The 61,245-nt window shown below is 42.8% G+C and overlaps 4 protein-coding genes across 9 annotated transcripts; 3 read left to right on the plus strand and 1 right to left on the minus strand.

Moving 5' to 3' along the window:
• Positions 1-4,823: 4,823 nt before the first annotated feature.
• Positions 4,824-10,954, plus strand: si:ch211-262h13.5 (alpha-2-HS-glycoprotein). Its single transcript, XM_010745390.3, has 7 exons — positions 4,824-5,123; positions 6,103-6,213; positions 7,146-7,233; positions 7,819-7,985; positions 8,477-8,584; positions 9,379-9,465; positions 10,237-10,954. Exons 1-7 carry the CDS (start codon positions 4,899-4,901, stop codon positions 10,732-10,734), a joined length of 1,284 nt encoding a protein of 427 aa, XP_010743692.3. The 5' UTR covers positions 4,824-4,898; the 3' UTR covers positions 10,735-10,954.
• A 2,456-nt stretch (positions 10,955-13,410) lies between these two features.
• Positions 13,411-30,601, plus strand: LOC104930564 (G-protein-signaling modulator 2). 3 transcript variants are annotated; one of them, XM_027290381.1, is made up of 16 exons: positions 13,411-13,633; positions 20,861-21,082; positions 21,347-21,482; positions 21,804-21,943; positions 22,777-22,900; positions 23,098-23,213; positions 24,655-24,810; positions 25,387-25,495; positions 25,724-25,889; positions 26,378-26,478; positions 26,684-26,878; positions 27,709-27,868; positions 28,243-28,428; positions 28,514-28,629; positions 29,620-29,758; positions 29,854-30,601. In XM_027290381.1, exons 2-16 carry the CDS (start codon positions 20,862-20,864, stop codon positions 29,874-29,876), a joined length of 2,088 nt encoding a protein of 695 aa, XP_027146182.1. In that variant the 5' UTR covers positions 13,411-13,633; position 20,861; the 3' UTR covers positions 29,877-30,601. The 3 variants fall into 3 exon arrangements, with proteins under 3 accessions (XP_027146182.1, XP_019128448.1, XP_027146181.1); XM_019272903.2 differs by having other exon boundaries at positions 13,412-13,633; positions 29,620-30,601; XM_027290380.1 differs by having other exon boundaries at positions 13,438-13,541; positions 29,620-30,601.
• Positions 29,960-35,813, minus strand: mcoln3b (mucolipin TRP cation channel 3b). Of its 3 annotated transcripts, none has more exons than XM_019272905.2 (14): positions 35,612-35,813; positions 34,558-34,784; positions 34,307-34,474; positions 33,867-34,020; positions 33,705-33,780; positions 33,535-33,631; positions 33,126-33,225; positions 32,867-32,979; positions 32,546-32,695; positions 32,364-32,465; positions 31,877-31,999; positions 31,561-31,767; positions 31,091-31,221; positions 29,960-30,878 (listed from the first exon to the last, which is right to left on the minus strand). In XM_019272905.2, the coding sequence occupies exons 2-14, from the start codon at positions 34,780-34,782 to the stop codon at positions 30,839-30,841; spliced, it is 1,686 nt and encodes a 561-aa protein (XP_019128450.1). In that variant the 5' UTR covers positions 34,783-34,784; positions 35,612-35,813; the 3' UTR covers positions 29,960-30,838. The 3 variants fall into 3 exon arrangements, with proteins under 3 accessions (XP_019128450.1, XP_027146183.1, XP_019128449.1); XM_027290382.1 differs by lacking the exon at positions 35,612-35,813 and adding an exon at positions 35,423-35,577 and having other exon boundaries at positions 31,091-31,218; XM_019272904.2 differs by lacking the exon at positions 35,612-35,813 and adding an exon at positions 35,423-35,577.
• A 1,097-nt stretch (positions 35,814-36,910) lies between these two features.
• Positions 36,911-54,156, plus strand: dnai3 (dynein axonemal intermediate chain 3). Of its 2 annotated transcripts, none has more exons than XM_027289880.1 (23): positions 36,911-36,967; positions 38,613-38,671; positions 38,772-38,804; positions 41,421-41,605; positions 42,187-42,291; positions 42,719-42,847; positions 42,935-43,134; positions 43,219-43,335; positions 43,756-43,952; positions 44,437-44,540; positions 45,121-45,210; positions 45,391-45,480; positions 46,733-46,849; positions 47,817-47,890; positions 48,965-49,094; positions 49,205-49,292; positions 50,979-51,103; positions 51,321-51,381; positions 51,881-52,011; positions 52,117-52,324; positions 52,412-52,503; positions 52,605-52,721; positions 53,726-54,156. In XM_027289880.1, exons 2-23 carry the CDS (start codon positions 38,620-38,622, stop codon positions 53,855-53,857), a joined length of 2,577 nt encoding a protein of 858 aa, XP_027145681.1. In that variant the 5' UTR covers positions 36,911-36,967; positions 38,613-38,619; the 3' UTR covers positions 53,858-54,156. The 2 variants fall into 2 exon arrangements, with proteins under 2 accessions (XP_027145681.1, XP_027145682.1); XM_027289881.1 differs by having other exon boundaries at positions 50,982-51,103.
• Positions 54,157-61,245: the final 7,089 nt, after the last annotated feature.

A 61,245-nucleotide genomic window follows, 5' to 3' on the forward strand; every position in this document is an offset into this window, starting at 1 on the left:
ACTTCTGGAACCAGCCTCAAGTGGACGTTTGAGGAAATGCAGTTTCCGGCTTCATTTCACAGCTACAGAGGTTGGGTCTCTTCCACAGTAGCCCAGAATGGACAAACTAAACTCTGTTTTTATGTTGAAGTGGCTGCCACAATAGATTTTTCTAAATACTTAGAAAGGGATAGCTGACAGGAGGAATATTCTGCAGGTTGCAACCTGCAGGCTCACCTTGAGATAACACCGAATCATGCACACCGTGTCCTTTAAGACTTTCTTCCAAATCGCCTCAATATTACTGCCACATAATTATGTTTCTTTGGAGGAGCGGGTAGCAGGTGACTGGTCATGATGCATCTTAGAGTTGGCCAAGGAGGCAAAATGAGGAGCGGGCAATGCATCACAAGGGCCAGAGTTTGGAGTACCACACATGGCACTTCAATCACATTCAGTGATTGAGCTAGTCTCTCATACTGTGCGTCATCATCCCAGCCCTGGGTTTCTGTAATTCACCCTGACACGACTGCGTTCGTCTCTGTATTCTCCGTGTGACTTAAACTGACAGCGTCGTTTACTGCGCGACTCATCTGTGTCTTTGAATCTGTTCTCACTCACTCCAATTTGTGTGATGACGGACAGCTCTGTGAACGACAAGCCAGAAGTCGTGTACGAACATCTGCTGCATCAGTGTTTTTCTATTTTAAAGTCTGAGGAAATGTTCTGAGTTTGTCAGACCAAAAAAGAAAGTGTTATTAACCACCCAGCCAAATTTGAATGATTAAAAATATCGACAAGTTTATGAAATCAGGTGTCAAAATCAGGTAACAATGAGTCTCTCTGTCTCTCTGCTCAGGGTGGCCTCAGCGTGTCATCGAGCCACCCTTTAAGGACCGCCCACAAAATCCTGAGACTGAAAACTGGTGAAAAACAGTTTGAACACCAAACACATTTTACTAATGTATCGTTCAAAGTCTTTTCACTTGTTTTAAGCAACTATTTTACAACAAATTTAATGCATTTTCATAGAGGATTTGCCTTTACACAGACTTAAATACAATAAAACATGCAAGACAAGGCCTGAGCAGGCTGGGAGGCTTGACCCATGAAAAGGTTTGGGAAAAACAACATTTCTTTGCAGTGTTATGTTGCAAAAAGATAAATAATTGAGCTGACTTTTGCTATTTGACAACAAACATTGTCAGGAAGCAGCCTTGGTGAGGTCGTAGTGCGATATAAAATATCAAGGTTTAGAATTCAAGAGCGTATTCTTCTTTTTCACCGACTAACTGCGAGCATAAAAACATGAAACTTCTCATATTGCAACTCATGTTTCAGTGCGGTCGTCCTCTTCTCGTTTACTTTGCGTGGCTGCAGTTGGAGAAGTTGAATACACGACGGGGAAATTAAGAGTCTAAAGCCGACGACTTTATCCATGTAAAATGACAGGGATTTGTGGCCACTGCTGCAGAGAATGCCAATCAACTGCGCAAGCTTTGTTAATGTGAGCTCAAAGCTTGACTAATTACGGTCAAAGTTAATAGTTTTAGCATCAATGTTTTTGGCCACATCGGCGTAGGAAGGTCTTCCAGGGGAGAAAAAGTTTGAAACCAATTAAATAAGGGAATTATCCACAATATCCTTCTTCCTGCTCTCTCTCCATCCTAATGTCTTCCCTTCTCTGTGAGGACTGTGACCAATAAGATAAGAAGAAATCCCAGCAGCTTCCCGTGAAGGAATAAAAAACCCCAGAAAGAAAATGCAAACGGTGAGAATGAGCGAAAAAGACAAAAGTGTTTGTGCGAATGAAAGCATGCGAGATGGAGATGAAGAGGATGATTTGCAAAAGATAAAAGCTGGCTGTCATCCTGTAATTTTCTTCTATTCATCCACACGTATCTGAGAGAGAGACTGATGATAAAAGACAAAATGTAAATACTCACAAATCCCAGGTAGGATGTGGTTATAAAGGCAAAGAGGAGAAACGGCACTGGCTTTATTTGTCTTAAATGTGCCGTGCAGTGAACAAACCAATTCTTCTTCTTTTCCTACTGGCAAGCGATGTGACACAGGAGGAGATTCCTGCCAGAATTTCCCCCAGATATGTGTTCTCGCCAAGGTGGAACAGTCTGTGAAACAGCATTTAGACCATGCTATACTGAAATTCTCTGCTGAAAACAATACAACAGCATTTAAACCATGTCAGACTAAAACTTTCCATTACAAGTAACTCCAGTGAAAACAGTATTTACACCACGTCTCTTCTCCTCCCTGCTTTGCTCTGCACAAAGTGAACAGCAGGAGCTCCAGTGGCAGCAGCCCCATCGTATCTGGGCCCGGGCATCAGTACAGCGTGGCATCTCTCCGCAGCGAGCACAAGGGGAGATTACTCTGTGCTCACATCAAAGGAGGTTTGTCTAACTTGGTTCTGGCGTTGTGCTGGTAGAGCGAGTCCTCGGAGCAGCCTCGCCGCTCTTATCTCTCCCCCACAGACTCTTTCTGCTTTCTGCTGCAACACAACTAGCTGCTGGTAACACTGACGCATGCAATCACGGCTCTCTGCACGGTCAAATGTGCACACGGGCACGGACGCGAGCGCGCTTTCTCTTGTATGGAATCACACGCACGGACACGCACACGTACACAAGGATACACACAACATTGAGACAGCTCTTCTTCTGATATTAGCAGAATTTGTTCAGCCGAGTGAGTCTCTCTCCCTCCTCCAGCCTCTGTCGAGAGCTCAACCTGGTTCAGTGAATATTTGAAATAGGTTAAATGATTTTCCACAGACAGACGCCGCCACGCTTGAATTTGATGTTAAATATCCAGCCTTCAAAGTAAACAAACCACCTACATGAATCACATGAACAAATTGCTCCATCACAGATAATCGCTGCCTTTATTCTACCTGATTGCTGAAATTAAACCTGAATTTGGAACTGTATAAAGCAACACTGTGTAAAAATTGGTATTTTTGTAGCTTAGTTTCAGAGTGATGCCCAGCTCGGCGTCTGTCTTTCAGGCTTTTATTTCACCAACAACTGCTTTTTCTTCCATCAACAACCCCCTCCTAACACCTCCTCTTCTTCTTCTCGGTAGTCCAGAGGGTCTGTGGTACAAACGCTAAAGCTCAGCTAACAAACTGAGCTTACATTAACTAACGGCAGCTACAGTTTACTGTTCATCAGTGCCGTGAAGTGTGTCTTAGTCTCGTCCATCTTAGTTTAACATGTCTTACTGACTAGTCCAGCAGCAGTCAGCCCAGCTCGGCGTCTGTCTTTCAGCCTTTTATTTCACCAAGCTCTCACCAACCACTAAAAGTCAGTCCCACATTTACTCTTGTGTCCCCTCGCTTGGTTACTCTCTCCTTGGTCCAACCTGCTGCGAGTGCTAAAGGAAAAGTCCCTCGGATATATCGTTGAGTTTAACCATGATTCTTGTGTGTAGGAAATGTGGCGCCAGTCCACAGGAGGAAGCTGAGATACTTCACTGAATAAGTGAAAACCTGATCCTCTGGTGGCACGAGATAAAAAAAAAAAAAGTAAGGGGATCAGCAGAGTCATTAAAAAGGATTCTGCAGGGACCCAAAAAAAAATAAAAAATGCAGCAAATTTCATCACAATGCAGAGATTTATGTCTGGATCAAAGTGAAGAGGCGACCGACCAGCCGACCGTCAGACACCCCCAGAGCCTCGCTGCTAACACGCCTGATAAAAATTACATTTTCTCTTCAGACAAAATCTTTCATGTATTTTTGTGTCACACTTAAGAAAATCTGTGTAAAACGTGTTACGCAGACAGAGAGAGAGCGTGTGTGTGCTTGTCTGTGTCCTGCTTTGTTCTTCACCGCAGACATTAATCAATCTCGTTGCGAACAATGGAACCAATGTGAATACCAGATAAGTGTGAACCCCGCCCATAACACACAGTGCAACTGTTTAAAGTCAGTGTAAAGTCAGAATAAATGGAGTTCATCAGACTAAAGAGGAACGTGTTATTAATGACCAAGACGAATTTAAATGATCAAATATATCGATGAGTTTATGAAATCAGGTGTCAAAATCAGGTGAAAATTAATTCTCAGCTCCAGGACTGCCACACCCACTTTGCAGATTATGCAAATCTTATGTTAATGATCACCACATCAAACTGTTTGAACCTCTAACTCCACATTTCAGTAATACATCGTTTAAAGTCTTTTCACGTATTTTTTCCCCAACATATTTAATGTGTCTGGAAAGAAAACATGGAACTGCTTTTACACAGACTTTAATAAATAATAATAATACATGCAGCACGTCCTTTCTTTAGTTTTTCCAGTCATGGAAACACAGAAATCAGAGTTAGGAGCTTCTAACACAACAGCAAGTCTAATTAACTGGATATGTGAGAATCATTAACCCAGTTCTGCCTGATGGACCAACAGTTTCACCAGATGTCTCACCAGTACAGCACACCAGACTCACAGTGACCTCTCATGGCGGGATGCTTATATTACAGCCACGAAAACATGACCCACAATGCACTTCTTTGGTACAAATTATAATGTAATTGAGGGTTATTGCATTAAATTAGTTCTCTTACATGCATCATTTGGTCAAAATGAAAACACCCCCCCCTTTGCACTGAGAATTAACTAGCTTTGAATCTTATACCAGTGTGCATTTAAATGTGTGTATATCATAATAAAATGTCGATTTGTCTTCCAGGAAAGATTGTTTTCCAGGTTGAACTAATCACTGGAACCTCCATTCACAAAAATCAGCCCTCTGTCATCAAACTTTGTCCTTGGCATCATTTCAACACATCCTGTTTTGATTCCAAAAGTCCGAGACTGAGCGCAAACACGAGAGAACAAACTTCACTTCCAAACCCGCTGTGTGCCTTCAGCTCCTGTCTGAACCTCTGCCACCATGGACAAACACATCTGCACGTTATTACTGCTTTTGTCCTTGCTGTCCGTGTGTGTGTACAGCGAGGGATTTGCACTGGCGCCCATTGAACTCGCTCCCATCCCCTGTAACGACAAAGCTGTGGAGAAGCTGTCTCGTCTGGCTGTCACTTACATCAATGAGGATCGCACTTTGGGTTATAAGTTTGCCCTCAACCGCGTTGCAAATGTCCACCTGCACGCTCAGGTCAGTACAGAGACGAATGCCCAGCGGGGGGAGATGTGCCTGGGGTTATTGTAATATTCTGTCAGTGGGTGATTTGTTCATGTTTAACAAGGGGAAGCGGGGTGGAAAGGTTATTTTCCCTTCTGCTGTTGCTGAAATATCAAAACACCCCGTGTGATAAAAGAACGTCACACGTTAATAGATTTAACCAGTGGTGTTTTGTTGTTGGAAATGACAGTTTACAGTCAGACTTCTAATCACAAATCATCCTCTGCCATTGTTACAATGTGCCCAATATCACATCTAATACAAATCTGCTTCTCAATGAGCTACATTACATCAAAGACATGAAAAATAGCAGCAATTACATTAGTGGGCGACTAAAAACAACAATAAATATGACTCTCCGGCACGCTGTTGTGAATGATCGCCATCAGTGCATGTCGCCTATAATAAATACAACATTAAAATGGAAGTACAGACTTTGATGTATACGAAATGAATAAGCCATCCTCTTTCACGCCTCATGAAAAAAGGCCTTTAGGACTGAAGTGACTGTTAATAAAGTCCAGGTCATTTCAGTCCAGGATTCCACTGGGACAAACCTTGCACAACAGGCCGTATGAACTTCACTCTGCTGCATGTCAGCTGCTGAGGGCTACTGTAGCCTGTAGCCTGTGTGGGATAGATCAAGTCTTAATTGAGGTTCAGTTTCGACTCCATGACCTGAAAAAAAGGATGTCGTTACACCTGCTCAAATTGTTGACATTTGTTTTTTAGTGCTGCGGCTCCAAATCAATATCGTCCAAAGTGTTAGAGGGAATTACACGGAGCACCTGCTAAAGAGCTCCTGAGAGCTATAACTGAACAAATGAAGGTGCTTGTTCAGTGGATATGTATCTTTACATAACCTAAAGCACTGCTGCTGTTGAGCTCATGGCATTGTTTGTATTTCCTCTCTCTCTCATTACTTGTGTGTTTGTCTGACTGTGCATGTCAGGGCCCAGCGGGCAATGTGTATTACCTGGACCTGGATGTCCTGGAGACCAAGTGTTACATAGGCAGCCCAAAACCATGGAAACGCTGTGACATCAGACCGTTCATGGAAACCGTAGGACACACACACACACACACACACCTCAACAAAAAACATGTGTTTGTGCTTGTACTGTAATTGTGAGCATTCATTGCACTGTAAATGTGTTTTTTTTTATCACAGAATCTGCCTAACAATGACAAGAAGTCATTTTTTAGATGTTTTGGGGCATTTCATAGTTTGTCATTTATTGATAAACTATAAAACAAAAGTGGGTTCTAACTAATTTTACATCCAGTGACACTGCCAGAGTGGACTCCTTCCTGTTTGATACAGTCCAGATACAGATTTTATACAGAATATATTTGCTGCTTTTCCCTCTTTCCCTAGCTTTAACCTCAGACTTGCTTAAGTATCTACCTGCTAATTAACCGCTGCTAACTGAATCTGCTGTTACGGCCAAAGAACAGCCTCTGAGACCAACAGGGAGTAATGTTACACTGCCGAGGTGATTTACAGATGTTCCTGATGGAACAATTGCTATGTAGCGATCCGCTGACAGCCAAACTCGGCAGGAAAAAACCACCTCAGCCAAACTGGCCACCGCTGGTTTTGGAGGTTTTATTCAGCCCAGCGCCTAACCATGTTCACTAAATGCAAATATGAAAATGAGGCATGTTCTCACAGATATATAAATTATATTGTATGTAATTTAAAATATGCAAATGAGGCATTATCTAATGTTATCTTCGATGAATTAAGGAGAATCTACAGACACAAATAGACAAAGTGCAGTGCAACAAACACCTAAATGAAGTTTTATTACCAAATGTCCTCACTTCACAGAATGTCCTCGGTGTTATGTTATAAAACTTCAGTCCTCAAAGTGATAGCAGTACAAGAACACACACATTTAAGGTCTGTGTGTCTTGGACGGTCGCTTCATGCTAAATCTTTACAGTGAAGCAGCTTTCATTGTTATTTTTTCTCTATTTGATTCTTTTCAGCAAATCTCTGGAAACTGTAACACCACCGTCCTGCACACACCGGAGGGATACTCCTACCTGTACAGCTACGACTGCACTCTTACTCCAGGTAACGTTAACACGTCATTAGATTAGCACTTTGACATCGCTTCTGTAATTTGTTTTCCTCTCACACAAAGGCAGTTGAACACAAAGTGTAAGCACTGATTGGTTTCATAATTATACACACAGGAGCCTGAGGGAATGGAATTTTATTTATTCCCCCCGTGTCGTGATTTATTATTGTACATGAAGAGACTGACAATAACCCCCCCTAAACCTCGGACCTTAAACAAATCAAGTAAAATTATGAATTTGAAGTGGTTAGAAAAGAAAATCTATCTTGGAATAACTCTTTCTCCCTGTAGACATTTTCATTTATCACAAACAGGTGTAACTAATAACTTTAATCACGGCACACTTGCACAGCTAAATGGGACTGAGCCTTAATAAATGCAATTAGTTACACCTGTGCATTCCCCATTAGGACAAATCAAAATGTTGGCCATGACAAATGTCTGTTAGTTTCACCCTAAACAGCTGTGTGAGTGTAGTGCATGGAGACATTTTGAATTCTAATGAATACTTTTATTGCTCGTAATATTTTGTTAGACAATTCAGTGCAGATATTTGTCATCTGTGTTGGTGTCTGTAGATCCTCCAGAGAAGCTCTACCAGACCTGTCCAACCTGCCCCCTCCTGCTGCCTCTGGACAGCCAACAGGCCGTGGACGCTGCTCGCGTCACCCTGGCGTCCTATAAGCGTCAGTCCACGCTCGGTGCAGACCTCGGAGTGAAGGAGATCATGAGAGCTTCAGCGCAGGTATACGACCAGAGTGTTGACTTTGATTGGACAAACGAAGCTCTGGGGGGGCTGATTTCATTGCATAACAATGTGTTGAATGTTATATTTATTGGGAAATTACACCTTCTCTCTGGGTGTACATGAACATCCGGCACAGTGCACTTTTGTTGCTTCAGTGTGCCAGATGAGTGCTGCTGTTGCTCCACAATAACCATAATGATACAAGAGTCTGGCAGGGTTGCAGAGGATTACCAGAGGCACTTTAGACCTCACTGTCTGGACATGATTTTGTTTGGGCAGCAAATGAGAAATTGAATAGTTCACTTGGGTATGAAACCTCAGTATATTTTATCTTTGCATACAGTAACTCACCTCAGGCAACAGTTTTGTGCTATGAAACCAAGACAGTAGCCATTATTACAATGCAGCAACAACACCGCCGCTCTGCGTCTGCCTGTATATCTCTGTTTATTTGCGCTTTCCTTACATGTTATTTTTTCATATTCGAGGCTGTGCCTGTGAAAGCCAGCTTTGTGGAGTACACAGTCCAAGAGTGTCCGGAGGGAGTGACAGAAAGAGGCACCTGCGAGCGGCGAATGCGTGACTCTGACACAGAGGTACACAACATGCAACAACATACAGAAAAATGTTTCTTCTAAGACAAACAGAGCAGGGACCTCCACATGAGATTTATATTTCAAATTTTTTTTGGCCTATAATAACTTTTATATTAACTTTATTCAGCTTTTATTTTACATTATTAACCTCACGATGGGTTATAAGCCTGTATGTGTTTATGATTGATAAAAGAGTTATAAGTAATAAATATTATTGGTTGTGTTTTTGGACATGTCCACTGATTAGGCTGCAAATGCCTCTGCTGTTTGTAGTTTCTCAATGATCTGCACCCTCATATTCAACATTGTTTTGGTGAAAATTGTCAATTATTATGACAATAATTGGCGGACCCCCTGCAGTGCCTCTGCAGACCCCCTAAGGGTCATGGACCCCTGGTTGAAGACCCCTGTTTTAAGGACAAAACATAATCAAATAACATCTATCTATCTATCTGAAGGTGCTCCATTTATTTAAAAAAATAAATGACGGTCTGACACTGTCATGATGCTAATTCATTTAAAAAATTTAAATAAACATGAGTCAGAGTCTTGTTTATTATCACTGGAGCAGTTCCTGGAAGTGTAATCTGTCGATGACATGACAGATTAATTTCTAGATTTGAAACTGACACACTAAAAGGCTGCGCTAATTGATTCTTTTGTTGAAGAATGACAGCACACCCCCTTTTTTTTCCATTATTATTTATTTATATGTTTTTACCCTTCCTGCTCTCTCCTCGTAGTGACCCTGTCATCCCAAAAGAAATGAATAAAATGTCTCATTCTCTCCTCAGACTGCAGGTTTCTGCACAGGATCCGTGCACGGAGACTTGAATGTGCATCCTGATGTTCAGGTGTCATGTGAGATGTTCAAGATACAGGTACAGGAAGCGGTTAAGGAATATTTATTTACTATCACACCTTCACGTTAAGAGTTTCCCCTGGTGTCGTGGTACAGAACAGTCAAAAAAGATGTTGTGCACCATCTTATGCTATATTTCTAGAGCTTTCACATTGTTTATTGACAAACGCCGGAAATAAATTAGATTTATGGGGACACTTTGACCTTCATATGAAATGTGACTTAAACACAATCAAATAGAATGATTTAGATTCTCCCCTGTGGTAATCTGTCACTGTGACAGAGCATTAAATACAGCAGAGAGGTTTAACACCCACAGCAGGAAAAAAAGAAAAACAGAACAAAGCAGAACATTCGAGTGCGTTAAAATATGTCTGTCAGTAAAGTGCAAAAAACTTCAGCAGAATGTAATATGAAGTGCCAATCCCTCCGCACCGTGGGACTGCAGTCAGCCGATGTAATAACACACTGCCTGCTCGTGATGTGATGAATGTTTTATGCTCTGTTTTGTTTCACGTTTTTTACTAAAGCAACCTTTAAAATGCTAATTTAACTTTCTGAATGAATGCCACTGGCCATATAATTATACTGTCATCGTGTGTGTAGTGTCTCTGGATGTATGCTGTGCTTGTGCGTGTATAAACGTATGTGTGAGATTTGAAATTGTATGCTTCCGTGCTATAATTATGTTGTCTCCTCACTCCTTTTTCGAGCTGCGGCGTGTAATGTAATATTGCATGACTGAGACACTTTTTCTGTTTTGGTGTGATCTTGTCTGTTCCGTCTGCAGAGCGTGGACGTCCTCAGACCGGTGCAGCCTCAGGGTCACGACCTCCCCCCGGACCCCGTGATCCCAACCTTCCCGTCTCTGTTTGACGACGCAGGAAATGATCCGCAGCCTGTTCCCTCTGACCCCACGCTGCCACCTGCTGTTGAACCGGCGCCGTTTGACCCCACGCCCGTTCACCCTGAGCCCTTTGACCCCGCTGTTGTGGTTAACCCCACCAACCCTCTCAGCTCATCTTCCAGTGAGTCTGCTGAAGATCGAGTAAACCAGCAACAGCAACCACCGGCCGCGCAACCTTTCAGTTCATCCTCTGAAGAGATAGGAGGCCCCGTGGCGATGCGACCACCCTTCAACTTCCGCTACCAGAGGCCTGAGCGCAAGAAACGGCAGGCCTTGATGGAGCCGCTGCCCTCTCACAACCCAGTCTTCCTGGATGATTTCCCGAGTGGGCCCTCTCCTTTCCGCTCCTGTCCCGGTCCTTCTCGATACACCACAGTTTAACCAGTGCTGCTCATGTTTGATTAATCCAGTGAGGGGTTGGACCAATAAACTGCTCCGCTCCGAGTCACAAGAGGCTTGTAATAATTTGTGCTAAAGAGATGAAAGCTCTGAAATAACCCCACTGCTTCTACTGCTGCCAAAGATTAAGCCAAATATTTGAAGCCGTTTCCAAATATATATGTGAACAATTTGAATAAATTTTGTTTTGAACCTCCTGTCAGTCATTTGAAAAACTTTATATACTTAAGTTAACAGTCTGACGATGCTTATTGTGGTGGTTTAAAGTGATCTGGAGCTGAATATTTAAAAGCAGAAACGATTCTTGAATATCTTCCTTGAAAATCTTCCTTGAGAAATGTTTTTTTCAATCTTTGTAAATTGAATATCTTTGTGAGAAAACCTTGAACCAGAATATTTCCACTCATTTTGTGTCTAAACAACGATTCAGTTAATAAGAAAAATCACTGCAGCCCTAAAATATTTAGCTGCAGTGCTTTCTAAGAGTTTATGTACTGAATTCGTAGTAGATAAATATATTTCTGTTTTCTTTGAACTTGCCTTAAAAGGTTTTAAGGGAACACAAACTGAGAGCAAATTACTGTTAAAAGGTTTTAAGGGAACACAAACTGAGAGCAAATTACTGTGAGAAAGGCTAAAAGTACTGTGAGGGGGGATCCAAAGTACACCAAAGTTAAGTGGTCAGTGAACATGACCACTTGACCAGAGACGGCTTCAGAAAGACGTGCAGTGAAACAGAGGAAGAGTCAGCGTTTATTAGACACACTGTGGAAAAAAGCACTGAAGCGAAGACTTGTGCAAACATCTCAGGAAAGCTTTAAAAGCGTGCAGCCACCCAAAGTGGGTCAACACACACACACACACACACATTAGAGCTATTAGAAAGAGCAGACCAACACAGAAAAGATGTCATCCTGCCTGTGACTGGAGTGTCACCCAGTCTGATCTTCAGTAAACACAGCATCAGACTATACGGAAACACTCACAGAATATAAGCAGAGCGATGTGAAACGCAGACCTATACATCAAGAGATGAAACACAGCCAAGACAGAGCAAAGCCCACGGGTCAAGACAACAGCAGTCTGTCTTCATTTAAAGGACAGCGGAGACTCCTGTGGGGACAGCAAAGTACACATTTTTTATAGGCAGGACAGGTGATTTAAAAGATGAGTGGGAAAAAAAAAGGTTAAAACAACCATCCTGAACCGAAGTGGGATGTTATGTTGCGTCAAACTCTTCAGATGACATGCAAGAGACCAAAAGACGTTCTAATGTTTGTTATATGTTTAAAAGGTTTGTCTGCATATTTCTGAACCCCTGCTGGGACCATGATCAGTACTTAACACTGAGGGTTAACCTGCTTTAATTCAAAGGGACTGAGAGGAACACAGTTTAGTGTTTTTCGTTCGTCTTTCGGCCCTGAAAGAAATCCACAACACTTTAGGTGAAGGCACGAGTGACCCTCTGATCCTTCTTATCTTCTCCCAGTTTATGATCCGACTCCCAGGCTGATTGTATAATGATTGTGTGATACAATGGCATTACCCATTGACCAGACTACATTTAACAGTATAATAATTATTATTTTATTTCTAAAATGCATTTGGGAAGCATATGTGTCTGGTACACAGAGTCTTGAAATTTGCTTCACTGGGGTGAATTTATAGCATAAAAATAATGAAAAACAAACACTGAAAATGAAACTGCATTCCTCACCTAGGACTTTGTTAACTAGGGAATATCTTCATTAGGACCACTCATTAGCCATTATTGAGCTTTTGATTGTGTCACATTATATATTCTCCAACACATGTAGCGGACCATAAATGAAGAATTTCAATTTTGACATTATTTAGCTTTCAACAGATCCTACCATGAAATATAATAATTTATTTATATAGCAGCTTTAAAAACATATATCTATATATAGTTCATATATATTTATATTTTGTTCGTAATTGATGATTACTTGTTTAACATAACCTGGAGTATTGTAACAACAACTTCAGGGCACTAAATGACAACATAGAGCCAGACACCAGAAACAAAAGCACAAACTAAGATTTAAAAAAATTAATAAACATTTATCAATCTATCAATATATATTGTTCTTGTACATACCTTTATATATATATATATATTTTTGTTCGTAACATAACCTGGAGTATTGTAACAAAAATAATTTCCCCCTGGGATTATTAAAGTATTTCTGATTCTGATTCTGAATCAATCAATCAATCAATATATATTTAACTTAATATTTTTAACTTCCCGCTGTTGGCTTTTATTTTGAAATCTCCTGCTGCTTTCAAACGTTTCACGGAAGTTCCCCACTCCGTGTTCAAAACTCTGTCAAAGGTATATTTATCAGCCGTGTTTTGTTTGGATTTTGTTATTTATTTAACTCCGGGGCTGTTTTTATGTATTTTAGAAACAAAGTGGCAAATATCGACTTTGTGCGGCAGGGGGCGGGAGAGTGCTTCAAATGTAAAAAAAACAAACGCCGCATGTCTCTGTGTACATGGCTTTTAATACATTAGCGTGCAGCGACTTTGACAATCCCCCCGCCCCTTGAACGTCACATTTAAAGACCGTTTCCAGTGATCTGATTGGCTCCTTCGGCCGTTTACGCATTGCGATGTCGACAATTCCGACGGCACTTGAAGGCAGCAGCGCTAATTGGAGGCAGATTTCAGCGCGAGGAGGAGGTGGCGACTCCCAACGGCTGCTCCTCCCCGAGAGGAGCGGAGTCAGAGCCGGAGCAGGAGCAGGAGCAGGAGAGCAGGAGGTGGTGTTTCTAACAGACAGCTCTTAAAGTTTTTAAAGCGTTTAAAACATTTCCTCGAAGCTGGTGTTCGTGTTCCCGCGCTTCAGTTTCAGGTAAGTGAAGCTGTTGTTGTTGTTTTTTTTCAAAGCTAGTTTTGGGTGTTCGCTCGTTTTGCTCACCGTGAAGACTTTTTAAAATTTATTTATTTATTTATTTGTAATATTATGACTAAAACACGGTCTCGCCTCTTTTTTAATTATGAGTTATTCAGTCAGACAGCGAACATGTGACGGCATGTTCATACCAAAGTGACTCACTTCTCTGTTTCCCCACTAAACACTTTGTCTCACCGTGTGTCACTTTGTCTCACCATGTGTCACTTTACTGGAAATCAGTCACCTGAACTGGAAGCATCGCTTCCCTTTTCCTTCAGAAAATGAGCTCAGACTTAGAAGGAGTTTGTCTTTACCAACATGATGGTGTTACAGCCCATTTAAATGAGCTTTCCTCCCTCCATGGTGGAGCCTCTAATGATGGTTTCTTCTTGAGCATCTCTTAATTGGAAAGGGCGTCTTCATGCTGAGACATTTTTGGTTTGGGGGGTGACACATTTTTTATTTATTTTTTTAAATCATGAAGCATATGTGACTGAATAACTGTTAGTCACTGAGTGTTTCATGCTGTGCAGCTTTTCCACACAACTCTTCTTTTTACTGCTTAACATTAAAAAGTCATGCAGCTGCTCATAATGTTGCATTTTCTGTTCACTGGGGTGAATTTATAGCATAAAAAATAATGAAAAACAAACACTGAGAATGAAAAAATGCATTCCTCACCTAGGACTTTGTTAACTAGGGAATATATCTTCATTAGGACCACTCATTAGCCATTAATGAGCTTTTGATTGTGTCACATTATATATTCTCCATGTAGCGGACCATAAATGAAGAATTTCAATTTTGACATAACTTAGCTTTATTTATTTAAATCGTAATTGATTTTCTGTTTAAAACTTGAACTTTATTTGGCAAAATAACAGCACTTGTGAATTATTTGGCAGTGATATCAGATCAGATCAGATTTTTATTTCTATAGCCCAAAGTCACAAAGTCCTTTTTCCTCTGAGGCTTTACAATCTGTACAGGGAGTGACACCCTCTGTCTTTAGACCCTCGGTTCGAGTGAGGAAAAACTTTTAACAGGGGAAAAAAGGTGGAAGAAACCTCAGAGGAGATGACTGATAAAATGATTCCAGTAGCAGTGGAACCTGTGATAGAGATAGAGAGACACAGATGCTCAGCGGCAGCAAATCATCAACTAACTATAAACTGTGATGGAGATACGGCAGCAATAATGACAGTAGTAATATGTGTAGTAAGTGGACGTCGTGCAGGATCACAGCAGCAGCCACGATCCACGAGAACCTGCTGGACGACAGAGACAGAAACTCCAGGGAAGAAGTTTAGTTAGTAACATGCATTAATGAGACATGTATGTTTACAGATGGAGGGGGGAGAAAGAGGGAGAGAGAGAGAGATATCGAACATAGACCAAACAGCACAAATTAAGACAAGATATATATAAAAAAATAAGTGAATAACTAAAGAAAAGTCAAAGTTAGAGAGGTAAATTAAATAAATTCAGCGTTATTTCTATAGAGCCAAGTTATCACATGACACTTTACATATAGAGCAGATTTATACTCTATAATATTATTAATAATAATAGATTTTATTTAAAAGCACCTTTCTGGATACTCACTGTGCATAAAACATAAAACCGTTCACTAAAAGCACTTCAGACCGAGCTGAACATTAGGAGCACTTTTCAGAAGGTTTGTTTTTGTGAGTGTTTTGAAGCCGGGCGAGTCGGCACAGTCACGGAGACAGTTCCAGAGATTCAACAGTTCCCATCTTGAGCAAACAAGGAAAAACTTGTTTAAGAGGCAGAAGCAGAGACAAAAGTAAGACTAACATTCCCGACAGCGATTGTAGTTTATGCATTTTAACGAGAGATGACTAATCGTAGTAATAAAGATGACAATAAAATAATAATAGCAGCACAACCACAATCCTCGAGTTATAAAAATAAATGTGACAGATAAATAAAGAGTAGAAATATATATTTCAGCACAGCTGTTTGCAGGTCAGTCAGGTCTGATGGAAGATATAAACCGACACAGTACAACAGATCCTCAGACAGCAGAAATATTTGCCGTGCACAAATATGACTTGGCGTGCACACTCCTGTTTGCTCTTTGTGGTTTTGTCTTTGCTGTGTTGATGCACGGCTTTTATTCAGGCCCATAAAAATGAGTAATGAGCGAACTGCCCTGACTTTATTTGCAAGGTGCCCACCCAGTCCACAGCAGCAGAGTTCTCGGTGCCGTCCGTCTCGGTTCCCGTTGAACTTGTCCGTCATTGTTTATCTATTGATAAGCTCTTACAGTGCTGTTTGTAGAGGAAGTAAAACCGAGCCATGCAAATCAATGAATCTACAAACATTTACTGATATGTTTGTGCCATATTTTTGGTTGATAACTAGACTTGATATGATGTGAAACACGCAGACCGGTCAGAAGGTGAAGCGTGCCGGTTGACAGATATCCCAGGGAGCTTCGTGACGTTTGAGTGCTGTGATTGTTGCCACACTTCGTGGTCTCTGCGTCACAGACTGCTGCTGCAGCGTTGGGACTTTTTGTCTGGAGTTTACAGAGGATGACGCAATCGACACAAACCATGAAGTCAGCTGGAGTTCTTTGGGTGAAAACACTTGAGCCAGTGAATGAGGTCATCGGATAATCAACTCATTTGAGCCTGAAGGGAGGCAAACAAGTCCGGAGTACCTCAGTGCAGCGGTATGTGCGAAGACAAAAGAGCCAACAGCCGGCTGGCGTGTTATCTTTTGAAACGGGAGGCGTGAAGATAAAATGCTGCTCAGTTTCTGTTGTGACACAGAGGATTGAAATAGGATGAATCTCGGTGAGGCAGGTGAACGTCTGAGCGCTGCAGCGTAGCCAAGAACTGATGCAAATGAGTCACAGCAAAATAAATAGTTTATTTTGTTAGGTTAATCTGATAAAGTGTACACAAAATATTTTCATATATTCTGCTTCTTTATTGCCGTATATGTTGTCAGAAACTCGCCATCAGCATCGGCTCTACTGTAAAACACCAGATTTTATATTTAAACCTTTATCGTTATCCGGGGTCAGGTCGCGTTGCAGTGGCAGCAAGTTTGGGCGTCTTCAATCCTCCAGAGCAACACGTTCCAGCTCCTCGTGGGAGATCTCGAGGCATTCACAGGCCAGATGGGTGATGTAGCAGGTTCTGGGTCCCCGGGGTCTCCTCGTTGTCAGGAAAGGAAAGGCTTCCTAATCAGATGTCTGAACCACCTCCGCTGCAGTGGCTCTACTCCGAGCTCCTCACACCATTTCTAAGGTTATCTCTAACCAGGGTTTAATTCTGGAGCCAGAACTGGAAGGGGAGCTCGAAGCCCGAAAACACGCCGTGGAGCCGCCACCGTGTGGGCCCACCACCCATGAGAGGCTGGGCAGCAGGCGAAGGTTAGGACCTGGGCATCCCTGCTCCTCAGGACGTGGACATTTAAAAGTGTTCGAAACTGAAACCTGTGAATTTCAGCACTGTTGGCGTCTTGATCATCGGTGAACATATTCAAACTGAAGAGCGTCGACGACTCGAGTGTTTTCCCACCTGCATCCTCTCAGAGACTTTCTAATGAAATAAGAAGTTGCTGGTACACACACATGGTGGTGAGTATCGTGAGTGTTTACTCTCGCTTCCCCCAGCTCCAGTTTCAAGATAAGAGGCGGGACGGGGGATAGTATGACTCAATTCCTGCCTTGTTCGGTGGAAACCATGCGTGGCAGTAGTAGTCACAGACTTTCCCGTTTTAGTGGTGAGTAGATTCAGTTAGTCTGCAGATTTTTCACCCCTCGGGCTCGGCGGTTGACAGAGATCCATCATGTGGCTCGTTTTCTGTCTGAGTTCATCCAGGATCTTGTTAGGACTGGTAGGCTGACTGTCATGTATGGCAGCGTGTCTCTGCACTATGGTCAGGACAGGGAATATTTACTTCATGCACGCCAAAGGTAGGCTGAGTGTGATGTGTCACGTTAACACTCAGGTCGCGTCTTTCTGAGTTTAAGATGATAAAACAAAATGATGTTACAGATTATCATGTTACATTGTGATAAACGCAGATGGCTTGAATACGGGCTGCAGGACATGTTAAAAAAACGATTCACCATTAATAGAATAATATTTTAATTTACGCTGAACGAGATTTAAAGGTCAGGACGTCTCTACAGCACTACAGAGCTTCATTATGCAGCTGTTTTGTCACATTTTTACCTTGTTTATCGAAGAAAAAAACAGATTCTGCAACATGGATGTCGCACTTCTTACAATTTTGATAATATTCTGGTGAATTGTGCAGCTCCTGAATGTTTTAACTCTAATTAAAGAGTTGCTTTATCATATTTGATTTGGATAAGAGCTGAAACATTTAATTAGTCCATCAACAAAAATCTAAAAATTCTGCAGTTACAGCTACTCAAATGTTCGAGTCTTCTGTATTTCTGGAGAAATGTTTTTGTTAAATCTGTTAAATTAAGTGTATTGAAGTGTCGTTTTAATAACACCTGCCTGTACTTTATTTATTCAGATGTGAGGACAGTTACAGTTTGTTCAAAGTTTGTGTGTGGCAGTAACTTGACGCCTTGTTGGCTCACCGGTGAAGGATGCTGAGCAGACAGCAGGAGGTCCGTCATTACCCGCATCGTAAATATTTCATGGCACAACAGAAACAATCGTAAGAATATGAAGCAGATTACACCACAGTGACAGCGCGGCCTGCAGGTTGACACATATTGCATCAACTCGTCGTAATGAAAGGTGCAAGCCTCGTCATGCCGGGGTACATCTGCTCATTTGAAACAAATTCCTCCCTCGGTCTCTTGGGGAGGCCGGCCTGTCTGCAGGTTTATTGACACAATCTGATAAACTCATACTTGGCGGCCTCATCTCAAACACTCACAGCGATATCTTTTCCAGGACGGAGACAGGCAGTGAGGACAAGCTGCAATAGAGCGGCCTGTCCTGTTCTCTTACAACATTTCCACGTCTGCTAATGTTTGGTTACTCATCCTGATTATATAACGATCGAGCTGGCTTGTAGTCACCTGAAGTGGCAGCTTTAACGTCACATGACTTGTTCCAGTCCTGACGATGAGCCAACATATTGTTTCCTCCCCTAGAGGCCACATCAGTCCAGACCTCTTAGTTAATTTAGACAAGTGGATTTCTCTGGATCGGCCACGGCTGACTGACTTGAAGCTTTGGAGATATTGTGTCATCTCTGTGATTTGCCTGAGCAATAATAGAGAATTATGGAAATCCAACAAAAACATTAAAATGTGTATTATCATGCAGGTAAATCATTTTTCAGGGGAACGGTAGAAGAAGTCAAACCCCCTCGAAGAAGCCAGCCGCTGAATTATTTCATGGAGCGTTGAGCAAATAGCCTTAAGGTTCACTGGAGCCAACACACACTTAAAGTGGATAGAATTAACACCGAGGACCGGCCCTAATTGGAAGTGACACACACCATCAGGTGGCTTAGAGATGCAGGCTACTAATGACTAAGTGAGAGAGAAATACGGCAATCAGCTGGACGTGGCAGAGCTCGCCGAACGCTCCGTCGCCTTCATTTCTGCTCGGTAACAACGCAACGTTAATCTGCATTAACCGAACGGCCCCTCGCCCCGGCATCTAACGGATGAGTCTTTTGGATTAAGTCTTTTGTTCAGCTGCTGGTCCGACAAACCGCAGAAGATCAGAGAGAGCCGGGTCTTCTTTTCGTTTTCATGAAACTGTGAAAGAGTGCCTGTGTGCGTTATGTGTATGCACATGAAGGAAGACACGGTGAAGAGGCTCCGGAAAGTGTTCAAGAAGCTTGAAATGTCCTTCGTGTCAAAGTGTCTTGAGTGCATCAGAATGGGCAGAGACAACAGGTATGTGAGACGTTGACTGTTATGTAAGACTTCTAGACGTCTTGTTAATCTAGACATGGAAACAGTTTATTTGTCTTGGCTCATTCACAGTACGCTGTCTAAAGAGCAAACGCACAACCGTGTAAAACGTCTTTTAATGCAAGCTCCTGAAGTCTTTACATCGACTCTCACTTCTGAAAGAAGGTCCCTGCTGTCCCGTCGAGATTAAATCCTTCTGTCCTCGCCACCAAAGGAGGTGACTCTGAATGGGGATCAGGAAGCTTCTTAGTTTAGAAAGCCGTAAATTGATGTAGTACAACATGCAAGGAGTGGCAGACCTTAACTTACCCCTAACTATTCATTTCCAGAAGCACTGGTATGTTGGAAGGTTTCTTAGAAGGGAACTTCACGTGTTGAAAATTCATGCTGGCATTGTTTTAATATGCACTAACAATATGATCTAATTCAATCCTAAAAGCCAGGTTAGGATCTTTAACTAGTCTATAAAGCAAACCTCTGAATGCAGAGAAGCAGAGCGTTCATTCAGCGTTTTGAAAAGTTATCTTTCGCCTGCAAACAAAGTAAACTGTGGATGCTCTCCTGTTGATGGAAAACCTGTGCACCCATGCATGACTGGATTTGTTTTACACCCTTGTGACGTAATCACTTGGATTCACTCACTTTTTTTTTTCAGTGACAGTGGTTCGAAGTTAATAGGAAGGGTGGGCCTTTTTTTGTTGGAAGGGTGTGGAGGTTAGAAAACTGTCGTCCTCACCACAGACACATCTGAGTTTACTTTGCGTTCAAGGCGCACATTTTCATTCCAGGCTCGTTTCTGGAGTTTTTCGGCTCATGACAGGCAGGAAGCGCTCCGTACTATTTTGGATTTATAGCTCTTGTTTTTTGGTTTTTACGCGGTCTGCGCTTCTCTCTCGTGAGAACGGATCGCCATGTTCAGGCTTGAGAGGAGTGATCGTTCGTACAGGTGATCCAACCCGTTACACACAGAAGACAGACGTGCATTAAAGTGTTTTCTGATTTTGATCTGCGTTTTTGAAGGGAAAGTTTCTGGGATAAGTACACGCTTGATTAAAATTGTGTCTATTAGAAGTCAATTTATTGATTGGTTGATGGACAGAACGTTAACTGTGGTTTTTAACAGGCTACAGTTTCTGGTTCCAGCCTCTGAAATGTGAAGATTTTTAGTCTTTCTTTGTTTTTTTTTTCTTTGACACACGCTTCAGTTGTTTGATTTTGTGTTTTTTAAAGCCCTCGCTGTGAGGTAACCTCATGAGCATTTCTCATATAGCTCCACCTTCTCCCCGCAGGATGGAGTCATCTTGTCTGGACCTGGCTCTGGAAGGCGAGCGGCTCTGTAAGGCTGCCGACTATCGGGCCGGCGTGTCCTTCTTTGAGTCTGCCATCCAGGTCGGAACCGAGGACCTTCAGATCCTCAGCGCCATCTACAGCCAGTTGGGCAATGCCTATTTTCACCTACAAGAGTATAACAAAGCCTTGGAGTACCATCGGCACGACCTCACACTGACCAGGTAAACCCGTGTGTCTGCCGAGTGCTCATGCTCTCTAGTTTTATTCAGATCCAACACAAGTGGTCTCAGATTAAATAATGTATGCACGCTCACACCCCCGCCGTGATTAAATTGCCACTCGACTCTGCTGTATTTCTGCTTGCAGCTGTAAATTACTTTCTCTCCTCTTGTGTTTTCGTACTAATACACCTCAATAATCCGCTAATATTCCCGTCTAATTGTTTCATCATGTTGTTGTTTTTTTTTCTCCTTTTGAAATCCCAGAACAATCGGAGATGAACTCGGCGAGGCGAAAGCCAGTGGCAACCTCGGGAACACATTAAAGCTTTTGGGACGATACGATGAAGCCGTGGTTTGTTGCCAAAGACATTTGGACATCACCCGAGCCATTTATGACAAGGTGGGGACATGTTTTAGTGACGTTTACACAAGCAGGACATTCAGTCCTTCTCATTTTAGACACTGACACTTAAATAACTTAAATTCAATTAGAATAAGTGGTTCCAAATTTATTTCCAATCACACCACACGACATGTTCTGCAAACCACAGACTGGTTTTGGTATGCACGCCGACTGTGGAGCGTTGGCGTACCGACATCTAGAATAGGTTGCCAGCCCGCTTGCAAACAAGCAGGTCTGGTGTCAGTGTATTTTAAGTATTTAATTACAGCACCGGTCACTGTGGTTTCCGCCTGTGAAAATCTGCTGTGCGTGCTGTAGGTTGGGCAGGCTCGGGCGCTGTATAATTTCGGGAACGTTTACCACGCCAAGGGCAAGGGCATCTGCTGGTCTGGAGCCGAGCCAGGAGAGTTCTCCGAGGAGGCCAGGATCGCCCTGAGGAAAGCTGCACAGTACTATGAGTGAGTTTGGACCACTGTTTACTTCTGAACATGGACTTTTTTTTTGCTGTTTTTGTTTTTATTCTGAAAACCCTGGAGAACGATACGAGTGACTTGATTGTTTAATTGTAAGTATCCCAACAGAAGTGAGACAGGTTTGATCACAAGAACCTTGTTAGTGTAGTTAGTTTTTCTGTGTCATCACAGGATTACAAAAACAAAACAGCCCAAGTGTTTCTATGCTCTTTCAAAACATACTCTATATTTATGAGGACAACTTCCAGATGAACTTTGCAGTGAAAAAACTGCTACAAGTTCATAGTTGTACCTGATAAAGTGTTTTTATTTTTTTTTTACTCTTCTCCCAGGCTGTCTGGCTCAGTCTCTGTCCGTCATTCATATTTATAAAATCAATCCTAAATCAGTAATAAGTTATAAGTTGCTGAACCTCTCTCTGTGGTTACAAAATCTTTGTCTGGCTGCATAAAAAACATTCTAGTTTTTGTCTCTGAAGCTCAACATCGCTGCCTCGACTTGTACTTTTGACATTGTTTACGAGTTGTTGATGCTCCCTCTTGTCGGTTCAGTCAGCCTGTAGGTAAAATCTCTCCCAACACCGCTGATAGAAAATGTTCTGACATTTTGCCAACAACCTCTGACGTGAGCAGTAAAACAGTATTTATAAAACTGAGTGTGAAAGAGCTTTCTTGACCTTGATAATAGTATTTTTAAGAACGTCTGCTCACTAACCTTCCTGAAGTTATGAGGCTAACAGATGGTGGTACTGTATTAAACCGTGTGTATATTTTCCACACGTGTAAATATGTTTCTTTGCTGTTGTTTTGTTTTTAAAGAGCAAACCTGAACGTGGTGAAGGAGTTGGGCGATAAGGCAGCACAGGGCCGTACCTACGGCAACCTTGGCAACACGTACTATCTGCTGGGTGAATTTGAAACCGCGGTAGCTGCACATGAAAAGGTAGGCGGCAAGCTTCACCTGCTTCAAGTTGGCTCTGGACAACCATCGATGTTGGACAATTTTGTTAAATTCATCCACATAAACTTCCATTTTGTCCGACCTCCATGGTCGTGGAGGCTGCTGCCTCAATTTACCTCAAACTGTTTCCCGTTAATCCTGACCTTAACGTGCACCCTACTGTTTGTCCTGTCTGGCAGCGGCTGCTCATCGCTAAAGAGTTTGGGGATAAGTCCGCTGAGAGGAGGGCCCACTGTAACCTTGGCAACGCTCACATATTCCTTAGCCAGTTTGAAGTGGCGGCCGGCCATTACAAGTGAGTAAAACACGTGCGGCTCAAGGTCTTTGATCGCCTTTTGGCAGACTCCTCCGTATGTCATCATCACACCTGAACACAAAAACGCTAATGTTGTTACTATTCACTGTAGCGCAGCCAAACATCAACAAGCAGCAGCTGATTTTATTTCACCAAGCTCTCACCAACCACTAAAAGTCAGTCCCACATTTACTCTTGTCCGGCGGCTTCTTGCTCGCTCACTCTCCCCTTTTCTCTTCTTAGCTTCCTCCGTCAGCGTCCTCTTCACTCTCTTCTCCTCTGCCATCATGTCCATAGAAGCTGCTGAGCCTGATTACCTCCTCTTCTTCTTCCTGGTAGTCCATAACGCCTGTGGTACAAACACTCAGTTCGTCAGCTTGGCGGTGAGCTCAGAGCGACGGGTACCCGTCGCTCTGAGCTCACCGCCAAGCACCGCCAAGCAGCTAACAGCAGCTACAGCTGTCAGCAGTTTACTTCACTGTCCGTCATAAACTCTGTAAATCACAGAGAGTTGAGGCGGAGCAGCCGGAGGACATCAGAGGGAAAACCAGAAAACATTTCCTCCATAAAATATGATCCAGTTTCACCAGAATCAGTGAAATAGTTGCTGCTGTGTGACTTAGTGCCGACGAACTGAGCTAACAGCAGCTACAGAAGATCTAACAGCTTCTAACAGCAGCTACAGTTGGCAGCAGTTTGCTGACGAACTGAGCTAACAGCAGCTACAGAAGATCTAACTGCAGCTACAGCTGTCAGCAGTCTTCTTAGCTTCCTCCGTCAGCGTCCTCTTCACTCTCTTCTCCTCTGCCATCATGTCCATAGAGGCGGCTAAACCCTGTTATGTTGCTCACTTGCCCAGCTCCTGTTCTGGCACGACACTGGCACGACACTGCTCCCTCAGCAAAACCTCTTTTTCTTCCCGATTGTCCAAAATGCCCGGTGGTACAAACACTAACCACCTTTCCCAGGTGCTCTGAGTTTACACCCAGCTAACAAACTGAGCTAACAGCAGCTACAGTTGGCAGCAGTTTGCTTCACTGACCTTCAGGAAACTCTGTAAATCACAGAGAGCTGAGGCCAGAAAACATTTTCTCTATTAAAATATGATCCAGTTTCACCAAAATGTGTCTTTATAAGCTTTTATTAAATGTTCATTTGCTGCTTAAAAATGCAAAATAAGGCGACTTAAAGTGTTAAAGTCTTCAACACAACATAGTAATTTCTAACAACCACAGGTATGTGTGAAGATTAGGAGCAGCAGTTTATCAAATCCAAATGTTTTGAATCTCTTACTGCAGCTTTTTGTCCTGATAACAGAAATCCTTGAAAAAATGGCAACAAAGCGAGAAAAGAAAGGAGCAGATAACTATCACTCTACCGCTCCCACCCGACGCATTCTTTGACCTTCTTCCTCCTCCTCCTCTTCTGTTTTCGCCCTCAGGAGGACTCTGCAGCTGGCCAGGCTTTTGAAGGACAAAGCGGTGGAGGCTCAGGCCTGTTACAGTCTGGGAAACACCTACACACTACTTCAAGACTATGAAAGAGCCATTGATTACCACCTCAAACATCTGGTCATTGCTCAGAACCTCAACGACAGGTATCGGTCATGTGACAGCTTTCCAACAAACTGTGTTTGAAGTATAACTAACACATACAGTTAGTGAATGGGTGGGCTCTGACCTAATTAACTGCTAAGACTCATGAAGCAACTGTGCAAAGCAGACACAGAAAGTAACGTAATACTTTGTAAAAGGATCCAACAGTAAACGTGCAAATTCACAGGCTTAAAAACACAGATCCAAAAATATATATATACTCTTTCATAGATTACATTTAATGTGTAAGTAATGCTTCTCTGCCACCTCATCTCTGCTGACAAGGCAATGCTGTAACTCTTAGTGTGGGAGTAACTCTATTTTTATAGTTTTAGGAAAAGGCACTAAGATTTCTGCTACTATAAACTTACACAGACGCGAGTAGAGAGGAGTATTTTTGCACGCTGTGAAATGTGTGAGGTTGTGATAAATACACGCCAGCTGTCGCTGCAGAACGAGCTCGTGTTAACGTCAGGGTTATGTGATTGTACCGTATGATAGTTTGATGAAAGCCCTTCCCTTTCTTGCATAATCTCAAGTTGCTCAGCCTGTTTCTCTCTCTCTGCGTCTCGCTGCAGAGTCGGTGAAGGAAGAGCGTACTGGAGTCTAGGAAATGCCCACACCGCCCTGGGGAATCATCAACAAGCTATGTACTTTGCTGAAAAACATCTGGAAATTGCCAAAGAGGTGACTGTTTATGGTTTATCTCCCTCCAATCAGCAGCTGCCATCAAGCCACAGCCCCCTCTACTGGTAGTCTGGGGGAACAGCAGGAGATAATGGCTTCTTTGTATGTGCATGCATTAAGGATTTTTAATGGAGTGTGAAAATCACTCCCACTTAGCCGTAATATGTGTTTAGAATTATAATCACGCGCTCGCATTAAGCTTTGTTTAAATTCACGTTGACGCTGCAGACCGGAGACAAAAGCGGCGAGGTGACGGCCAGGATGAACTTGTCCGACCTCCGGCTTGTCGTAGGCCTCAAGTCCAACTCCACCCTGCACCAGAACATCTTCCGCAACACCAACACCAACAGCTCCGCCCTGTCGGCAAGCTTCCACGGTCTCCCCAACCTCTCAGGTAAATGTGCTGCCCTCAGCCTCTTTGCAGGATAATTTAACATGTGGCAATATGTCATTACGCGTTGTATTTTTAGCAGCATGTGTGCCAGAAAACACAGTTCAGTTGCCTTTATGCACACATGTAGAGACGTAAGATTCTGCTCTATGGAAAGAATTGGGATGCTTTGTTAGAGGTACATACCGTAGCACTTCCACAGGCTGCTGTAAACTCAGCAGTGCACCAACAGAGGTAAGGAATGTGCTGTAAACAATGCAGGATTTAAAAACAAAATCCACTTTGGAAATGATTTATGACAGAATACATTTAAAATTTATGTTCACCCTCAATGATACACACACTGTTAAACCTCACTTTGGTTTGTGTGTAAGAAAACTCCACAGGGCTCCTTTTTAAAGCACTTTGTCTTCGAGTTGTGATGGTGCGGTATAAATATTAAAACATGTTGCCACGCTGTTGAATTTATTTATTTTTTTGGTTTGTTTCAGGGGCCAAGTCTCCGTCGAGGAGAGGAGGAAGTGCAGAGAACCTGGAGCGGAGTCCAAGTCCGGTCAGCAAAAACCAAACTCCAGACTCGCCAACACATCCGGTATTTCTGAAAAATATTCTAACTCTGGTTTCAACAAAATAAATGAGTAAAATCCTCGACATTCATGTGTCACGTGCTAGATTTTATGTCAAGCTGCACAAATGTATGTATGTGCAAGTGTTGTATGAAATTACCCAGCCTCTACTGTGAGCGTAGGTAAATTATAAGTCAGCGATGTTTAATTAAAACCTTCATCTGTATGCAGATTGGACAGGACTGGGAGGAGGAAGTATTCCCTGGCTCTTCAAAAAACAACACGCTCAAAGCTTCCACTAAGCTCTTCCTCTTCCACCGGCTGAAAAGCAAGAAGCAGAAGAACAACAAATCGCCTCCTAAAGAGCAGCAAGAAAGCCGCGGCGAGCACTCGGCTCCTGAGTCAGACGCTCCGGCGTTTCCCAAGGTATTTCTAAACGCAGCCGAACAGTCATCGATCACTCATTAGAAGCCTGAAACCCGCGAGAGGCTTTAGAGGAACGATGATTAAAAGTGAAACATGTTTCCGAAGACGCAGCCTCACTCCCTGACATGTTGAGAAACAGCATTAGAGGATGAAGTGTTTTACTTTCTGACTCATTAGTTCCAAAATAGAGTTTGTCACAAGATTCCAGTTGGTGTGAAGGAAGCTCCAGTTAAATAAGTTAAAAGTATTAATGGTTAACTTGCTGTACAAACCGTGCTGTGGTCTCAGAGCGTTCCTTCAGGGTGCACGAGAACAAATCGCAGCTGTTTTAATTATTGATTCATCTGTCGATTATTCTTTAGATTAAACTGTAAATGGTAGGAATATTCCCATCACCATCCACCAGACAGTTATCTGATATTTTAGAGTGTTTAAATTCTTCAGTGTTTTTCTTGAACAGGAGTTTTGAGGTGGAAGTGATTCAGTAACTTTTTACACCGTGTACGTCCTCCAGAAAAACATTAGGCTCACACAGACAATACAGCAGCGTGGGCTGAGCGTATTCCAGCTGTGGACTAAGATTTATTCCTGTTACGAAGATGATTTATTGTTGATGCTTGTTGAAGAGAACCGGCTGAAGGATCAGAGCTAACTTGGTGGATTTCGAGCCTCGGTTTAATCGTTGAAGCATTAATTTTACGTCCACTGACGTTTAATAAATAATCTTAAAAATGTTTTCATGAATTAAAGACATTCAGAGAGATTCATGTTGGGACAGTTTGGTAGAGAAGCACTCAAAGCTTTTCTAATGTCGCGTGTCGTTTCTACAGTCGGGATCACAGGACACTATCGGAGACGACGGCTTTTTCGACCTCCTCACTCGTTTCCAGGGCAACAGGATGGACGACCAAAGGTGCTCCCTACAGGATAGCCAGAACCATCTCCCTCCACCCTCTCCCTCCTCCACCCCACCTGTAGCAGAAAGGAAATGTGAGTCTTTCCCTCGTGTGTGTGTGTGTGTAACCTCTCTGCCGTGGAGGGAGGCTGACACCACCTTACTTTACATTTAATCCTCGTAAGTGATGCACCACCCAAACACTCACCGAGAGGTTTATAGTTTCTCTAGCAGCCTTCACCCTCAAACTAGTTTTTCACTGCCAACCTTGTAAACCCGTGGAGAGTGTTTCATGCACAGATTTTTGGGTGGAGTGTTACTTTAAATTTCAGGATCCATCTCATCTTTCCTTTCCTCTCCTCAGCTTTTACATAATCAGAATGAAATGCCGGGTAGAGGAGTAAACCTCCGCTGTCGTTCTCCGTTCATTACAAATCACCCCCAGATAACGAGTGTCTCTGCTTTCCAGCTATTTTGGAATGCGAAACACCGTTGCAGGATCCTGGTCATTTCCTGGAGCTGCTGGCCAGCTCCCAGGCCCGTCGTCTGGACGACCAACGGGCCAGCGTGAGCCATTTTCCTGGCTTACGTCTCAGCACCTCCAGCCCGCCTCATATACCCTCCACCTCCAGCACAGATCAAGTCCACCCACAAGGTAATGAAATCTGAAGGTACTGCCCGTTCTTTTCTTTTTTTTTTTGTCATCTCCCTCAGTGACTAATACCAATTTCCCCTTCCAGCCCTCATCCCGAGCACAGATACGCCTCACACACCCTCCCTGTACAGTCGTCTCGAGGCAAGTTCTGAGCAGCCCGAGGGGGATGATGTCTTCTTCGACATGTTGGTGAAGTGCCAGGTGAGGAAAAGGAAGCCGAGTATATCTCCATAACACAGATATAGATTCTAGTGACACTTTATTTTTAGAGTCTGTAATTTCTGAATATATTTCACGAGTTCTCCTGGACAGAACTGCGTCATCGTTAGGTGAGAAAATCTACTTTTATTTTCTGGAAAACTGATTCATTAAAACCCAAATAAATATAAATTATTAGACACTGAATTCTCAATATAGTGTACGTTGACAGATTTGCATGTTCATGACCGGCTGTGCATCGATTGAACGAGTCTCCATCTTCCATGTAATCAGGACGACATCGCGTACCTTCAGGAATATTCTCGGAAATGATGTGACATAACAAATCTGTGACCTGCATCCAGTTCAAGCCACTCACTGGAATTATATTTCTGTTTACACAGCGGGAAGCCGTACAGTCAGAGTTATTTCAGGGTTCAATTCAAGGCAATTTGTAAATCTCAGAGGCTGTAACCATCTTATTTCCAACCTGAGCTCCACTCTTTTTATCTAGAGGACTGAAAATAACATGTTTGACATGCATCATTGGTACAAAGCAGATGAGCAGAGCCTGTGCAGGACAGTGTGTTAAGTCTGGCTCAGTGTAATACTCGACTTGCTGTAGTGTCACATTGACACAGGCCGCGATAATGATCTAATAAGATCAAGCGGCTGAGCTTTACGGAGCCAGCTGCTCCTCTCTGACTGCAGAAGCTCAGTGCATGATGGTAAACGATTGACAAGAGCTCATTGTTCTGAGGATTGATCAACACATTTCTGTTTCACATTAAGTTGTAGATTAAATGTATTTTCTTGCCTGGAAACATGGAATCGATCCGACCTGAAGCCAGATGTCTGGAATACTCGTACAAACTGTAACAGACTCGTTTAATAAGAGCAGCGATGCACACGTGGCTGCTCATGGCAAATATTAAATTGCTCTTGATACCCGTCAGCTAATATAACTTGTACCGGCTCTTCTCGATGCTTTAGGGCTCCCGGCTGAACGATCAGAGGTGCGCCGCTCCGCCGTCTGCAAATAAAGGACCGACTGTTCCAGATGAGGATTTTTTCAGTCTCATCCTGCGTTCCCAGTCCAACAGGATGGAGGAGCAGCGAGTCCTGCCACCAGGTGTCACACAATCCAAACCAGACTGACCCCATGAGGGATTTCTCTTCTTGTCTCAGGATAACAGATGAAGTAACTTCTTTTTTTTTTTTTTAAAGTTTGTAGCCCACGGTACTTTTGATTCCCGCCTTTTTGGATCGACAACGTTCCTGCGAGACACAAAGAGGAATCGGACAATACAGAACTGATACTTTGTTTTCCTGGCAGCATCTCTGGGTAGTCACCACCTTTTTTTTTTTTAAATTTGTGCTGCCCCCTGCTGCCTGTTTTATTTAGACTTGTGTACCAGCAGTGACGTCTGTCTGTCTGTTCTGGAGGCTTGTATCAAGCCACTCAAACAAACTTTAAGTTGTGTTGGTATGTTTGGACTCAAAGGTACTGTATTCCAAGGACGTGAGCCACAGCGAAGGGACTTCTGCTTCATGACGACGGACCAAAGAGACGCAATTAAGTGAAGTGGAACACTGCGCGGCCCGCTCTGCCCGTCTGAGATCACATTAAGTCTCTGAGAGTGGTACATCTCGGTTTGAATTGATCTCAGACCTCTACAATAATAACTCAAAGGGTCAACTGTCAAATCTTCTCTGGGGAAATAAAAGTCCACGTCCACCTTTATTACTGCGCTGCTGACCAGTGGAGCCGTTTATAGACTCTGCTTCCCGATGCTGAAGACAGAAAGACGGTCAGCTTTACGCTGTGAGAGTTATTACCATCAGCTGGAATGGGATTTGTTTTTTTCTGTTGTAACAAGATACAGGGATTAACTAGAAAAAAAGAAATGTTATTTTAGCTTTTCTATGGAGATCTTCTCCAGATGATGGAGGAATAAAACATCTCAAGAATTTACATCGCAGCTCGTTTATTTCATCGTTTATCTTCATCGCACAAAAACAGCAGCAAATTTTAAAACTTCAGTGTTGATTTCATCCACGTGAGCATAAATAAGTGTTCTCTGCTTCAGTGCATCAGACAGTTTAAAGTGTTTAGGTACTGAAACACACATAAAAATCAATCACCTGTGCAAACCTCCCTCGAAATAACTAAATAAAGTGCACACTCATTGTCCAGCTCAGTGTCGGCCTGCTACGCCTCTGAAGTCAGCCTCTCCTGATGCTTCTTGAACCTGAAAGCAGAAAATGACTCCGCTTAGATTACAGAGTATTAAAAAGCGCTTTGATGCTTACACCCCGTTTTAATTAGTGCTAATAAGAGCCACACAAAATGTTCACATAACGAGCAAACACCAGGACACTAATGACAGACTCCCTGCAGGATGTAATCACCAGTTAGCGTTAAGACAATTGATCGTTAGTGCAGCGAGCGGCGCTGAGCTACCTGTTGATGCAGCGGTCTAGGAAGCAGCCGTTGTTCTCGTCCAGTCTGTACGCTCCGGAGTTCGGCAGATCTTTACACACCGACAGGAACTTCTGCAGCTCCGACGTCGGGTTTCCGCTCTGCTGCTGCTGCTAAATGACACGAGTCGCAAAGTGACAGTTCAGACGGAGCAGCAGATTAAACATTACTCTTCTCTGAGGGGAGGAAAATAGATTTACTGCACCTTTTGTACTCCGCACCGAGCTGAATATTGTACTTTTTACTCCAGCACACGGGTAAATTTAGAGCATTTCTTCTGCAGGTGTTCTGCTTCTTTTCCTGCTTTGTTGAGTTAGTTTACACTGGTACACCAAGTGTTTCTGTCACTCACACAGTCAATGCAGCGGTGAGTTAACACCTACACCTACATATTATCCAGTATTCTACTTGTAACTAAACTAGGCAGGGAAAATAAGACAACATGACGTCACCTTGATGGTGTCGTAGGTGTCTGTGATGATTGTTATGAAGAGGCTGAGGATCATGTAGATGAAGAGCGAGACGAAGGTGTAGAGGTAGACCCTGCTGAAGATCCACACCAGGCTGCTCTTCTGCTTCATGTTTTTGAAGGTGGGAAACATGTCGTCTCCGTTGATCAGGGAGAACAGACACTCTGACACCGTGTTCAATGTTCGAAACTTAAAGGGTCAAAGAGATGAACGGTTATTTTTATCCGTCCTTCGTGGTTTTCTACTGAGACTAACATGAGAATTCAAACTGGTTCTGGTTTGTGTAAACACTCCTAACCTTCTCGTGATACGGGCCAAGGACGATCCAGCCGCAGAAACAGTAACTCAGGTAGATGATTCCAGCGCAGCAGATGAAACGGATCACATTTGGGAACGCTGCCCTCAGTGTCAGGATGAGAATCTGAAAATAGCCACAGAACATTTGGTAAAAGATCCGAGACGTCCACACACACACAAGAAGAGAGTCTCTCTTTTCAAAATGTCCTCTAATCTGTAATCATCAAAAAAAAAAGAAGAAGATCCTTACAAATCTCAAACAAAGAGCTGAACATGTGATGCCAAGGTGCAGTGAGTGAGTGCAGGAATGTTTGGTGGCCCTGTGGGACGTGCTTTAGAAAACAGATGATGTGTTGTTAGGGTGAGAAATCCCCTTTCAGGAGCTGTTTGTGTTCACACAGTACATGAAACACAAAGTTTAGTTCCCTCCTCACAGCTGCACTCATTTATCACACTCACAGACTAATGAACAAATGATCTGCTCTTACGTTGTACTTCCTGAAGTAGCCCATGTAACGGATGACCCCGATCCAGACGAACATGGTGCCCGTCCCAAGGAAGATGCTGCACACGTCATAACTTGTAAGGACCTAAAACAAACGGTGGATGTTTTAAAAATATGACTAATGTACTGAAGGAATATCTCCGAGATACGGCGAATCCCCGTTACCTTAGTCTGGATCTCTATCTTGAGAATGGAGCCGATGATGGTCAGCGTGTCACTAACAATGATCAGGATGTACCAACCATTCACAAACTCCAACTTGTCCGACCATGGCACTTCTTTACCACAGTTGTTCTTGCAGTAGTGTGTGTACTCCTGTTTACAACAGAGGGAAGAAGTTCTGATAATGATGGGAGAGTCCAACAGCTGACTGCTGTTGGACCAGTCAGTAATATTAGCTGCTGTAATGTAATCAGAACAAATACTCGAGTACAGCTGAACATATTTGATCTTAAAGGGGCGTAAAAGGATTTTAAGTTCACTTACAAACTGCAGCTGAGTCCCGTTGATCACCGAGCGGGTGCAGAGGCTGAACGAGGTGATGCATGTCACAATGATGAGGCAGTCGAAGAGTACCGTCAGGTAAATGTTTCTAGCAGCTGAGGGAGCACAGGAAGTTAAATTACTCTCGTCTTCAAACACATTTTATTTCACGGCTAAGTCTGAAGCTTCGCAGAGCCGCCTTAATGAACCGTGGACTTAAAGCAGAACAGATGGTCGCTTTGTACACACTCAGAGAACTTACATGCTCCGGTTACTTTCCAGTCTCTGCACTCATTGATGTCTACATCGTTTTCCAGGTCGATCTTTATCCTGCCGCTGTGAGCTTCGTTATTGAAAGTGATCTGTTAACCAGACAGAGGTAGGCAGACAGGTGAATATTCACTTCCATGCCCAAAGACGGATGGGATGGGCTCTGTGCGCAGACAGCCTTACTTTTTACTGTTCAGATCCTCAAAAGTACCTTTATTAAACCAACACGACTGACAGTGACTCCTTTCTGTTTCATTTTAACTCCTGTCTGTGTCATGTGACAGGTGCGACAGGTCATAATGACAATGAACTGATCAGATGTGTCATATCGCAGCTTTTAAAAAAGTCTGATGCGACGCACTCGTGTTTACTGAGCCTTAAAGACAAGTCAGGTGACGTACCATCACGGTGAAGTCGTAGCAGTCCGGCAGCTCTCTGTGTCTCACCGTCTGTAAATTTATGGCCTTCAGGACAAATGTGATCTTGACGGAGAGCATCCTGGAAGACAGAGCAGGAGCGTCAGCTGAGGGGTTCATGAAAACCCAGAGAGGAAAATGATTCACGCACAAACCTTTTAAAATGCAGTTCAAAATGTGGAAGCGCTTCCAGCAGCGACGGGTGATACATGGGATAAACGTTGACGCAGTCTGTCAGAAGACAAAGCGAGCGGATATTTTACAAACTCATTAAACCTGCTTACGTATTCTGCTGTGTGTCGCTTGTGCGTACTCACCAGTTTCCACTTTGGTGTCAATTTCGAAGGTGTCGTTTCCAGGGAAGATGGTCCCGTTTCTGTAGAATTCCTGACACACCGACAGAGGTGTGTACAAAGAGCCATTCTTCTCATATTCGTGATTTCCTACTGTGATGTTGTGCAGATGTCCGTACTGGAAATTAATCAAACAGTAAATCTGTGTGTAATAAAGGCAGATTGACATATTTATGCAGTCAAAATACACAACAGATTCAAACAACCTGGACAAAGTCCAATCCCATGACAGACCGCGTCTTATCAGGGGAGCCTGTTAACCTTTCTGGCTGTATAAGCATGCAGAGTTATAAAATTCCAACAATGATCTGCATCATGAAGCAAAGGGAAAAATCTCCCGTGATCAAAATAAACTGACATCCAGCCTTTTTTGGGGTTTTCTTTGCAACAACAGAAAATCCAACCTGTCGAATGATGTGATCGATGTGATCGTAAGCGTCGGCCTGTCTGTAGACAGCGTATGTATCCATGCTGCCATCAACGTAATCCTTCAGGAAGAGGTGTTTGAACGTCAGCAGATTCTCCTCCTTAAACGTGACAACCATCTGGTTGCTCAGCCCGAAAGACACTAACTGAGACGAGAAGAGACGCCGTCATGTCAGCAGAACGATGAAAAAAACAACACACAGTTAACACCTGTTCACAGATTTCCTACCTGGACGGTAATGATGGCGATTTTGACGAGCTGCAGTATGAGCTTCCATGGTTTCCGGCCACGAGCGTGGTACTTCTCGCACGGGTTCATGAAGTAATATTTGATCTTCCTTCTGAGGCACTCCACGTTCTCCAGATCCTCCAGACACTGGTGCTGGTGGTCCTCCCAGAGAGGGGGGCTGTCATCCGTGCCGTACACATCGTACAAGTCGCTGGAGTCCTCCATGTCTACGAGGCAAAACACTCATTTGGCATTACAATATAAAAAATACAAAATACAGCATTTTAATTGTCTAATCTCTCCACATCTGTGAAGAGCTCCATGTTAGCAGTGTCCATGTCATGGCGAGCACAGGACATCCAGAGGTCAGAGGTCAGGCTGAGTCTGTTCCCACGTTCATTCTCTGTCTTTTAAATCATGTTTAACCTGCTTCAGTTCTTTGGTGCAAAAACCGGTTATAAAGCTTTATAAAAGGAAATAAAGTGGAAACGGCTGACTGCACAACTGCAAAATGAAACAATCCCAACTTCCATGTTACAAATGTTAATCGTCTTCTGTCAGAATCACTGTCAGAAATGTTCAGGAGTCAATATCAGAATCAGAATCAGAATCACTTCAGGTGTGTGTACACAAACATACGAGTAATCTGACTCCGGTTCTCTGTGCTCTCATTGTACATACAGGTACAGACATAGTTTAAGAGGGAACATGACAGGAAGGCGCAGACATGGACATAAAACTTAAGAAACACAGAAAATAACTAAATACATATTTCAAAGATAAATACATAATAAGAAGCTGAGCTCACTAATAAACCAAATGAGTCCTGAGCAGCTCTGTAAGGAGGACATGGAGTCAGGTGTACCTGAGCATTGTTCAGTCACACACAGCAGCTCACAGTCTGAAACTTGGTCATCGTCCACCATTGCAGCAAACTTATTAAATATTCATTATCCGCCGTGTGAGAGTTAAAATCATGTGTGTGTGTGTGTGTGTGTGTGTCGCTGCCTGCTCGGCACTCAACAGGAAATTAAACATACATTATCCCGCTTACCTTTAATGTCTCGCACCTGGTTAATCAACTTCTAGTCAGGTCCACCTGTCGTCTGCTCCGCGCGCGCTGTGTAATTCCCAAATATGTTCTCCTTATTAAAATTCATAACTCACTCAAATCGTTTTACTGCGTGATTCATGCCTGAATGAGTGTGTGTTTGCTGTCTTGTGAGCAGTACATTCCTCAGGTGTGACTCTCAGGTAACCTGTTATGACGTTGTGACGTCTCACACGGCTGGCAGCTGATTGGCGCTTGGATCTGTCAGTCAACGCCTTTGTAACCCATGGCAACCAAACGGTCCCCAGTGTCCAGAGCGTTTCAAACGAACTTTTTACACATTATAAACTTTATTTATTAATGTGTAAAGTGAAGCTGTAACGTCCCCCCTCAGCTTAAATCACAGTGTTTTTATTTATTAACGTCATTTTCAGCTTTTTAAAGACGGTTTGTAACTTTATTTACTTTATTATGATACTGCGACGTTAATTATACAACGAGTAGGTCCGACCGAGCAATCTGATTGGTCAATTGGACATTTAGACAGCACACCTGACTTATCACTAAAAATATGTAAACATGTATAAACAAATATGAATGAAAAGTCCACTGGAAGTCAACTTTAATAAAGTAATACATCTGAATTTACAATGTCAGCTTTCTTTCTGTGTGTCAGACCGCCTCGTTAACACAGGTGTGCATCTCATCAGGTTAGGGAGCTCAGAGAAAATGTTGTTTTTGAAACTTTTGGATTTTACTGGAAATGTTTGGATCATCCTCCATCACCTGTGCAGGTGATTTGTGAAGTTCAGGGACTGAGGAGCCAAATGTGACTGGACCAGCAGGTTAGTGTTTATATGTGTGCTAGTTATTCAGGGCTACTTGCTGGAGCAGTAAACTGGGTTCTGTTACATTATAATAATAATATTACATGTTTATTCAATAGGCGCCTTTCTGTCACCCAAGGACACCTTACAATAAATGAGAGTAGACAGCAAATAACAGAAACAAACAAAAAGAACCATAAAAGTAATTAATTAACAAGAATACAACATTAAAACGGTTACCATGGGACAATGCAATGAACCAGATGTAAAAGGGTTATATTTTAAACAGGTGGGTTTTATATTTGATTTAAGTCGGTAATTGTTGTATAATCGCGATAATACACGGCATGCTGTGCTTTAACACATTATTGGCACGTGCGTCAGCTTAATATCACTGTGGCGTTCTGATTGGCTTCGCGCATCTGTCAGTCAACGTCTTTTTCCTTTTCGCCCCGCCCCCGTTACCCCTGAAACCAAACAGTCCCACACCGCGCGCTGCTTCAGGCTAAAAACGTTGTTGCTAAAACTGCCGGTAAACTTGTTTTATTTCTCTATAAACGGGAACCTGTACGTTAAACAGACACGTGTCTGCCGGTGTTTAACGTTATAACTCATTTACCGTAGAATCTTAACCGGCGCGTTTTGTAGTTTTTAAGTGAGTACTAGTTAGCAGGTATGCTAAACATGAGCTAACAACAACAACAAAAACTTCAGTTATATTTATTATAATTTAATAATATTTAATTATATTTAATTATATTTAATTATATTTAATTATATATTAATTATATTTATTATATTTAATTATGCACTTTATTAGTTATAGTTTTATAATTTGAAAATGTAAATTTCACCACAGGATGCATTAATAGATGGATTTATTCAAAGTATATCACAGAAAGTGGTAAAAATAAACATAAATGTGCTAAATACATCAATACTGTGGCTATTTTTCTTTGAATATTTAATATTATTAATATTATATTAATAATAATATTCTAATATAAATTATATAATTGTATTTAATTATTAATTAAAATTATTAATACATTAAATGTATTTATTTATTAATTTAAATTTAATTAATTATATATATATATTTTATATATAAATTTTCTTTCTTTCTTTTGAATATTAAAGGAAAGTTTATTTATACAGCACATTTAAACAATAATTCAGAACTCTTTACATGAAACATTTCATCAAGACATCAAGAAAAAGATGGAATGAAATAAACATAGCATTATAAAAATATATATCAGGCTTCAAAAACAGTAAAATAAAGTAGAAAAGAAGTTAAAATGTAATAAAATGACGAACATGAAACAGTTTAAAATGAGGTACAAAGACACTATGTTTAAGAGGTACAGGGATGAGGGAGGCGTTGGGTAGCACTAAGGATTATGAGGTTATTGTCTCCTTTGTTGTTTGTTTTTGTTTTTTTATTGTTTCTCTTCGTGCATGTGTGTATATGTGTGTGTATGTGTGTATTGTATTGTAAGTGTATATGCAGGTTTTATTTTTTTATTTTATTTTTATAATACAAAGTCAGGGATATATTCTATTTATCTATAAGAATCAGGTATATCTAAACAAGTTGCAAAGAAGCTTGGTATTGTCACTCATTATTTAAAGAGAAGGGTGGGAGTTTATAAGTTATTCTTCTTCTCACTCCTTTTCGAATATGTATTTCTATGTTTAAATGTTTTGCCTTATTTTTATTTTTGTTTGCATATTCAAAATAAATACTTCAATCAATTCAATCAGAAGAAAAAAAAAAGTCTTTGCTGCTTGTTTTTAAATTACATCTTCATCGCTGGACTATTTTGATATTTCTACTTTTATCTAAATCCTGAATACTTCCTAACCCGCTCTTTATCATTATTACCTCATCAAGCACACACTGAATTACACCATAAAATGTATGTGAGCCTGAGGACAGCTTCATTTACAGATAAAATAAATTCAGATTAATCTTCCTTTACCTCCTGACAGGTCAGTTTTCTCATCCTCCACAAGATGTCGCCGCATGCATTGATCATGATTCTTCAGTCTCTGTTTGCAGGACACTGCTCTGCCACAGTGTGCAGCATAATTATAAGCATGTACGGATAAAAAAAATAAAAAAATGCTGTATGTTATTTAATTTGTATGTGAACTTTTCCCTTTCATTAAAGAGCAAAGATGCCTGTTAAGAAAAGGAGCGCAGCCAGCAGTGCGAGCAGTAAGGGCAAAGGTGAGCGTCTGAATATTAGTGAAGTGTGTGTGTGTGTGTTTATCTTAACATGATCAGATGGAGGAAATGAAATGACCTTTCACTGATAATTTCCTTTCAGGTAAAGCATCACCTGCACACGAGGACACACCTGGTGAGAGAAAATTATTCACTTTTTACTTAATTTATAATAACAGGTCTTTAAAAGTTACATGGTTAAAGCTAAACTTAGTTTTACACATTTCTAATTATAACCTGGTGACGACAGGGTTGTCTTAATGAAATAAAATGCATTCAGACTAAAGTCGGTCTTTCTTTGAAGTAGAGATGTAACGAGCCTGACTGAAACTAATAATCGGAGATGTCTTTGAGGAGCTGGAGAAACCATATCCAGTCTTCTGATGTGATCTGGAGTGTAGTGTTGCATAGCCTTCAGACATGCTCTGTAGTCAGCTGTGAGTCCCCATTGTCATGGGCTGGTTTACTGTCAACATGGCAGCCCTGAGAACACGCTTTCGGTCAAATGCAGTTCACCTGCACTCGATCTTTTTAATACAGGTTAGCTCATTTTGCTTCCGTGGGATTGAAGGTAAAGAGTCCACAGATTCAGATTTATTCATCAATGTCAACAATTTCCAGTTTATACACACAGGAGATCTCTCGATTAGTTAATTTATTGAAGTCCCTTCAGGGATTAATAAAGTATCTCTAATCTAATCTAGTTGTTTGTTCCGTTAAATGTCAAAAAATGTTGAAAATTGTTGATCAGTGTTTCCCAAAGCTCGAGGTGACGCAGTCGAATATCTCGTTTTGTCCACAACTCAAAGATATTCAGTCAACTGTCACAGAGGAGTAAAGAAACCAGAAAATATTCACATCTGAGAAGCTGAAATCAGAGAAATTGGACATTTGTTTATTGAAAAATTATTCAAAATCGATCATCAAAGTAGTTGCAGATCAACTAACTGATTAATTGATCGTTGCAGCTCTATGAGTTAGATTTGTCCCAACATTAACCTACTGTAACCTCGACCCCAAACAAAGTCTTGGACGTGATGGTTGACCTTGTAATTGTCTGGACACCGTGTGACAGTGTCTGCACAAAAACAGAAGTCTCTCTGAGACATTGCTAAGTGGTATGTAATCTCATCAGCTGATAAACGTCAACTTAAATTCTTACCAAGCATCAGCGGAGATGAAAACAAACAGCCGTAATTACAGTGCTCTGCGGCGCAGTATAAATATCTCACATTGTGCAGTCAAAATATTTCAGCCTTCGCTGGATTATGTAAGAGGAAGGAGCCCCGACAAATTTAAAATATCTCCTCGGCTCCTCGCCTACAAACGCAGTTTAATTGCATTCTTTAGGTTTATGGAACATTGCACATCCATCGCGCTCTCTTTTGTCTCCCAAGCAAATATTTCCCATGAATACAAAATGCCATAGTTGACACATAACTCTGTGAAATGAGGGGTGTGAGTTTCCACTACAATGATTTGGCATGAGGCCTAAGTGGTGTGAGTGGGAAAGGTTGACACACCCAGCTGGGAAGTGGTTACTTAAGCTGTACTTTAGCATTCCCAGCGTCCCCTCAGCAACCTTGTGGAGAGACTTTGAAGAGAGAGACCGCAAGCAGGATGAAAACTGTCATTATGCAGAGCCGTGTTTACTGTATAGACTGAGCCTGGCTTCAGATATGGAGTCTGTATAGATTGTTTATTAAGACAAACCTTGTAGTGGCGATGGCGCAGCACTGCGGTTGTAACGAAGCTGTAACCGAGTTCATGCATTATTGATCTGCCAGTACAGCAGAAAATACAAGTTCATGCATTATTGATCTGCCAGTACAGCAGAAAATACAGCAGCATTACCCGCTTACAAGCGTTTGGACATTGTGTGTAGGCTTTTTCACGAGGATTGCGTTTCATCCTGCGATATTGAGTATTGAATGGTGGTCCGACCCTGCAGGGAGGGGCAGGCTAGAGGATCAGAGGCGTTGCTGTGCGTTTGATCAGAAAAGCTGGGGCGAGAATCTGTGTCAAAGTCCGTAGGCAACGGTGACTTTAAAGCCCCGTCCATTGTGTGAATATCTCCCAACGATCGAGGTTTAGGCTCTTACATTCCTGCTCATCACGGCTGTGTCTCTGTTTTCAGCACCGTTTCATCTGTTTCTACAACCAGTTCTGCTTCGTGTCGAGCGGATCTGTCAGTCCTGTCTCACTCTGCGATCGCTCCTTTTCTTCTCTTTGCTGTTCACTACCTGATCCGCGGGCTGGTTTTAAACCTTTCACTTCAAACTGTTGAAGACACAATCATGAATAAAGCAGCTCCAGCCGTGAAGAATTTATGTTTACGAGAATCATGCGTGAATCATGCGTGATGACAGTGATTTGTTTTGTACAGTCTGCAGGATAGACAACACACAGACACGACACTCGTTATCATCGTTGACTTCTGACAAGAACAGCTGGACTTAGACTGGAGAAGAAGAAATATAAAAAGTTAATTTTTCATTGGCTGACTTACTTTCATTTGTTGGTTTTATCTTTCTAAAAGGAAACTGTTTCATAGTGATAAAAAACTGAAGTGGGAGTAGCATTAACAACCTCTAAAAGTCCTCATCTCACCAACAAATGATCCTATTATTATTGAGCGATTGATCATCTATTATTCTTACTGTGTGCTCACAAAGTTGATTAATTTAAATCCATCTGACCTCTTGAGTGTCTGTAGTATTGATCATGATCTCTCCCTCCCTTCTTTCCCAAGGTCATCCTGATGATATCTTCCCCATGGTCCTGACATCAGCCACCCAGGAGCTCTTTGGCTGCCTGGCTGACGAGGACGTCACGGGAGAGAACCCTTACAAGCTGCTGAAAAAAGACGACATCATACAGGACATTAAGACAAGAGCGGCCGTGTCCGATTTCAGCCCTGTGAAGCAGATTGTGCTGGTGAGGCTGATCCATTGTCACACACACGTATCACTCAGACAATATCCCCAAGACACTGCCATGATACTCAGACCCCAAGTTAAGGGCTGTGGGAACAAACCAGTAACCAGTTCAACCTCATTTCTCCTGTGTCTCACGGAGAGAGCAGCCACCACTCTTTGGTTTTTATTTCATTATTTTTTCAAATAATATTACACAAGGTCAAAGGAGATTGATATATATCCACACATAAACTCAAACAGCACTCTTACTTTACGCCCCTCCTAACACAACACATTACTCTAATGAGACCAGAGCGTGCCCTCAGGGACACACACTCATCTGCTCTGTGTCCTAAGTAATGTCAGCTTCCTTATTTGGGACACAGCCAAGGCCTGTGTGTGCACATGTGTGTGTGTGTGTGTGTGCATGCATCTGTGTGTGTGTGCACATGTGTGTGTCAGTGCCTCCCCGTCACTCCGCCGTCCATTCTTGCTGTACCACGTCACCTCGTGGTTGCCAGAATCAAGTCAAATTAATTTAAAGAAATCTCGTCTGAACGTTGTGAATTATCTTTTATTCTTCTTGTTTCTTCCTGGCAGGACTACCCAGAGGACGAACTCCTGCTGGTGTTTGACAGTGACTTCGTCTACGGTCAGTGCTTCTACCTGGTTGTGACACCAGAAGCTAAGGACAGAATCCTCAACGTAAGCAGACACTCAATAAAAGATTTCCCTGCTTTTGATGAATGAGGGTGAGTGCTGTAGCCGTTTAGCAACAACGTGGGGCTGATTTTATTTCAATTCTGTACGCAGGAATGTTTCCTATTATTTATGTTCCTTTTCCATTGGAGGAATGTTCACTATTTGATCCCTTATCGCTAACAGTAAATGCTGCTGTCAGGGGTCACACATCTGGAAGGCCCATTCTGCTTTGCCAGCTGGCGTGCTTTCAACGGCCGATTTTAAAATGAAATACTCGCTGCTCTGCTCTGCCCTCAAATGTTTTATGGTCTGTGGCTCGTCTGGGAGGATTTCAGGTTCAACTATCAAAAGAAAATCTTAATAAATAATCTCCCACTTCCACAGTAAAATGTTTCCTGCACCTTTTTGTGATTCTCTCCGTGTTCTGCAGCCCCCAGTGCTCGAGACGGAAGAAGTGTTTGAGATTGAAGTCAATAAAACCCCAGAACCGCAGCCATGGATACCCCAAGGCAGCGAGCGGGAAGTAGATGAAGAAGCAGACAGAGAGACCAGAGAAAGGGTACTGCAGTGCATCAAAAACATTCTTTCCTCATTCCGCCTCGTCCGTCCTTTTCACCTCTCCGTTCCGTCTCCTTCTTGTCATCAGCTGTGGTACAAGTTCTCCAGAGTACGGAGGAATTTCGGGTCGCCGGTCTGTTTTTCCGACCGCAACACTGCAGACGCTAAGGACGGCTACCTAGAGTGCGCTTCCTATCAAGACAGCAGATTCAGCATCAAGCAGATGCAGAGGGACTGCGGGATGCAGGCTGTTCCCAGGCTGCAGAGCAGCGGCGCTCAAACACAATGGTACACCAGAAAACCAGTATTCCTCTGCAGTCTTTATTGTTTTAATAATGACTCCACGTCCACCAACATGTTACGTCCTTACAGGAAGTTTCAGAGGAATATCTTCACCCAGTACATGCCGAGACAGTTGAGTGATGAAGAGAAAGAGAACGTCCTGCAGTCTGACAGTCTGAAGAAGTTTTGCACCTCAGTGACCCCCAGGTAAAATGATACATGCCAGTAATTCAAGGGTTCCTTCATTCTGACTTCTTCCTTAGGGAGTATGTATTGAATAGGAAGACTGATACCCAAACTCAGACATGACAGCATCGGCCTCAGGGTACTTAAATCCATCCATTATTACCACCAGCAGCATTAGAATATTCAAAATGAGAACTTTAAGGGCGCCTCTACCTTCCACCATATTTTTTATTCTTATATTTGCCTCCACAGCTCAAATCTTGAGTTTTAAAAACATGTTATAGTGGCACATTGTAATCTTATACTTTCCCACACCTCCAGCCATCCTTCCTTTGTGTCCAGGTAAAAGAGTATTAGACTACAGACTTTGTTCTGTAGGTTTGGAGACATGGGATGAAGGAAAATGACGTTTTACGGATTTGTTTTTTGTTTTTCTTGCAGGATTCTGCACGCCCTCCAGCAGGTCCAGATCGCTAACGTGTTCGTTGATAGCTGGAGAGCTCTGGGTGCCGGGGCTGAGGATGGTGACTGGGCCGGGAAGGTTTACGAAGATTTGGCACTTTATCAGGCCTTCACGGACCAGAAGTACATGAACAACAGGAAAATCAGCACCGTCAACTGGCATCCTACCATCTACGGTGAAGTGCTGAGTCACAGCCTTGAAAAGACTATAGCATTAACTAACACTGACATTAGATGGCTGTAGTGTATCAGAGCAAATGAGGTCAGGATCGATGCCGTGTGGGGAGTGTGCAGCGTTCAGCACATCATGGTTTTAAATGTCTCTAATAGCATTTGTCTGGAAAATGTCGACACGGATCGTGTTGATGGACAGTACCTTCAGCAAATATAACAATCTGACTGTCAGAGAAGTATCAGAATTTCAAGTCCTCCTCATTATTAAAGCATTATCGTTCTTTACTATTTCTTTGTAACGTTGCCCAGCTGTCATCGCCCATAGAGCACGCTTCCAGCAAAATCTCAGAATAACAATGTCAGTGCCAAAACATGTTGATCGTGTTATTCCAGGAAGGGATCAAAGTCAGTTCAGTTAGAAAAAGGCTCATTCAAACATATTTAACATCTATCGCTGTGGAGCTGATGTGTTTTTTCACGTGACAGGCGTGATAGCTGTGGCGCTGATGAAGGAAAAGGAGGAGCGGGAGCGGGAGTCTACACCTTCTTTCATTCTCTTCTACAGCTTCTCCGACCCCTCCAATTCCCAGGTATGGAAAATCTATGAGAGGCTGAAAAGACGATATTTCTCTCTGTGTTGTCATTCAAGACCATTATTAGCTTTGGCAAAAATTTGAGAGGCTCTATTGATTCGACCCGGGCTCTGGATCAATAAAACTGAGCTGCTAAATCACTCAGAAGTAATCCGAGTTCTGGATGACGTGACTCCACCGGGGCACGTGTCACGCTTTGGTTTCACTGTCTGCCGCAGCGCTGATCAAAGTGGCAAAGGGTAACGTGCACAGGAAACAAAGACGTTATCTAATGAAATAAATCTGTTTGTTTAGCGTGAGGAGAAGAAGAAGAGCGCTGTAGTTCAGTTTAAACTCTGAAACATGAAAATGACTTCTCTGTCCTGTAACACCATCCTGTCTCTGCTGGCTCTCTTTTCCCCTGATGAAGTGGAATCTACTGTAAGCGTTTGGTTTTGTGGATTAAAAGCTAAACTTTTCAAGGAGAGACCAGAATAAATAAATACTCCGGGGATGGCAAGCACCCAGCACACGGAAACGTCTACTTTGAAATATAATATTTCTGCCCTGTGTATGTGGTTTTCTCTGTTGTTTGCAGTTGCTGCTGGAGTGCCCAGATGACATTTGTGCCTTTGAGTTCTGCCCCTCCGATCCAAATATTATCGTTGGCGGCTGCATAAATGGCCAGGTGCTGACTTTGACTCTGCTTTGCTGCATCTGCTGCCTTTTACACTAGATTTTAGCATTTTCAGCATGAGGGAAAACAATTAGAAATGAATGATTTATCCAGTTATTGAATATAATTATTCATATTTGATATGAATGATTTATCCAGTTATTGAATATAATTATTCATATTTGATCTCAGGTTGTGTTGTGGGACATTTCTGCTCACGTCACACACTTGCAGGGAACAGAGCCCAGAAGTAAAAAGGTCTCCATCGACACTGACACATACGTAAGTACCCATATCCTGTCTCTAATGTGCACAATGTTGATACAATAATACACAGTGTTCTGTATCCGTGTTGGTGGATTACATGTGGTATCAGTTACTGTAATTCTTTGGCTAGTAATGACGTCAGCTCGGTTTACTCAAGCACGAGCCTTCAGTTTATCAAAGCGTGCAGCATATTTCGCTGCAAAAGACAGGCTGTACTCCTCAGCGGCCGTATGACAGAGGGAGATGATGATACGTTGACTCCTGAGTTCTCTCCTCATCCTCACCCTTTCATTAGATGGGAATGCAGCGGCCTAATGGGCCTTTTCAAGCCAGCCACAGCTGTCAAAACTAGTTCCACAAACGCACTAATGCCAGGAGTAAATCTCAAAGCGAGTTTATATCATTACATGACCCCACTGCTAAACGAGAGCGGCCTAATTAGGGCTCCAGTCAGACTGAAGCGATCAGACTGAATCGCTTTTGGCTTGACATCACAGTAAACTAATATCTTCATGTCATATCTTCTCTGTTTGAATGGTACAAAGTGCTGTAGAGTCACAAAAACAAGGTGGGGGAGAGAGAGAGGTAATGATGCGTGATAAAAATCAGTTCTCAGATTTAAACCCACAACACAGCGAGTCTGCTGAGACATCCAGACACCAGATATCAAACCTGTTCTGTCCTTAAAGCCTGACCTCCGCTGACTTCTTCCATTCGAATAGACACATATGCCCCCATCATCCAGCCCCCATTTGCTTTGTGTGTTTTTATTGTCTCTACAGTTGAACAGCTGTCTCCATCCCCATCCTCACTACTTCCTCGCTCTGCCCTCTCCCACCACTCCCTCCGTGCCTCCCTCTATTCTCATTGTCCTTGTTTGCTATTCATTCTCCAGAGTCAACACACACTCCAGCTGTTACACAAGCCTTCCATCCTCCACCAGAGTTTGTACCCCACGGAAGATAGCGCGCAAACAAATCAGATCGCTGCCCTCGCTCGTGTTTGCAGTGTAAACAGAGGCAGTTGTGTCTGCTAAAAGGTTTTATTTGCATGTTGAGCGCTGTGAACGCTGCGCCGTGCCAGCACCTGTTGCTTATCAAATAAGCAAGGAATTTAAATGTACTCTAACTCTAACCCTAGTCTTTAGAGTTTGTGTTGTGGTATACATAATGTGTGAAGTATAATACCCAGCTGCTCTTCACTGTAAAGTCTGAATTGTCGGAGCTCACTGTACACGCTTTGCCTTTTGTGTCTGACCTCCCACCAGGACCTCGACGACAACAAAGAGAAGACTCCTACCGTGCACTACTGTGCATTGTCTGCCGCGGAGAGCAGCCACAAAGCCCCAATTACCGATATCCAGTGGCTGCCACCAACATTTGAGGTACACACGGGAGGGGTAACGACTGCAACACGTCGGGTACATGCTGGAACATTCCACGAGGTTAATCAGCGTTTGCATTCAGCCTATCTCGGTTAATAAAAGGTGTTTTTGTGCGAATCATTCTGAAATGTTTTCCTCTTTTATCATATCTACTGTAAACACCGTGGAATAGTTTACAACACACCGGAGGCAACTAGAGTAAATATAATCCTTCATACCTGAGTCTAAAATTGATAATGAAACAATACCCGCCACAGAGTCCGGGCTCTTATTGCTCTAATGATTTCTGTATCTAGTTTTGGAGTATTGACAGAGTTTATCTGACTGAGGTTAAAAGCCGCTCGAATGTAAACAAGACTAACAGGAGATACGACACTAATGGGTGCAGAGAAAAGGTTCGCAAGGTCAGAGCATACTGAGGGTGTGAGCGATTTAAGAGCAAGGCGTGGAACTATGATACTGTTCTCCTGACTAACTGCACAACACGAACTCGCTGCATTTATTATAGCTTTCAGATGTTATTTGATGCATGTGGTCCACAAAGAAACTGTTGTGTTCAGTACACATTGACCTGAAGTGATGTTTGCTGCAGTAAGCACCATGATGTTTGGTCTGTAACTCAGCACAAACAAGTGCAGTGAGAGCATAAAAATATTCAGTAATAATGAGCTCACACAGTTTGGATGAATTATTACAGCTCCCAGAACTTTAGCTTGTTGTCTGGTGTTTCTAAAATCTTCATAAAGCAATGAATTCTTTATAATTCTGGTGTCTCATTGGTGCTTTTCCCTCGTGTCTATAGAGCCAACTGTAATAAATCATGACACCCACTGGCACTCATCTGGATAAGTAAATCGAGGCAATCATCAAAGTGCCCCCCGGGGGCACATTAAGCTCCCGTATATCTTCAGGAAGCTCATTCACTTCTTTACAGACATGTTGGTTCTGTGACTCTCTCTCTGATTAGGTGACCAGGACGGGCTCACCGGTGGAAAACAAGTATAAGATCTCTGTTCAGTTCGTCACCTGCTCCCCTGACGGGTACGTTTTACACAGAGAAATGTCCAGTTAAAGTCATGAAACGCTGTCATCTTGTAGCCAGTATAGTGTTATAGACGACAGGTTCTGACTTACACGTGTGCCTGTTTGTTTGTCCGTCTGAACTATGATTCGCTGCCACCACCAGGTACTGAACATCTGTCTCTGTCTCCCTTTTATGACCGTTCACTCGTCTGTCTGTGGAATTCACGAGGATCAGTCACCGCTTGTATTTAAATGTCAGCTGTACTCGTGTTATGGTGTTGGCGCCGTACCAGTATGAGCTCTTTTGGCAGCGTGGTTGGTGTTGGTGTATGTGTGTGTGTGTCATACCGGCTGGTGACTGTAAAAATCAGACGTAGGCACGTTTTATGAGTTACCGCGTTTAACTCCTTTATAAGTGCCAGAATTCATTTCATAGACATAAATGTTTGGCAACAGGGAGGCAGTAAAAATACGACTACCACAGTAGAAATACTGTCATACATCAAGTATCTGCATTAAGAAAATACTCATAGTAAAGGATTGTAATCACATTAGTTTGTACATCACTTGAATGGGATCATTTTGAGTAATTATGTACTGCTTGGCAGCTTCAATAACATCCTAACCTTGAATAACATGCCATAATTTATTTGTTGATTATATGTTGTGTTATCAAACATATCTACAAGATAACTAGTAAGTAAAATAAAAATACAGTACCTAAAACTTCTACACAGTACTTGAGTAAATGTATTTAGTTGTGTGAGGGGCCAAAACAACACTAGACTAGCTCGTCCTCCCCGTCCTCACCAGCTGATATCATTACAAAGTGTTTATATATGCAAATGACTGATTTTTAACTTATCTACATGTTGCACCCAGAAGTCCACTGTGCGTGTGAGACTGTAAAACATTGTAAATCAGTGAAATCAGATGTTTTCATTGTTAAATGAGGTTATTACTCGTGACTACAGTCTGCAGAAGCTGTTACTCAGTGAAGCTTGTTATATATTTTGAAAGTCTGTGTAGTTTACAGAGAAGATTCAAAGTTTATTTTGTGTTCCACTGCTGGTCTGTGTCTCTCTTCTAAAGCTTGATAATGTTCTGGGATCTGCGAGTGCAAAAAGCGACGAGGCAGCCAGTGATAGACACGAAGCAGACGACGACGCCACGCAGTGACGCCTTCAAACACCTGGATCGCATGTGGAAACCTCTGTTCAGGGTACAGCGGGGTTCAAGGGTGCAAGTCGAGTCTGTGATTGACTTTTAAAATGTTTAGTCTGTCAGTTCTTCAAATGTCAGAAGTTGTTTTGTTTCTCTGCCATGCGTCAGGTTTCTCTGCCAAGGATCAATACGAGTGGAGAGTACCTTCCTCTGAAGTTCAGCCTGGAACACTACACCTGCAGCAGTAATGAAACAGGTAAGAGCGACCACAGGTGAGCGATTTCACCCTTCAGGCTGCCAGTTTCACTTTATTTGTTTCTGTCTCTGCCTTTTCCTACAATCAGCCAAACAAACGAGCATTACTCAGTTAGCATCATTAATCACTGGTGTGATTAATACTATTTGGTTTTGTTGTTGGACGCAGAGCACGTCGTGACTCAGTCACTTTTAGAAAGCAACAGGTTGTTTCAAACAAATAATGAGTTCAAAAAGTAAAACACAGATTTTGTGAGTGAAGAAAAAGAAACAAAGAAATGAACATTACAACGCGTCTGTTAACGGTCTGTTACATCTCAGACGTGTTCACATGACTGCGAGTCTGTTCTTTAATTCTGCTTCGAGTGGTTGAGCACAGTGATCAGTGGAGCGGCGTCCGCTCAGCCCTCAGGTACTCCTGTTCTCCGTCTGCCTCCCTCTTCTTCTCTCCTCCGGTTTCATAGCACTTTATTAAGTAATACTTCCAAAACAAGGCCCTCATAGTTGCCGAGCATTAGCCTCGACTGTCAGCTCTTTGCAATATGCTGCTCAGGCTCCTCGAGGGCCACAAGATGATCGTGTGTGTCCTGGCTGGCCAAGAAGAGACCTGTCTTTGTCTGGCTGAAGGTCTGCCTCCGTAAACACAGCTTTGGTGGCTGGCTTGTTATAGAATTAATATGTTCACTAACTGAGGCAATAAATCTGCTGCTGCTTTTTCCAGCAGCCCACAGGCAGTCTGTTATTAAGGCTTTAATGAATCCCTGTGTGATTAATTCTTCACTGCTACTTAAGTTGTTTGATATTGATTGAATCTACACCGTCTGTCTCTGAACTCAACAGTCAGTCACTTTTTACTATTCCTGATGCTGGAATCAGTCGTAGCCACAGTAGAAAAGCTCCACAGTTTTTAGCCTTCAGCTGCTGCTCATATCTTTACACACATCTTAACTGGGTGAAAGTTAAGATTTAGCAGATGCATGATTGAGTAATCTGACCTAGCAGACAGAGGCTGAGACTTGATTGGGAGCGGCCCACTGATAAGGGGGTGTGAACGGATATTCCTGCACTGTCCCTGACAGACAGTCGGGCTTTTGTAATGGAAAAGGTCTCTTCCATCACAACCAGACCTGCCTATCTTGACCGTCCCACCCTTCTCCCTTACTGTCCCGCCATTCTCCTCACTCCCGTCATATCCCCCCTCTCGCTCGAGCCGTACCCGTCCCCAGCTCCCTTTCTTTTGTCCTCCCGTCGTCTTGTTCATGGTCAGATTACAGAGCAGGCTGCGCCGATGCCACCGATGTTCAATCTCTTTTTTTTCCTTACTTTAAATAAATTGTCAATAGTTTCTAATGTTTCTTCTCTTTGTTTCCCGACGAGCCACCAGTGTTTTGAATTTCTTCTGCTCTTATTGTGTTCTACATCAGTTTAAATGTTTGTTTTCTTTGCAAACACGACCCAAAATAGCTGCATGAAAGCCGGGCATGACTCATAACTACTGCAAAAAACTGTTTGTGTAAATGTTGACTCATCCCTGCAGGACTACAGTGTATTGTCAACATGTATTACACCGAGTGAGGACCATGCTACCTGTCTTGACTGCCTGAAAAAGACCCAATGTTACAAAAAAACATATTTATCTTAATTTCTTCTCCGCTTCACACACTCCTGTTTGCTATTTTCCTCCCAACAGAAGATGACGATGAAAACAATGATAGCTCGGAGGTCCCAGACTACAGCCAGCTCAGACTGCCCTCGGCAAAAACACTCACAACTCTGGAGGATGCCAATACCAAGCTCTATATCGGAACAGAGGTGAATATTCGTACCGGTAAAGTCTACATCAAGCAGTATTTTACATCAGTACAGGTGCTGAATGAGCAAAATGAGATGGCCAAGCTGTCAAACAAAGACCCAAACATATGATGAGTCACCTTTGAGTTCAGATAAATATGTTACACAGATGTCAGAAATCATAAAGTGTGTGCAGCTTTTATTCCGTGTTCCATAACGTGTACATCTTCACTGCCAGGACGGGGAGATTGTTTACGCTGACTGGAAGCCGGTGAGGGATGAATCTGGACGGCAGCACAGTGAGTCATCTGGTTTACTGTTATCGAGCTGAGAGAACAGAAATCCATCAACCGTTGACTCTCCACAGCAGACCACGAAGCAGTTTGTTGCAGCAGTTTGAGACAAACAATGAGAAAAATCCAAGTTATAATATAATATATATAAATTTGACTACTATCAGTGTGAGTCAACCAGAGGGTTCATTATCTATCCCCTTTGTCACAGTTAAAAACTGACATTCGCAGAAACATATGGCCTCATCTTGAACCAGAGCAAATACAGATTGATTACATACCCCATATGTTATGATCCACTAAAGTTAGACACGATATACGATGCATAAATCCCTGTTTTTGTCACCTGTGCTCCTCTGCCTCTAATTGGCTGAGAGCGTCACATCGTCTCCTTTCTGATGGTTAGCCAATCAGAGGCAGAACACAGAAAGAATAGCAGGTGGAACACACCTGTAAATATAGTTTTGTTGTCACATATAACAGTGCACCTTCTCGTCCTGTCTAGGTGGCAAGCCCCTTCACTGTTACAGGGTCCATGACGGGATGGTGAATACAGTGCAGCGGTCGCCCTTCTTCAAAGACATTATTTTGACAATGGGTTCCTTTAACTTCGCCATCTGGAAGGAGGGAGTCATGGTAACAAACACCCGCCGCTTCAACTGCAATCACAAAAATCACAGTCCACCTTCACACATCACGATAAAAAGCAGAAGACAAACGTGTGACTCTGTTTAACTTCAGGAAGACCACATCATCCAGTCGCCGAGCTCTGAGCAGATCTGCACTGCGGCGTGCTGGTCCTTGTCCCAGCCAGCTGTTTTCTTCATTGGGAAAAAGGATGGCAGCATTGAGGTGTGGAACCTGCTGGAAAAAACCAGCGGACCTGCACAGGTCCAGGCACACGTCACCGATGCCAAGATCACCTGCATCAAACCCTGGACCGCCTCCTGTGAGTCCTGGACTACATAATACGTCAAATGTTATCTGTGCTGCTACAAAAATATGAGTTCTATCAACAATTTATTTTTATGTACAGCTAAGCAGCACTTCCTGGCTGTGACTGATGACCAAGGATTAGTCCGTGTATTAGAAATCCCAAAGACACTCTACAGTCCCTCCAGGAGTAAGGTGAGACAGTCCAACCACCTCTTAAAGTGTGAAAACTTTAAAGAAGATCAGGAGTGAAAGGTTCGTTTTCATTCTTCTCTTCTTCTTCTTTCTGTATCCAGGGTTCGAGTGTGAAGAAATATTTTCAGCTGGAGGAAGACAGGTTGCACTTCTTTTTGGAAAAAGTGGAAGAGTGGGAGAAACTGAAGAAGGGAGCTGAAGAAGCCAAGAAGAGGACGGTGAGTTCAGCCTGGAGGAAGAGCGAACACAGGGCAGTGATGGAAGTATTCAAATCCTTTACTCAAGTAAAAGTACTAATACCACATGGTAAACATACTCAGACGTAAGTAAAAGTATGTAGTTTAATCAGTAAACATACTCAATGTGGAAAAATATGAATGTAAAAGCATTTTAACTGGTATTTTGATCTTTGTATGTTTTGTATGGAGAATCCAGCTTCTTCCGTACAGCACTTGAGTCGATGTAGTGAGTTATACTCCACCACTCGTTGGTTTGGATCCTCGTGCTGAACAAGTACTCGATTTCTCTCCCAGGCATCATTATTTGGTGTTAGAGTGTCCTTGAATGAGACCTTGTGTCCTCGGCTCCACTCAAACCTCGCTGCTGTTGGCAGACCGTCCTCTGAACAGACAGCGAGGCCTGCAAATGGTTTTAAAAGTGTAAACTGGAAAAGCTGCAGAAGGCTTTGACCGTCACGTCTCGTTTCTCTTATTGTCTTTCTCCTTCTCTCTCCTCTCATGTTTAATTCATTCAGATCCTCATCTGATCTTTGGCACCTGCGAGAGTAAAGTTATTGATAGCCAGAGCCTGGAAGTCTGTCTGCTAACTGTAGGAGCTAAATCTCTGTCTGATTCTTTAAATCTGACACTCGACGGCAGTTATGAATCCAGATTTGTTTTGTTGCTGCAATTTGTTGTTTACGTTTGAGGACATTTTCTTCTTGCTCCTCTAGTTAGCCATAAATTTCCCATGATGATGTTAAATCCACTTCCAGTCTTTGTCATCACGAGACTTCTTACAACAACTTCCGTAAATCTCAATCTGGAAACGTCAAGCCACAAAAGTTTTCCGTATTAGGAAAGATGCACGGAAGGATTTCAAAGATTTTAGGACTGCTGGACGATGTTGTCTTCTTAAATGTCATATTATGACCCTAATTCTTCTGGTTTTTGTCCCCAGGAGCCTGAAAAGTCCCCAAAAGAGATCTGGTTTTTGTCCCCAGGAGCCTGAAAAGTCCCCAAAAGAGACGGACCAGCCGACCATGCAGGAATGGAAAGATCACCAGATGCTGGAGGAAAGCGTCCTGAAGGAGCACAGACTGTGGACACCTACCGCCAACACACAAGATACCTGACATCACACACGTACACAGATTTATATATGAGACATGGGAAGGGTCGTTGCTGTCTGTCATAACTATGTATGTATTATAATCTACTCTTTATACCACTTTGATAGAAAGTTTGTAACAGTTTTGTAAAGTCATTCTGCTGAAACATTCCGATTCTTGTTTGGGGCTTCTGCAGATCTAGTTACTGAGTAATCCATCCATTAGCAACTCGAGGGTCTGACCTTGGCAGGAAGTCTTTCTTTCACTTTTTATTTGTTATTGTTCAAAGCTCATCTGTTATATAAATCATTTTTTATGGCTCATCTTGTGGAAGAAATGTTTTGGGAACAAAAATTTAAGCCTCCTAACTTAGAAATGGTCTGCATGGCAGAACTGTACTACAGAGTGTATGCAGATAATGTGAAAGGACTTGAAGGAGGAAGCTGCTGGAGCGGTGGTTGAAGCAGTTTGTACATATGTTTTAGATTTTCACAGTCAAACGTTGCCGCTGATTCTCCACCTGTTTTGCGAAGAAGCGTTAAAATTATCGCAAGTATCCGAATTATGACATAACCTCAGCTGTTCTGACATTTCAGACTTTGCACCTGAATCAATCAGACTTTATCAGCAGCAGTAAAGTCTTTACAGGTAGCTCTTTCCTCCTCAGTTTTTACTTTTACTTCTGTCAAATTGTTCCCAACGCCTTGCAGTGAGTATCCGTCCAGCTCTCTGGACTCCATTAGTTTCGCTCCTTCATGGAGATAAAACAAGGACGCCTCAGAGTGCTGGGTCCACCTCAGGTCAAGAGCAGCCCAGCAAACCTATAGTCACAACTGACAGCCGCTGTCCTGCCAGAAAAGAGGCTGCAGGGACAGAGGGAGGGGGGGTCGCTGCATAATATAGGGGCAGCTGTCCATTGCCAGGTTTTCACACTCTGTCTGAGATGCCTCAAATAAGAAGAGGGAGCAGAGCGAGGATTGAGAGAACAGCAATACAAATGGTTGAATGTTGAAAAAGAAGATGGTGAGACACTGAAAACAAGAGTTGATTCCCCTCAATAGAAGTGAGCTGGGGTCGATGTCACTCTGGCCATGACTCATTCACGTGGACGGTCCTGTCACGGAGCAGAGGGGGTGGAGGAGGCTGAAGAATGGGCTGATGTGACGGTGCACAGAGGCAGGCGTCCACATGGCCCCCGACGCACCAACAAGGCCTCCGGACGACAAAAAAAAGGGGCCTCAGCTCTCCGGTCGTCCCCTCCTCAAAACCTCTCTGGGAATTCTGTTTTGCTGTCGCTCTCTCCTCTGCGGAGCCTCTCACTTTCTCCCAGGCCAGCGAAGGAATGTGGCTTCTGCAAACCAACACACACACACACACACACACACATGCGGGGAGTGTCTTCACCCTCGCTGGTTAGTTATTATTGTAATGGCTGATGCAAAGAATGTTGTGCAACTGAGTAAGCTTGCATGCAACGTAAACACTCGTGGTATTTGAAGTTTGCAAAGACATATGCGAGTTAAGCTCTGCTGCTTAGCGCTCGCACTTCTTTAATGTTCTGGACAATGGACAACAGCACTGCCATAAACCCAGTGACCCCCCCCCAATGGCATGAAGGGTATTCATCATGTCAGGTTTTCCTCCGTTGATTTCTTCATCTAAGTCCAAGAGATTTCCCAAACAAAAAGAAATCTTCCACTAAGGAAGGCTGTTTATATAGGGTGGATTGCCTGCAGTCCGGCTTTTATCGCCAATTCTTGAAGCCAAATCCTGGGAAACAATGCTAGCAGGTGCTGGGCAAGGAGGGGCTGTAAATCTGGCCTGGCGAATTAAGCCATTCCCTTGGCATTGTTCTGGCTGTTCTCTTAGCTGCTCCTGCTGGGGAGGGTGTTAGATTGGGGGTGAGGTGGAGCGATGGTCTGCTGCCTAAATCTCCCAACATAGGGGTCATCCAAGTTGGACTTCAGTGAGGTACATGTAGTGTTGTTTTAGTTTTTAGTTTCAGTCACATTCATACTCTTTTTAGTCTAGTCAAGTTTCAGACATTTATTTTACCAACCAAACATGTTAGAAGTACACACACATACGTTTAAATAAAATAAAATAAAATAGCATCATATGACGATGCCAGAAAAAATGTAAGTTGTCTGTCGAACCCACCACAGCTGCATCTTCTAAATAATGCCGAGTCGGGATTGAGAAAGTGACTGTGCAGTGCGACCTGATGCTCCTGAAGTGAGACACGGGAGACAGAAATACTGAAAAATAATAATAACGAGACGAAAAAACGTTATTATAACATACGTCATTATAACATTTAGTCTCATTTTAGTCAACGAAAATGAAGAGACATTTTAGCAGAGTTTTTGTTTTGCATTTAGTCTCGTTTTTATTCGTCAACAACATTGCATTATATATTTAATTATAGTTATCGTCACATGACCAGCGTTTGCGTTGCGTCTCGTCTTGTTTCCGTCACGTGATAAAGGTTCGTTGACGACGATATTTAGTCAGACGTGGTTTCTTGCATCAGAAAACATTGGCACATTGTTAAAAAAGAAACGTTTCCACTTCTCTAGAAAGAATCTCATCAGCATCTTCATTTCACCTCAAAGCAGCCGCTTGAGTTGCTAAAATCATCCCCAGTTAAGTTGTCAGGCGTCACAAAGCCGTTTCTCTCTAAAACCTCTGAGAAGCTGGTGGTAGGTTTCATTAGTTGACCCTTGACCTCATAAGAGATCAGGTGACCAGCGCGCTGCTGAGGAATGTTCCCTCTTGACTTCTTTTCATTTTCTAATTTCAAACCTCTCAACTGTTTGGATCCTTGGTCATTTTACTGGCCCCTCCCAGCAGATACCCGTCCAAGTGCGGGCAGCCTTTTGTACGTCCTGTGTGCAGTCAAGATTAGGAAACATTATATGGCCACAAACTTTGGCTGTATATCAAAGTGGTGGAGCCTCTGAATGACCAGCACCAATGCTAGTGTGGCTAAAAAAACTGCACAGTTCAGCCAAATTAAACCCAAGTCAAGGTTTTCTCACTGGACCTTGAGTTACTAGACCTTTTCTAGACCGCCAAGATGTGGTTGAAAGTTCAGAAAAAAGCTAGCAAGTAGACTTTGGGTCAACATTATCTTGTAAAACTGTGTGTGGTTCCTCGAGGGCTTGTTGAAGAATGTGAAATGTACTTCAGAACTCTAGAAGAAGCGAGTAAGCAAACCTTGATTCAAGATTATTTAGTCAAACTTCTGTTTCCGAAGGTCAAAACACAAACGTCCCTCGTCCTTGTTGACGTGTCCTTTTGTGAAGTACTTCTTGAGGACGTTGCTCTACAAAAATATAGTTTGTTATGATTCTGAGTAAGGACTCTTCTCACTCAGCCATGCCAGCAGGAACAACTGATCCACATCAAAAGAAGGCACTTCACTGAGGAAATATTTATGATTTTTCTGCTGGAGGAATTCAGGTTCAAGTGCTGTAATTTCAGTCCATCAGCAACCACGGCTGGGGGATGATTCACATTGAACATTGAGGAGTTCTTCATGCGTTATCTTGGCATAGACCCAGACCACGATGCCGTCCCTTCAGAGTGGGATCTGTCATCTAAACTATCAGTCTATCAGAGCGAACGTATGGAAAACCCTCGTGGCTTTTCCGATGACCATGGAAACTGAGAACTGTATTTTTCGACGTTGACTGAAAGATGGAAACCAAAGCAAAGTCTGAACATAACTTTGCTTCCTTGATAGAATTTCAAATTCCACCAACTATGGATTTTCTTTCAGGTAAAGTCAACATTTCCATCTTTAATGATTCATGTTTGGTTCCCGAAGCTGGACAGAATCTTTCCGCTTAGCCTCAGCAATGGAAGTTAGTCTTTCCAGACCAAAACAAGCTGAAAGCTTCCTCATCAACATCCTCAATGATGGTGCATCTCTATTCTTCGCTTTCTTTTAAAGTCCAGAAGTTTCATCTGTTTCGATGTCCGTATGAAGTCCTTTGTATGTTTTCCAAGCACACAGAGTTTGGTGTTTAAAAGGACTGCCCAACCTCTCGGTCACTTTGTAGATGATGCCGTGTTCCTGACGCGTTTCTCCATTAAAACACTTTGACTTGATGTTTTTTCCTTTGAGTGAATTGTTGAATGAATACTTTTAGTTGTCTTGTTTTGTCCAATTGTGCGGTAAGAATCATGCGTTTCCTTCCTTCCTTGCACAATTGACTTAAAACACCTTACGCCAAAAAACAAAATTTACGCACATGTAGCTCTTACAGCGACTTTGGTATTAAACGTGTCTGACAGACATCCTTCCAGAAGTTTTGGATCTTCCAGTCATTAGAAAACCATCCGTATTTAGACGTTTAGAACAAACATCAAACGTTTGTTTGCAAGAAGTTTCGTCTTTGTGCTAAGCTGTGCTAGCTTCATATTATCCTACAAACATGAGAGTGGTGTGAATCTTCTCATCTAACTCTCGGGCAAGAAAGCGAATAAGCACATTTTCCCACAATATTAAATTATTCCTTTGAGGCTGTCGTAGCTGGTTGTCAGCATCAAGGAGACTTCTGAAGCAGCAGGTAAACTAAGTTTTCCCGCTGACAGCTGGGGAGTGCTCTGCTGACAGCAGGGAGGCGATAGCGTGCACTAAAATACCAACTGTGTCACTCCACTTCCTCCGCGGAGAACAAAGTTATCACCGCGCCTCATATAAGCATGATGTTACGGGCTGGTTGGAGGATGAATCACTACAAAAGGTGTGCCACCTGCGAGTTTATCAAACCTGCGGAGGCCCAAATCTGTCTCATTGAGCCCCGACCACAGCTGCTGTCAAGGCCTCTTTTCAGTCTCACCTTTCAACATTTTTCTCTCCTATCAAGCGCAGCAAACCCTCACCCTCATCCTGTCCCAATGCTGAAAGGAGATTGCTCTCGTCTGGAGGAGTGGGATGGGGAGAGGTGATGAGCAGCTTACCTCTAGGAGGGATTAGCCTTATTAAAATGAAATAGTCTAGTCCTGAGTGACAGAGCAATGGAGGTGGAGGAGGGAAGAGGCAGAGGAGGAGAGAGGAGAGAGGCCTACGTTGTGTGAGGCCCGTCCCCTGAGGATCTGAAGCACCGCTCCTCTGTGTTCTCCTTCCCTCCATTCTTCACTTTCACCTCTCGCTCTCTCCTCATCTTCTCCCCCCTCCTCCTCTCTTTTACCTCTGAGTCTCTCATCATCACTGCGGTCCAGAACAGGCGGATCTGTCAGCGGTGCGTCAAGAGATCTGCCCCAAGGCCCTCAGATGGGCTGCCAAGTACAGGGGCTGGATCGTGAGGGAACAAAAGACCCCCCCCCTCCCCAAAAAAACACATCAGAAAGGCTGGGACCTTGGTAAAATGTGTTTAATAGCCCTCCTATTGAAGGGCACTGCACGTATGGAATGTGTGCCCAGGGTCACTGCGTGAAAAGTTCCCAGGCTTCGTTTGGCCACGTTTACGAGGAGCGAATGGGTCGGAGAACATGAACCAGCCTGAGCCTCTCAGAACATGTCCAATGAAAGACCCAACAACATGTACACTGATCCTTGTTGTAAGCACGAAGCCATGATTGAATCAGAAGACCACAGCACACACTTTTTAACATGGGGACTTATGGAGCCAGCCTCAAGTGGACGAGAAGAGGAACTGCAGTCAGACACAAATCAAATGAAACTTCATTATTTTGTGGCGTAAAATTGGGAGTCAGACTCAGATTTAGAAGCTGTTACATGAAATAAACAAAGTCAGAACAGACGCACAGATTATCAGAGTTTAGTCCACGAATCCACCTCCGTAGTCTCTGTGTTTCAGGCTGTGACGTCAGGCTCACTGCATTCACATTCACATGAAATAACTTGATCCTTTATTTATTCAGATTATTCTGGAGAGCCTTCTCGTACCACTAACTGGTAAAACTGGAGCAGATTTCCACATCCCTTGTTGAACATTTCATGGGAAACTGAAGTTTACACCAACCGGTGACTGCGGTTTGTTTTCTGCACTTTGTGTTCTTGTCTGAAAAACATTGTTTAATGTCATTTAAAAAGTCACACAGATGATTTTAAATGTCCGCGATGACGTCTCGTCGCTCAGCTGACCGGAGGTGAAATCCCTGCAGACCTTTAGCCTTTAATGTCACGGTTAATGCGACACTATACTGAAAAGAAAAAAAAAAGAGTCTGAAACAAAGACTGTGTGTTCGTGTGGTTGGCTGGTTGACTTGCAGCCATGATACCGACTCAAAGGTCAGCAGAGATTAAGGGAACAGAGGAGAGAAGAAGAAGGGGAGAAAAAGGTCTGGTTTCACATGCAGGTGGCTGTCAAGGATGTTTACCTAAAGAGACCCATATCTCCTCTCTCCCAAATTAGAAATGAACAAAAGTTTAGTTCAGTTCACTCCGACAGACGGCCTGATATCAAGTGGCGACCCTGACTGTCCAAACAGGCTCAGTGTTATTATGTCTACCTCCGTCTTCATATGGGATTTCTCTCCTGCTTTTATTGAGGCTGAGCGGCAGCTTTGGATGAAGTACTTTAAAAAAAAGTACTTGGAACATTAGGAGTCATTAAGTATGAAGACTTCTTTCCATGTTGCGTAACTTTTCTACCATTAAATAACAGTAACAATAACTTTAATCTTTCATTCCCACTCCCTGTTTCTGAGGTACGTACGTAAGTCACACAGCACCAACTATTTCACTGATTCTGGTGAAACTGGATCATATTTTATGGAGAAAATGTTTTCTGGTTTTCCCTCTGATGTCCTCCGGCTGCTCCGCCTCAACTCTCTGTGATTTACAGAGTTTATGATGGACAGTGAAGTAAACTGCTGACAGCTGTAGCTGCTGTTAGCTCATGTTAGCTCAGTTTGTTAGCTGGGCGGATTGTGACTTCAGAGTGCCTCCTTGAAGGGAGTGCCAACAGGTGTCTTGGTCCAACTAGAAGAGGAGGTTTCCAGGCCCAGGGTATGCTGACAGGTAGTGGAGCCAGTGTCGTGCCAGAACAGGAGCTGGTTAAGTTGGCAGTGTAACCGGGCCCGGCCTCTATGGAAATAATGAGGATGGTGACGGAGGAAGCTAAGAAGAGAAAAGGAGAAAATGAGCAAGCAAGAAGCCGCCGGAGGAAAGTAAAACTGGGAATGACTTTCTTTTCTCAAAGTTCTGTTTTTTTCCCTTAAAATTCTGACATTTTTTCTCATTAAGGGGCCACAGGTCAGATTCGAACCCCAACAAGGATTCAGCCTTTGACTATGGGGTGGATGCTCTACTGATTGAGCTAACCATCAATTGTGACTTCTAAACTCAGAATTCTGACAGTTTTTCTTAAAATTCTGACTTTTTTCTCTTAAGATTCTGACAGTTTTCTCTTAAAATTCTGACTTTTTTCTCTTAA

This window comes from Larimichthys crocea, chromosome XVII (genome assembly GCF_000972845.2).
Source record: "Larimichthys crocea isolate SSNF chromosome XVII, L_crocea_2.0, whole genome shotgun sequence".
NCBI lineage: Eukaryota > Metazoa > Chordata > Actinopteri > Sciaenidae > Larimichthys > Larimichthys crocea.

What these genes read in the sequence shown, in the direction of transcription:
- si:ch211-262h13.5 (XM_010745390.3), top strand. Translation starts at nt 4,899, where the DNA reads ATGGACAAACACATCTGCACGTTATTACTGCTTTTGTCCTTGCTGTCC. An exon ending in TCAGACCGTTCATGGAAACC is followed by an intron (nt 6,214 to 7,145) that starts GTAGGACACACA and finishes GATTCTTTTCAG; the next exon opens with CAAATCTCTGGAAACTGTAA. An exon ending in CGACTGCACTCTTACTCCAG is followed by an intron (nt 7,234 to 7,818) that starts GTAACGTTAACA and finishes TGGTGTCTGTAG; the next exon opens with ATCCTCCAGAGAAGCTCTAC.
- LOC104930564 (XM_019272903.2), top strand. Translation starts at nt 20,862, where the DNA reads ATGGAGTCATCTTGTCTGGACCTGGCTCTGGAAGGCGAGCGGCTCTGT. An exon ending in CAGACTCGCCAACACATCCG is followed by an intron (nt 26,479 to 26,683) that starts GTATTTCTGAAA and finishes ATCTGTATGCAG; the next exon opens with ATTGGACAGGACTGGGAGGA. An exon ending in ACGCTCCGGCGTTTCCCAAG is followed by an intron (nt 26,879 to 27,708) that starts GTATTTCTAAAC and finishes TCGTTTCTACAG; the next exon opens with TCGGGATCACAGGACACTAT.
- mcoln3b (XM_019272904.2), bottom strand. Translation starts at nt 35,483, where the DNA reads ATGGTGGACGATGACCAAGTTTCAGACTGTGAGCTGCTGTGTGTGACT. An exon ending in CTGGAAAGTAACCGGAGCAT is followed by an intron (nt 32,980 to 33,125) that starts GTAAGTTCTCTG and finishes GTGCTCCCTCAG; the next exon opens with CTGCTAGAAACATTTACCTG. An exon ending in TTGGCCCGTATCACGAGAAG is followed by an intron (nt 31,768 to 31,876) that starts GTTAGGAGTGTT and finishes TGACCCTTTAAG; the next exon opens with TTTCGAACATTGAACACGGT.
- dnai3 (XM_027289880.1), top strand. Translation starts at nt 38,620, where the DNA reads ATGCCTGTTAAGAAAAGGAGCGCAGCCAGCAGTGCGAGCAGTAAGGGC. An exon ending in CTGTGAAGCAGATTGTGCTG is followed by an intron (nt 41,606 to 42,186) that starts GTGAGGCTGATC and finishes TCTTCCTGGCAG; the next exon opens with GACTACCCAGAGGACGAACT. An exon ending in TGAATCTGGACGGCAGCACA is followed by an intron (nt 51,382 to 51,880) that starts GTGAGTCATCTG and finishes CGTCCTGTCTAG; the next exon opens with GTGGCAAGCCCCTTCACTGT.